The sequence below is a fragment of the Prunus avium genome, chromosome 4 (assembly GCF_965620075.1).
Source record: "Prunus avium chromosome 4, drPruAviu1.hap1.1, whole genome shotgun sequence".
Taxonomy (NCBI): domain Eukaryota; kingdom Viridiplantae; phylum Streptophyta; class Magnoliopsida; order Rosales; family Rosaceae; genus Prunus; species Prunus avium.
The window spans coordinates 17123113-17194664 of record NC_142287.1 but is presented as its reverse complement, the minus strand read 5'-3'; the positions used below and the strand labels follow the sequence as shown (position 1 = coordinate 17194664).

Genomic DNA, 71552 nt, shown 5'->3' with positions numbered 1-71552 from the left:
AGTTTGATCTTTTCTCCTGGTTGAGTAGCCCATTATTGGTGTTAGGCATGATATACGGAATTCAGGAGTCATCAAACACAATAGAAAAGGAGAAGAAGAAATTCTAGAACAGCGTTGAAACTAACCTTTATTAAATGCAACAACCTCCTCTCCGAGAAGCAAAAAACTAGTGGCTAAGATAGTTGGACCAGCCCCGCCAGTGCCCGCTGTGTAGTAGTAGAATCTGATGAGAAGATATTTGCAGATATTTGTTAGGCATAGAATTCATGAAGACCCCATAGAGAAAAAGCACAAACATGCCATGTTATATGCGACTATGCATAAGATTGAATACGTTATCTCAATCAAGAAGCATTTCGAAATATCCCAAACATCCAATTTCAAGTTTGCTCAAATTTGAATAACAATAAAAAGACATGGAATGCGACTGGGGAAGACATTGACCACAGAGCTTGGGAAATGGGGCCAAAAAACGGTTTATTTCGAATTAATATGAAAGATAATTTTAGTAGAAGATACCATTCAATGACAAAGAATCTCAACCAGAAGAAAGTCCAATTTGATGCCAACTGATTGGAGAAATACTGTAAATGTAAGTTTAAAACAATAAAAATTAAACAATTCTTGGACTTAAAAAAGGTAATGGGAATTGCTACCTTAGCCTTTCTGGTTTGCCTTTGCTTTCACTTCTTGCCGCACGAACTAGTTCTGCAGCCATCACTGTCATTATAACAGTAGGAGTCAGTATCTAGGAGACAAGGAATAGTAGATATGACCCCTTTTCACTTTCACACAAGAATACCATCTGACGACACATCTAATTTATGAGTATTTCTATGATCTTCCATTGGTGTGTTTACAAAAAATTTGGTATGTTAACTGTGGACAAGAGTCCTTGAGATAATCCAAACCTCACATAGACAAACTCAAAAGTTAGGTTATTACGTTAGGAGGTTTAGTTGTTAAATTATACATGTAAGGTACATCTCATCTGAATTCAAAAAACCCGCTACTTGGAGTATCTCAGCCCAGGCTTTTTAGGTCTATCTAGATCCCGAGAGTAACAAATCTTAGCTACGGACCCAAATAAAAAGGAGCTTGGTACTTGAGATTATTATTCACTTGCATTTTATTTCAAAGAAATTTATCTTTGAAATATTATCTGGGACAAACAACTCCTTTTGTTTCATTTTAAACACAGTTCAAATATATGCACAAGCAAGTGTACCAAACTTTGTGGACTACAGAACAAAATGTGCTGATGATACACCATTGCTCACTCCAGGATAAATTCCACCAGTTGTTATAGCCGGAACATTTGCAGCTAGTGCTCTACTGTTGAAAGATTTTGCACGCAGTGAGTAGGCTGTATCATCACAAACATCAACATAGGCTGTCTGTGGAGAGAAGAAACACATTACCAAAGTCATACATTTATAGTAAATTTAAGATCTATTTTCCAACATAAACACGCACACACACAAACGAAACAAACATATGTCACTTAAAATTAAAAACACACAAAAAATTTCTTTTCTTGCGGGGGGGAGACAATCTGTGGCCATAGTAACATTCCTCACCTTTGTCTGTAAGGCAGCTTCCAATACAGTACACTTCTCTGCTTGTTGGAATGGCCCTGCAGCATGAACTACGAGATCCACATCTGCAGAGAGAAGTCGCTTAAAAACAAATTTGATAATCACTGTTATGAAACTAAGACCACAAAATACTACATGGACATAAATTATGATCTCTATTATATGCAGTGTTCTCCCAAATGTGATATTGTAACAGAAATATATGAAATCCCAGACACAAGGGCATATTTGTTCAGTAAATATTGGTTAAGTGAAAAGCATAGAATAGAATATGGAAAACTCTAGAGATAAATGATGTTTCTCTTTGTCCCAACATTTCTTTTTCTTTTGGCCGCTTGTCCCAACATTCATGCTCAATGCTTTCATAGTTCTCAAACCAAAAAGCAGAACAACATAACAAAAAAAGTTACATAGGTCAAGCATAAATAGGCAAGAAATTACAATTTTTGCCCCTTTATTCTTTTTTCTTTAACCTAGGTGCAGAGATAGGTGCTTGTGATACATGGACTACAGAAGACTACCCAAAATTTTGCAAACGAAAATGGATTCAGTTATTCTTAAATTATAAAGAGCTAAATTTCATTGGTACTCTTGGTTCATACCAGGAGTACAAAGAAGACAATAAAATTCTAAAGAAATACTTAGAGTAACTCAAAATGAGAATGTATACACCTTTCTTATGGTTAATATTCCCTAAATAATGGGTAAAGAATCAGCCAAGTACAATACTGATACTTATTTGGTGAAACCATTCAATACCCCAGTATGGGAAGCCAACTGAAATTAAATCATGGTATCATGGAAAAAGAACTTAGAAGAATCATTCACCTTTCAGAGCTGCTTCCAATGATTTTACATTGTCAATATTTACTTCAGAGAACTCTGAGTTTCCCCCAAGTGTAGCCACCATATTAGCTCCTTTTTCCCTGTGATAGAATCATAATTCCAGAAATGTAGCATCTCAAATTGCCAGCATTCGTAATCAGATTTGACCAACGAGATGTGAAAAAGTAACACATTTTCAAGAGTGTATTTTACCAGAAGATTAATATTGTTTAACTTTATGTCATCTAGCAATTGATCACTGATATTTACTTCTTGTGGACCACTAGAATTTGACATGCTCTGGTTCTCGACACTTGACTAAAAGTTGTTAGTCCAATCTGGTCTAGATGAGACAATGTGGAACAGGCAAAAGAAGCCCTTTTATTCTTTGAGCAATTATTAATGTTGCGCAGTGGATTTTAGCGAGGTGTGATGGATGGCAGATAAAAATGGCCATTCTCAGAGATCTTTCTTGAAATATATGCAAGTTGTAGATACTTCCCTTATCAAGTTATCTAATTTTTACAAAGAATATCAATCCAAGATGAACTTCTTCCAAGGTGTTCTTATTATTATCTTTGTCCTCTATATGCCATTGTATTTCTAGTTTTACTTCTAGTTATATCAAAACTCATAAATTGTTACAACTAAATAACTGAATCCTGTCATCATTGCCATTACATTGATTTCAACAATTCTAAATTTCACCTATTTTTACCAGCCAATAGATAACATCTTCTCAGGGAGATAAAAATACCAAGAAATTACAGGGCCAGTACCATTACCTCAAATTTATAAAGAAAATTACCTCATACCCAACTGAATAAGTCATAAAACTAAACACACACACACATATATATATATTTTTTTGGGTCTGTGTTGTGGTGCAACTTAGAAAATTCTAAAGCTAATATTTGTTTGCTTGATGAGAAAATGAGGGAAAAGAAGTTACAAGTTCCCATCAACACGTTTTATTACAAATTTCTATCTGGTATTGGAAAAAAAATCAAGTGGTTCTGCTAAAGATACTAATTTTAAACCATTATGTTTTTTCAAACAATTATCATTTTATTTTCTCCATCATGTTTTCTCGAAAACCAAACAAATATGAGACTGTAAGAGAGAGAACTGGGTTCTTTGTTGGGCATAATGGTAAATTTGATTACCTGTTTCGACCGCCAACGAGAATTTGGAGGTCGGGGCAGAGCTTGGAGAGGGCAATGGCAGTGGACCCTCCGACCCGACCCGTTCCGCCGAGAACCAGCACCCGCGAGTTTCGGGTCTTCTCAGGGAGCTGAACCCTGCTCCCAATTTGGGCCTCTGCAGAACTACTACTAGGAGAAGAAGTGACCGCAGCAGTGACATTACAAAGGCTCACTCTGCTCTTCAAATGCATATACACTGAAGAAGCTCCCGCCATTGTTCTCTCTGTACTCTATCACAACTCTCAAAACCCCCCTCACTCTGGCCTATCCTATCAGTTTTTATCGTTGGTGATGACGTGGCACTTTGTGTGCCTAATAATCTTAATTTGGTTTTTTTCATTGATATTAAAGTAGTTCTCTCCATTTTATTACTCATGTGAATGCGAATTATATATATATATATATACAGAAATTCTCTTATGCAGACATCCGAACGTTATTATCGTGCGGACGCTATGTATTTTGGTTACATTGGGAGGAAAGAAACTCTTTGGAGTTTCGAACTTGGGTGTCAAGCAGGGGGAGGCCACCACTGTGGTACATGCTCTTGACAATTTCATATATTTTTTGTGCACTATTGTAGCAGTGTGATTTTGTTGTATGTGGATTATCTCGTTATAAATCCTCGGTCATAAACATGAGTTTTTATAAAAAAAAAATAGCCAAAATTTACTCCCTAAATTCATAAATGTCCATTTTTATAAAAACTTTCAAATATAGCAAAAACCTTACTTAAATAGACTAAAATGCCCTCAAAATTAAAATCCTCATAAACCTAAAAGTCAAAACTCTTTCTTTTAATTACCAAAAAATAAAAATAAAAACTCTTTCTTCTGCACATTGGTTCAAAGAGGGAGGGATGTAGTTGATTTTTTTTGTTGGTCTGACTTCTCTTTACTAACAAGAATATATAAGTTGGGCAAGGAAGAAGCTTAGAAAGATGAATTGCGTCTGGTGATTCATAGTGAATATTTAACAACAGAACCAGATAAAATTCCGAAGTATTATAATAATAAGAAAACAATTGACCAAATTAATTAGCTCTAGTATTCTGTATATGAAGGAAAATTTTGAGTAGCAGAAGTGTGGCAGGCTTATGTTTTTTTTTTGGCGGGCAAAGTGTGGTAAGCTATATGAGAAAGTTTAAAGCTTATGTTTGATTTGCTTGCCTATATGTTGGTTACTGCAAAAATAGTCTGCAGTTGTTAGTAATATTATCATGTATATTTCAATTCCTAGTTCCAATCATGTTAAAGAACACAAAGAAGGAAAGGGAAGAACTGGTTTTGTTTTTAGGTTTTTATTTGGGTTTTAAATTTAAGGGCATTTAAGTTTTTTTTTTTTTGAAAGTTTTATAAAAGTTGACATTTATAAATTTGGGCTATTTATGATAAAAACTCGGTAAACATCTTTATGTTGCAAATGTAGGTTATGCCAGCTAGCCAAGACAGTAAACCCACCCATTTTTATCAAAGTTTAAAACCCCACACCCCTCACCACCTCCCCCCCCCCCCCCGGTACATTAGATTAATTTAGATTATCTCTTGTATCAAAAAACAAATTTAAAACATCTTTTTTGTTTTTTCGAAAAAAATATATATATTTGTGTCTATGTATTGAAGGGAAATGGGTGCTTACTTATGTTGGCCTCCTTGTAGTAGAGTGATTTTGTTATTAGTTGATGAGAGATTCTCCAATAAGTATTTTATATTAAGGATTGGTTACTTACTTATAATCTTGGCCATTGAATTGCATTCATTAAATGTGTTGATAGTGTTTTAGATACAATCCAATAGACGAGATTAAAAGTATGTAACCAAGCACGAACCCAGCCTTGTCGAAGTAAGGCTGGAGCCCAACCCAAAATTTTGAGAAAATTTCACTACCCAGCTGTCCAAAAAAATATACAGCCCAGCCAATACTTATATAGGCAAGCCCAATCATAAAATGCTTGGAAAACTTTCGATACTCATATAGGCTAGCCCAAATCTCTACCCAATCAACTATGTCTCCAACAAAATGTTTTTAAAATTCAAAAATCTGGAACCAGCTGGTGCGAGCCTACCCCGAATTCTTCTTTTTTCGTTTAATTTTCTTTTTCTTTCTCTTCTCAACCTCCTCCTTGACTCCTTTTTTCTTCTTATAATTTATTTCTAAGATTGTTTTATGTATAATTGGGAAAGTATGTTGTTCTTGAGAATATAGTTGAAAATGTAGAAGTAAATTATAGAAGTGTTTAATATATTGGTTTTTTTATCATAAATGGTCCTTGACGTTTACGAAATTATCACGAATGGTCCTTGAGGTTTTTTTGTGACACTAATAGTCCTTAACGTTTGGACTTTTTATCACAAATGGTCCCTACCGCCAAAAATTCTATTAAGTATATGATGTGGAAGATAAGTGGAGCCCACATGTCCAATCACATTGTGACATGTGGATTAAATAAATAAATAAATAATTTTTTTTTATGAAAATCCATTAAAAAACCATTTAGCCTCTCTCTCTCTCTCTCTCTCTCTCTCTCTCTCTCTCTCTCTCTCTCTACTCTCTAAATGGTTTTTTAATGGATTTTCATAAAAAAATATATATATTTATTTATTTATTTAATCCACATGTCACGATGTGATTGTACATGTGGGCTCCACTTATCTTCCACATCATACACTTAACAGAATTTTTGACGGCAGGGACCATTTGTGATAAAAAGTCCAAACATTAAGGACTATTAGTGTCACAAAAAAACCTCAAGGACCATTCGTGATAATTTCGTAAACATCAAGGACCATTTGTGATAAAAAGCCTAATATATTATATACAATTTATGAATTATCATCAAAACTATCGAAATTTTAATTTTTCGAAAAAATTAACCTTAGTCATTTTTGAATCACGAGTCTGTGCCTGTATGTAATCAATTCTTAACTTAAATACTTATTAAAGAATGTCCCGTCAATTAATTATTCAATTGTACGTATTGCTAGGTAAACATCATAATCCTATTGTTTACCATTTTGGACAGAACGGATCGAAAACAGGCCTTCTTTAAAAAAGACTCCAGCTATTAACTCTGGGTCCTCATAACCGGAAAGGCTAGAATGAGGAGCTAATTTGAGGAGGTTATTTGAGGAGGTGAAATCTCACCATCAATAACCAAAAACAAAGTACATGGGGGGGTGCATTGGGGGGTCCACACCCCTTTTGATGGTGAGATGGGCCTCCTCACATAACCTCCTCAAATTAGCTCCTCATTATAGAAGCACCCCCTCATAACTTGAAAAGACTCCAGCTAGGCATTCTTTAAAAAGCCCAAATAGACAAAGATAGACAAAGACTCGTCGAGCCAAATCAACACTATCCGAGCTCAACTAGAAAGAAGCATTTTATAGAAGAGAAAAGATAAGTTTTTCTCTTCTTTTCAACGAAATATCACTCATTTGACCAAATAAAAATAAAAAAGATCTTTCATTGGACAGTTTTTCTTTTCCGAATTTGGTGAGGTGAAATTGATGCTTTGGGTTTGTTTATTACAACACTGTTTTGGCCATTAATTAAAATATAATTAAAAGTCTTTACTACTAAATTCATTAAAATAATAGCAATCTCAGGTAATTCGACCCATTACATGAATCATATCAGTATATCTTTCTCTCTCCACACTATTATGGTCAATTTGGCAATATTGTGTCATGATTAATCCTATTGTTTAATTTTCCATTATCATGATTGAGAGTTTGGTCCCTATTAGTGTATGATTAACCATGTCAACATTCTAGCTTTGTTAGTGGGTTGTCAGTGTGTACAATTTTATAGTTTTAATATGTAATGTATGTGTGTTTTTATGTATACACATACATTAATGGAATACTACCTCTCCCTTTATTTAAAATATATGTGTAGAAGGAAAATTTACATATCCCGAGTATATACGCATCATTCTTCCTATCTCTCTCGTCATGTGAATTGTATGTACACACCCGTTTCAACTACATTTTTCTCATATAAAAGACCAATGGGCTTCGGCTCTGGTGCTACTGGGCTTTACCTTAAATGGTATGTGTTAAACAATAATGATTGGGCCTTATGACTAGGTACGTGGTGAATGAATGGTTTTTTGCAATGTGAATATACTTGGAGAAAATTTCTCTCTCCTCTTCTAAGTTGGTGCAGCTGGAGAGTCGGTAAGACAAGTACCAGTGTTTTTAATGTGAAATCTACCAAAAATGTGGCTTTTAATTAAATAAAAGGCCCTCTGGGAGATCAAAATATCTATGTGGCTTGGCTTGTCTTCTTTGTAAAAGGACAACTACTGATTGATAATGATTAGGGGGTCAAGGGCATATGACAACGATGCTGCCTACCGTTTCTAGCTAGTACCGTTGTCTACAACAATAAGGTTCCAATCAAAACTAGCGTTAGAATTTTTTTTTTTTTATTTTTTTTTTTTGAGATATTAGCGTTAGATTTATTAGAGGAGGGAGCAAGCAACTAGTGAAGATGAAAGCATACCAATGCACGCGTGGGTTAGTTCAGTGTGTGCCTGACCCCTTACGCCAAAGTTTGAGTCATCATTCTCGTATATTGGATTAAGTTAGAGTAATTTAGAGTATAGTTTGTATTCAAAAGAAAAATACCAATTAATCTTGGAAAACAAAGGTTCCAAAACCCTTAAAAGGGGGACAAAGTATGTGCGTTGTAATTTCTTTTTATAACCAAAAAATTGCATGGATTATCCGTCTGGTGTGGGTCATATATCGTTGTTACTCACGTGGTTAAAAAAAACTTACAATAATATAAGGTTTTTTTTATAATCATAAATGGTCCCTGAGGTTTGTGAAATTATCACTTTTCGTCATTCATGTTTTTTTTTTTGTTGACATTAATGGTCCTTAAGGTTACTCTTTCTACATGAAATTGGTTTCTACCGTTAGTTTCCGTCCAATTTTCTATTAAATTGCTTACGTGACACATATATAGACTCCACATATCCAATGAGATAAACGACGCATGGATTTAAATGAAATATAGTATATTTTAAATTTTTTAATACTTAAAATCCATAAATAAATAAAAACAAAATTAAGTTTTAATAAACAGATTAAAACTTAAAAAAGAAAAAGAAAAAGAAACATGCAGCCATCCTCCCCTCCCCTCCACTCCACTCCATCTCCTCCTTTCCCTCTCTCCTCCCCCCTCTCCTCTCTCCCTCTCTACTCTCTCTCTCTCTCTCTCTCCTCCTCTCTGTGTTCCCCCTCTCCCTCTCCATGTTAATCATCACTGCTCGCTCATTTTCAAATTAACAAAAACCCAAAAATTATTATTATTAATGGAAGAGAATAAAAATTGTACCAGGAGATAGATAGCACAGTGCAGATCAAAAAAACAAGCACGACGCTGTTCAATACCGGTGATTTTTAATACATGCTTCGGAAACTTGAACATCCCCAACCAATCGAAATTTATAGGGCGTTCACCATAAGAAGCAAAAAATTAATTCAGCACCTTAATTGCTTCTGATTAATTGAAATTAGGTAGAGAGAGAGAGAGAGAGAGAGAGAGAGAGAGAGAGAGAGAGAGACGAGTTGTTGGTGTGCTACTAACAACACTAATATTGTCCCTAACTTAATCATCCACAAAGCCTAGTAAGTGTGAGATTTTATCACAAAAGACCTCGATGTTATTAGTAGTATAACCGTTAATTATATTTTATATTTTATTTAGTCTAGTTTCCGATGTGTGACTCATATTCTTCAACACGCCCCCTCATGTGGAACCACCACATAGTAGGCCACACGTGGAGCCAAGTCCACATCGGAGTCAAACATTCAAACTCATTAGTGAACACCACGTATTAGTTAAGGGTAAACATTCAAGTCCAACATGTAAACACCACATGTTGAGTAAGGAGTAAGGGTAAAAGCCCCGTAATCAGTGGCAATTCTAGGCTATGGCAAGCTGGGCTAATGCTCGGCCGAAATTTGTGTTAAAAAAATATTATCCACACTCTTCTCTCTCCTCTCTCCTCTTTTGCCTCTTTTGCCCAGCCCAAATTTTTGTTAAAAAAAAATTACCTACACTCTCCTCTCTATCTAGCTTTTTTCGTTCTTTTCCTTTTCTCTTCTCTCCCTCTCTTTTTTTTTTTCTTTTCTTTTCCTTCTCTCTTCTCTCCCTCTCTTTTTTTCTTCTTTCTTTTCCTTCTCTCATCTCTCCTCTCTTTTTTTTTTTCCGTTCTTTTTCTTCTATCTTCTCTCCTCTCTCTCTTCTTCTCTCCCTTTCTTATTTCTTCTTTTTCCTTCTCTCTTTTTGTTAGAAAAATATTACTTACATTACTTATGATTATTAAATTTTTTTGTCTCGCACAAAGATAATTCAGAAATTGCGGAACATGATTGATAGGGCTATGGAGCTCGAGGTGGAAAGCCAAAAAACAAATGTCATAATAGACGTTTATAAAAGGAAACAAGGGGCGAAATGAGGTCACAACTCGCTAAAAAAAAAAACCTAGCTCCGCCAATTTTCTTCCTTCCCATTTCTCTTGATATAAAACTGGCTTTTTTAAAATTAATGTAGTCCCCTATTTTATCTTTCTTTTTAATGTGAAATAAATTTTTTTCTATTTTTTTCTTTTAATTTTTTTTTTGGTATTTATTTTAGTTTTTGTATTTGTAGATATAAATGCATTTGAGGGTAAGGCTTATTACATCTCCCCTCATTATGTAATCTTTTTATGTTTATTAATGAAATTCACTCGTTTTGTCAAGTTTATTATATAAGTTTTGCCCGATCAGCTTTCGAATCATGGAACCGCCACTACCCGTAATTCAGGCTCAATCAATATAAAACAACACCGATATTGTCCCCAACTTAACCACCTACAAAGCCCAGTAGGTATGAGATTTTATCACAAAATGCCTCGAGGATATTAGTAGTGAAACTATTCATTATATTTTGTATTTTATTTAGTCAAGTTTCCGATGTGGGACTCATATTCTTCAACAAGATTAGAGGGGCAGGAAGGAGGTGCATATATTTTTTTAGTTTCAAATTTTTATTATAGATTTTAAATTTTAAATTATTTAAAAATAAATATGGTGGGGTCCATATGTCATTATCTCATTAGATATGTGGGGTCTACATACGTGTCAAGTAAGCAATTTAACATAAATTGGACGGAAACTAACGATATGATCAATTTAATGTACAAAGAGTAACCTTAAGGACTATTAATGTCACAAAAAAAATATATTAAGGAGGTGATAATTTCGAAAACCTCAGGGACCATTTACAATAAAAAGCCATAATATAATACCCTAATGGCTACATTTGTCACCAATCTCAGTCCAAATCAAAATTTCCATCCAAATTCTGACAAAGGAAATTTTTATTACCACCTCTAGGCACCCCCCCCTAAAATTTTTAATATGAAAACACCTGTATTTTCAACCGAAAGGTTTCTGTTCTATTACCTATGTTGGTTTCATAGAATATTATGCCATGGTTGTTAGGAGTTCGTTGTTTGTTGTATGATATACTAATTAACCCCTTCTTACTTTGAACATTTTGGAAGAGGTCGTGTTAATTTACACATTTTGGGGACCTAATTGTAAATGCACAAGTGTTTGGCAGTTATTACGACAACAGTTAGTATTGGTTGATGCAAAGCCATCAGAAGCCGTTGATGCAAAGCCATCAGAAGTTTGTTAAAACTTAAAAGTCAAGTGATCGTCTCGCAGAAGAATACAACTACATTTCAAACTAGCAAAAAACAGAAAACTAGTTTTTCCCTATAAATATAGTTGAGGGGGTACATATGGTTTCAAACAAAAAAGTGCTTCGATCTTCTGCAATGGCTACCACCCAAGAAAACATCTATGTCATGCTCATCATCAGCTCCTTGTCTCTTTTTCTTCATCAACATTCATGCACTGCACACTCGCTTATGCAATGCAGATTGAATGGAATATATCAACTGGGTGACTCGATTTCGGATACCGGAAATTTGGCTCGTTTAGCTCCTTCTATGACCTGTAATAAGCCCCCTTTTGGGCAAAGTTTCTTCAAAGCAACAGGCAGATGCTCTAATGGAATGCTCATAATTGATTACGTTGGTAAGTTTGCTCAGAATTCGTGTTTCGAATTTCGGAGTTTGTGTTCCACAACAAACTGCGAAATTCGAAACCCCGAGATCCAACTTCACAAGAAGGAAGAGAGTTGGACAGATTATCTTTTACCTAAACCATTAAACCTTGTTTACTTTTTCCACAGCGCAAGCAGCTGGTCTTCCCTTTCTTGAACCCTATATGAAGAAAGAAGCCTCTCGCCATACTGGAGTGAATTTTGCCACGGCTGGGGCTACTGCTTTGCCTTCGAATGTTCGGGTACATTCCTTGAGTGAACAACTAGTTTGGTTGTCCACATATTTCAATGGAAGCAATGCAGGTTTGTCTCCTATATATATATATAATTTAATTTTTAATTATACATATACACAAAATTATTTTTATAGCTTTACTTAAAATGTACCTTTGTTTTTGGTCATGTTTGTAGATCGTTTCAAGAAGCTTGAGAGGGCTTTGTTCATAGTGGGAGAAATTGGACTAAATGACTACATTGCTTCCCTGAATGTGAAAAGTATTGAGGACATAAGGCATAACATGGTTCCAGAAATAGTCCAAGCCACCATGGATGCTGTTAAAGTAAGTTTCCTTGCAACCAAATTATTGCACATCATTTAATTCCCTTCTTCTGATTGTTATTTTAAATTTTATCCTGATGATTATTAAAAAATTTATTTGGTCTCTCCTACTGTTCGTTTTTATATTGGAAAGGTTTCGTGGACAAAATTATGAAGACCAGATTTATAGATCACATTATAGACCACATCTCTATTATAATTCTTAGATTAAAAATGCGATATATCGTCTATAACTTTACTATTTGTCGTATATATAAATATAGTCCATGTAGCAATACTCATATTCCATTTTGTGATGATTTGAGTTCTAATTATACGATCTCATATCTTCCAGATGGTCATTGGTTATGGTGCTAGGGCAGTGGTAGTCCCAGGACAATCCCCAATGGGGTGTTTGCCAATGCTCCTTTCGCGTTTACGCACTAATGATACAGCATCGTATGATGAGTTTCAATGCCTAATGGGGTTGAATAGTATTTCGAAGTCTCACAATCACCTTCTGAAACAAGCCATTGAAGCCTTGAAAAATGAGTACCGCAACGTTTCCTTCATATACAGTGATTATTATGATGCTTTCACATGGTTACTTCGTAATGCACATCAGCTAGGTAAAGTCTCTTTCATTATGCAAATTCTTAAAATTCGGAGGACTGTATATCAATGATTCAATCATATTATTCGTATCAGATTTATTGACTACTTTGTGGACCAACCTCTCTAATAAAGGTAGACCCCAATAATATATGTAGGACCCACCTGTATTAGAGAGGTGGTCAGTAATGCATCAGCTCATTATATTATGTATATTTGGTGAAGATATATATATCGTTAATTAATGTAAAATCTCTATATAAATAAATTAGGGTTTGATGCTATGGACAAGTCATGTTGCGGTGGTGAGGACAGAGCATGTGGAGCTCCTAATGCACCAGTTTGTGGTAATCCGGATGGGAGAATTAGTTGGGATGGTGTTCATATGACGCAAAAGGCTAACAAGTATATGGCACAATGGGTCATCCGAGACATCTTCTCCAACCTTAATTGCACTACATTTGATTTCAAATTATTTCTTAAGCATAAAAGCATTGGTACGTACCATTGAATACACTGGGAATAGGTTTCTGCGCCTCCTATCTTAGTGATTCCAGGCCGTTGGATAAAAGATCATAGATCAAAAAATCTGGTGGATCAAGACGATTATCAAAGCCCAACTGAGATCATGCATTTGCCAATTATTTTCGAAGAGGCCAATGCTTTAAATGTTTTATATAGTCTCCAAGAGAAGGAAGAGTGCCTAGATTCCGATGATTAATGAGGCAAAGGATCTTCTGAATTTTTTTAACCAAATTACATGTCTGACTGCAGATATGGGATTAGCCAATTTGATTAGAGTGGATGTGCTCCCACTCTGCACCCGAGTTCGAATTCCTCTCCGTAGTTTAGATTAGATTAAAGTAGAATATCATTTGTATAAAAATTTAAAAAAATTACATACCTAACGGCCCAAGTGTAAACATAGCCGACTTATGAGCATCGGCAGCTAGTTTGGCTATGCCTCTTTTTTCACCTACGCTCAACTTTAGTTTTTCTTCTTTGCAAAGTTTTTAGAGCTACGATAATTGTAGTTTCTTAGTTCTTAATTATGCTCATTTCAAATTTATGATGTATCAGCTCTCCTTCTTGATAGTCTAGTTTGGATTTTGTTTTGATGCAAATCTTTCAATTTATGCAATTTCAAATTATGCTCATTCGCATATGTGGATTAGGCTAGTTAGTCCCATAAATATGCTCATTGTATTTAAATTTAGGTTTGAATAAATCATATTGCATTTTATACTCACATGCTTTCTTGCTTTAGTTGATTTTTTGTGGGTAATTAAAAGCCATGTTTTTAAAGGCATTGAAAAGAAAACATGATTGTAACCCGAAACCAAAAACAAAAACAAAAACTCATGCTAAGGCGAGGTTTCTTCGTGAGATTTCAGATTCTAAGACGCGCACAAGATCTTTCACATACATGCATTTTCTACTCATGACAAAAAAAAAAAGCACAATCAATGAGAATACAAACTTTTTATTGCAGCCTAGCTACGTCGTAATTATTAAGGCACCCCACAATCAATGAGAATACAAACTTGATCTTATAAAAACATGGGATTTTCCATGCAACGGGAATGTCACCGTGGCGGTATCTCAAGTCAATCAAATACATATATACATATGATAAAATTAAAACGCATGACATTGTGTGATTGACTTAAAAAGTGTAGGTAAATCTTTCTCCCGTATTTGTTATATTTTATTATGAATGTGTAGCATCCCAATATATTGTTTGGCTTTGTGTATTGTGCAAGAAACAAAAAGTGTGTTTAAGGTAACCTATGAGATTAGATCATAACAACATTAGAGTCGAGCATGTAAAATCTCATAGTCATATCAAATTGAACACTAACCTAAATCCGACATGATGCTGGTGCAGATCAAATTGCGCAGAGAGGCTTACTGGTGCATATCAAATTGCTCAGAGAGGTTAGAAGCTCTTCTCCTTAGAAACCGATCCTTATAGCTTTAATTCTAGATGGGGTGAATTTCTGATTAGCTTGGGTGTTTCGGTTCTAGGAGGGAGCCTTTTATTTATGTGCATCTCTCTAAGTGTCCTTGCCCATCAAGGAACACTTAGAGATATCCTTCATGCTATAGAATTAATGTATTTCAATCCTTTTAGAACTAGGAACCCTTAAGCCTTTGTAAACAGCTTTAAACACTAATAACAGGCTACCTAATCGAGATAGGATATGAGTCCTTGATAAATAATAAGTCCTTGCAATCCTTCATTGATTAGAAGATCACCTTAGTAGGTTTGAGGCAATAAACCTTCTTACAGAGCATCATAACACCTCATCAACCTAAATAGTGTATCGTGTGAAACACACACCTAATTACTTATTGAAAATGAAAAGAAAAAAAAATGTAGCTATCACTGAAAGAAAAAATTATCATTTCTATATGTCATAGTTAGAATTCATTTACCTACATAAAAAGGGAAGTATGATTAACAACTTAAACTTTATCACGAAATTAACCATTAAACATCCATGAAATTATACAATTAAACATCACCCTTCATCAATATAAATTTCTTTCCCATATGCATCACTTTTATAGCTTAAAATTGTAAAAGTTTAGAATTAATGAGCAAAGATCTAAAAATATTTAACTGATGCGACAACTCGCCCAACACAAGTTAAATTTACCTTTATATAGGCTACATGTGTACTTTTAATTACACTATGTTGAGAAAATAAAAATAAAAAGAGACCAATCAAGGGGTTTTTTTTTTTTTTTTTTACACAAGCAATAGTACTGTTATAAATTAATCTAATTTACGAAAAATAGAATACAAAACTCACTTTATGACTAACAAGCGTAACCCACATTTGCGCACAAATCCAAGTTGGTGGATGTACAAAAGGGTAGGACGTTGACCCAATGACAAAATGGAGATAAAATGAGAAGTGTCAAAAAAGTAGGCTACCGAATTTTGTGTTCAAAAGGAGAGGAGAAGAAAAACGAGGGAGGGAAAGCAAAGCAAAATTTGAAAACCCTAATGTCTGGCTATTCATGTAAAATGAGAAAGCGTTTGGGTTTTGGGTTGGTGGAAAACGCAAATGCAGAGGTCACAACAATTCTATTAAAGTCACGAGTGGAATAGAATCAGGTGGATTCACCTCTCAACATGTTCAAGTCTTTTGGATGGGCCCCATAAATATATTTCATCTTTCTGGCACCACTCATAGAGATGGAGCTGAAAGCGACGTCGCATTGCATGCCAAAATACAGCTCTTCCTCCTACCACACTGCGTGCGTCTTGTATTGATTTATGAATGGAAGGAAGGAGAGGAAGAAGCTTGACCAAGTGAAGTGATGAAAGCCAAAATGATGGAAACAACTGGAATTTTTAATCCCTTGGGACATTAATATCTCCATAGATACTCAGATATTAAATTTGCCCTTTTGGTCGGTTGGTTGTTCATCTACTTTTTAGTACCTCTTACCTCGAATTCCTTATCCTTTTTTTTATCTCTTTTCACTTTTTTTTTTTTTTGGTCAAGTATCTCTTTTCACTTGAACTAAAAGAAAGATGCTGCAGATTAGGTCAGTTGATTAGATCAATTAGTCCACTTTTCTTGTATTCAAATTTGAATACCGTAGATTAGATTAATTTAAAGTAATTTAGACTATCACCTACATTAAAAAAAGAAGCAAAAAGGTTTGCAACTTTTTAATTTCTTTGGTAACAAATCATTGCTGCTGACCATATGGCACATATGGGTCAAAGTTCCAATTTGGATTATCATGTTGTTGATCTTCCCCCTCCTTTTATTGTAAGCCTCTTGGCAAATGACTCTGTTAGGATGATCACTGCTAGGCTTGTCCCAATGTAGTTTTCTTTTTGGTTTTTTCTTGGGCTTCGGCCCTCCTTGTAACCAAAAAAAAGTCTTTTTTTTTATGTTTTCTTCTTCAACAACCGCCAATATTTTTTATGTGTTTTTTTTTTGGTTTTTTTATAATATGTTTTATTATTATTATTTGATTTGGCTTTCTCTTTATTCATATTAGCCCCTTAGCACATGCTGATGCATGTGCCAATTGGTTTTTTTATTTATTTTTAGAATTAAGAAAAGATAACATGGGTAGTTATGTTTCATAAAAGTATGACCTATTATTTGATTTTGTTTTTATTTTTATTTTTTTAATATAAAAAATGTGAATTTACTATATTATCCTCATTTAATTAATAATTTCAATTCTTAAAGTTTGAATTAACCAAGGACATTTTTTAATATTTTAAATGTTTCACCTTTCTCTGCCTTTTGCTTTACATATATATATATATAGATAATTATAATCAGTAACAAATTCGAAGAGAAAGAGGCATGCGCAGTGACTCAAGATATGATGAATTATGATCTATTTGTCTAATTGATAATTTGATATGCATTTTTCACTATTAAATGTTGCGTAAGCCGACTCGCCATTAAATGTTGGGTTACTATTATGCAGAAAAACAAGTTTCTGACCCAAAAAAATTCAGAATTACTTCATGATCCGTGTCATCTTTTAATTTAATGGTGATGACTTTATGCATGTGGTAATGCTCTTTTGGCAAATTTACCAACCCCAAAAAAAAAAAACAAAAAGAGTTTGTTTTCGGCAAAACACCTTTGTTGACCAAATAGCATCACTATCATAAAAATGCACCAAGTTGCAAGTCTTAACACGCAAATGGTAAAAAAAGAATGTGAGTGCGATTTGTTGCTAGCCAAAAAGGAAAAAACAATTGGAGAAAGAAAGATAAAAGTGTCTAATCAAGACATGTCACATTGGTTCGTCATCAGTTTATGTCACTGCTTACCATATTAATATTATACTGTCTGATTGGGCACAGGCAAAGTCAGCAGAGATGCTCCAACTAATCTGATATAAGTTACCCAAATCTTTCTAAATATCCATGAAAATCGCACTTCAAGAGCTTTTTGTTAGTGCATTATTACACCTCATTTTCATGTTGTTGCCATCATGATAATGACAAGCTCTAAATTGTCCAATACCCCCATGAACAATCATGGTAGTTGAATTTAACACCTCTTTTTATTTTATTTTTTCAGCCAATTTATCCTTCAAACTCAATTTAAATCACAAACTCTCGTAAAAAAGACACATACGTATGTGTGAAACCCTGTATTTTTTTTTATAAAAAAAAGTATATATATTAATATTTTAGGAATTAAATATTTTTTTAAAGTTATTAGTTTGCATACTATATAATTAATATTATTTCTTTTATTTCTTTTACATAGCAATTCACGTGATATTTGTAATCAAATAAATCTTATTGGATAGCTTTCATTACATTAATTCATTTCAACCCAATTTTATATTTATTATATATTTTCTACACTTTACAAAATCAATGCATAGGGCTATATTCATGGAGGTGGCATACTACTCTCAAGCCACTAAGTACTCTAGTAAACCACAGACTAGTTGTGAGGTACAATTTTAGTTTCCATCTTCTACATCCATTAGATGGACTTTGCCAATTTTGGTTTGTACTTCTTGTATCATAGTTCTTCTTTTAATTGCTTTTGTTTACTAAATTTCATAGAGAAGAGTGAGAAGTAGAAAGTATTGGTAGGAAGTTGTGAAACTTTGGAGGAGCTTAAGGTGTTTGGGCTTGTGGTTGAGAGTTATACACTAGCTTTGGAATTGAGGTAGGAGATTTCTTGGGGAAGCTTTACAAAGATTGATTTAATTAAATTTTGTGAACACTATATTATGCATGATATTATTTTTTATTATTATTCTTGATATTTGGTGTTTACATGTTATTAATTATCATTATAATTTGATTAATGTTGACATGTTCATATACTATCGATAATGGATGAAATTCTAATCCTATTTCCGCCGCTAACACATCTAGCCACCCCTTACTCCACCATCGCCGCATTCCTCTCCATCACCACTGTAGTCACCTATCACCATGTCATACGTCAACGACTCAATTGTCTCACCTAATTCACCTAGTACTACTCATACCTCTATTGTGACGGCTCACACTAAGTCGTCCCTTAATCTACCCATGGGATTTGAATTGAATGGATCCAACTATGAGATAAGGGCTTCGATGATCAAACTCGATGCTACTATGCAAGGTAAATTGGGGTACCTAACTGGTGATACTGCTACCCCGGATTCCCAAGACCCACACTTTGGGAAGTGGAAGATTGTTGATGCTACTGTGAAAAGTTGAATGCTACGAATTATGGAACCCAATTTGTTGATTATGTTTCGTACTCTCCCTACTGCCAAGGATATTTGGGATGTTATTAATCAGATGTTTTATGATGGCTCTAACATATCCCAACTCTATGAATTGCGGTGCTAGGCTACCTGTCTCAAGCAAGGGGGTCGTCCTATCTCCACCTATTTTACCGAACTCAATGCGATCTAAGCTTGAATTGGACAAGAGACGTCATTTTCAGATGAAGTGTGCTAATGATATGAAGATTTTTCAGGCTGCTGTTATGGTAGATTGTCTGTGATTTTTTAGCTGGCCTTGATGATACTTATGATAAGGTGCGCAGTGATATTCTACGGAGTGATAAGGTTCCAAGTATTGAGAATGTATTTTTTATGGTCCGTCGCGAGGCTCAACGTCATATTACAATGCTTGGATCCAACCCCAAGCTTGGGGAACCTGCTGTTGTTTTTGCTCCCAAAAACACTGCTTTGGTTTCTCGGACTTCAGGATCTGGCTCTTCTGCTATTTTACCAAACTCAAGGCGATCTTGCTTGAATCGGACAAGAGAGGTCATTTTCAGATGAAGTGTGCTGACGATATGAAGATTTTTCAGGCTGATGTTATGGCAGATTGTGTGTGATTTTTTAGCTGGCCTTGATGATACTTATGATAAGGTGCGTAGTGATATTCTATGGAGTGATAAGGTTCCAAGTATTGAGAATCTATTTTTTATGGTCTGTTGTGAGGCTAAACGTTATATTCCAATGCTTGGATCCGGCCCCAAGCTTGGGGAACCTGCTGTTGTGTTTGCTTCCAAAAACACTGCTCTGGTTTCTTGGCCTTTAGGATCTGGCTCTTCTGTTGTTTCATCATGTTGCCTGACTTCTGCAGAAAAAGATAAACTGAAGTGTGAACACTGTGGTGATCGAACACATACTATAGACACATGTTGGGCATTGCATGGGGCCCCAGAGTAAAAAAGAATGGATGCACTTGAAAAAGGAACAACTAGATGGCAAAGCTCATATGACTGATGCCACCACCCCTACAGCCAACGTCTCTACTAGGCACGGCCACCTGGCAGCCTCCCCTGCTTCAGCCATGTCCATGGCCTTGGGTATCCCACCATCCATTGCACCTCCTCTGTCTTCAGGTAACTTTGGCAAGGCTTTCCTTGCTCATGATGCACGCGATACAGGTTGGATTATTGACTCTAGTGCTACTGACCATATGACGTATAATTCTGATTTATTCTCTACTAATATCATGCCTCATCGTGACATTGTTCTGACTGCTAAGAATGCAATTGCTCTTGTCATGGGGGCTGGTTTTGTACTCTTGACACCTACTTTACCATTAGACAAAGTGTTACTGGTTCCATATTTGTCTAGCAATCTATTATTTGTGCCATAAGTTACTGAGCAGTTAAATTGTAATTGTGTTATGCTGATGTATCCATATGTTGTTTTACTATAGGATATCTAGACTCGGGAGATCTTTGGTTGTGGTACTAAGGGAGGCTTTATTATGTGGATGAGGTGGCAACTAGTCGGGGTTTTCGTGCTGGGAGTGCCAAAACTTCTCAACATCGCCGGATTTGGTTGCTACATCGCCGTTTTGGTCATGCCTCCTTTGGTTACTTACAACATTTGTTTCCTGCATTATTAGTGGCATCTCAAAGTCTGCCTTCCAATGTTAGACTTGTATTTTAGCTAAGAGTCATCGGGTATCCTACCCTCTGAGTTGTAATAAACGCCGTATGCCATTTGATTTAGTTCATTTTGATGTTTGGGGTCCTTCCCCTATTTCTACTGCCTTGGGTGTTTGCTGGTTTGTGTAATTTGTGGATGATTCCACTTATATGTGATGAAACATAAAAGTGACGTGGTCACTATCTTTCTGCATTTTTATCAAATGATTCAAACTCAATTTATGCTTCCTATAAAAGTTTTTCGCTCTGATAATAGTGGAGAATTTATAAATTTAGCTTTATCTTAGTTTTTCCATATTCAATGTGTTCTCCATAAGACTACTTGTCCTGAGACACCACAACAGAATGGGGTTGTTGAATGTAAAAAAGGGCAAATCATTGTCGCTGCTCGTGCTCTACTGCTTGGTGCGTCAGTTTCAAAGCGATTCTGGATGGATGTTGTTACCTATGCAATTTATCTTTTGAATCGTCTACCTTCACGAGTTTTGGATTTCCGAACTCCTGTGCAAGTATTGACCCATCATGTTTCGGTCCCTTCTATGTTGACTCTATCTCCAAAAGTGTTTAGGTGTGTCGCGTATTTTCACCTCCATATGAATCAGAGGAGCAAGTTGGACCCTTCTGCTCTCTACTATGTCTTTCTGGGATTCTCTCCTCACGCGAAAGGCTACCGATGCTATCATCCTGCTACTCGACGTCTGTATGTCTCTGTGGATATTACCTTCATTGAGGATGAGATGTTCTTCTCTGATACACCTGAGCATGTCCTTTAGGGGGAGACTAGTAGTGTAGGACATGATTGGCTAGATTTACAAGGCGAAATTATGGTGGATGATTTGATACAAGGGGGAGCAATGATGGAACCAGTTAAGCCTACTGATTTGGCCAAAACTCACGCTTTGGCCGACACCATTGCTTTGGCCGAACCCAAACTTGCTAGTTTTACTGATGGTGCTGAATCGATTCCTCCCCCTACTTCTCAAATAATATCCGATCAAGCTCCTCTAGATATTCCTAAGGTAAGCAATTCTATTTCTACAGCTGAAAATTCTTATATTTTACCACCTAGACGGAACCGTGGAGTTCCACCTTATCGTTACTCACCATAAGGCAAAACAAGATATGTTATTTCCCATTATGTGTCTAATCACAAGTTATCTCCTGAGTGTAAGGCATTTGTGACCAAAATGGATAGTAAATAATACATGGGATATTGTTGATCTACCAAAGGGAACGAAGCCTGTGAGATGTAGATGGGTGTTCACCGTGAAATATAATGCATATGGTACTGTGAAAAGGTACAAGGCAAGATTAGTAGCTAAATGGTTCACTCAGACGTATGGAGTTGATTATCGTGATACTTTTGCACTTATGGCTAAAATGAATATTGTCAGAGTTTTGATGTCCTTAGCAGTAAACCTAGATTAGACCTGAGGCAATTTAATGTAAAAAAATACATTCTTACATGGTGCACTAGAAGAAGAGGTGTACATGAACCTTCTACCAGGATATGACGTCACTGGTGACACAGGGAACGTGTGCAGATTAAAAAAGGTGTTGTATGACTTAAAGCAATCTCATCGGGCATGGTTTAGCAGATTTACTGTAGCCATGAAGAAGTTCAGTTACCAACAGGCCAATACTGATCATACTCTGTTCGTTAAACATAAGGCTAGTAAGGTGACTTTTTTGATTATTTATGTTGATGATATGATTGTGACTGGTGATGATACTATAGAAATCGAGGAGTTGCAAAAGCATTTAACATCTGAATTTGAGATGAAATATTTGGGCAGTCTAAAATATTTTCTAGGTGTGGAAGCCACTATCTAAACATGGCTTATTTCTTTCACAAAGGAAATATGTCATGGACCTGTTAGCAGATACTAGGATGCTTGATTGTAAACCAGCTGAGACACCTATTGTGGGGAATCGTAAACTTGGGATTTATGTGGATCATGTCCCAACTAACAAAGAGAGATACCAGAGGTTAGTTGGGTGATTGATCTATTTGTCATTGACACGTCCTGACATTGCCTATGCGGTAAGTGTTGCTAGCCAATTTATGCATTCACCTAGTAAGGATCATATGGCTGCTATGATGCATATTCTGAGTTACTTAAAGTCTGCTCATGGTAGAGGTTTATTATTTAGAGAACATGGTCATTTAGACCTGGAAGGTTACATTGATGTAGATTATGCAGGGAATATTACAGATAGACGTTCTACATCAGGTTACTTCACCTTTGTTGGCGGTAACCTGGCTACATGGCGTAGCAAGAAACAAAATGTTGTATCTTAGTCTTCTGCAGAGTCCGAGTACAGAGGGATTGCCCAGGAGGTTTGTGAGATACTTTGGTTGCGGTGGTTGCTTATTGAAATTGGGTTTAAGCCAAGCAATGGTACAAAGCTCCACTGTGATAATCAGTCTGCATTTGAAATTGCAAATAATCACGTGCAACATGATCGAACTAAGCATGTAGAAGTTGATCGACATTTCATTAAAGAGAAGATAGAGCAAAAGCTAATTGCTATACCTTTTGTGCCTTCTTTATATCAGCTTGTAGATATGTTGACCTATGACTTGTCAAAATGACATTTCAAAGACTCACTTTACAAGTTGGGCATTATCAATATATATGCACCAACTTGAGGGGGAGTGTTGGCGTGAGTCAACTAGTCCTATTAGGAATAGAATTATGTAATTACTGTATTTTATTATAGTTACCTAATTTGTGTATAGTTCCTATTTGTACTCACTCTATATCTAATATATATATATATATATATCCCTCCTTGAGAGAAGAATAAATATATCAATTTAAACCCTAATTACTTTTGAGTGGGCATTCGGAATCGCAGTGGTAAAATGCATGGAAAGGGACAAGCAGATTTGCTTGCCCTATTATATAGATTAATTGGTGGGTAGAATCGAAGCTCAATCATGCATTATTATCTTTTATTTGTTATGTGATTGCATGTCACTTAATTTAGTTATATCAATTTACTATAGTAAGGTTTATGTCCCTATTGAGTTGTGGTTTTGCCCACCCCTTTATAGACTTTGCAGGTTTAAAACCCAAAAGACTGATGGTAGGCGAATCAAGGTTGAATTAGATGAGATTGATAAAACTTTATTTATTTCTTGTACTCTTCTAAGATTTTGGAGCTATTTTTAAGAGAGGTTTATTTTAAATCCCTATTTTGACCCTTTTTATTTTACTTTTTATTCTCACGCATCGGGTTCAGGAATTTTATCCAGATCCAGGTGTGAACATACATGTCATATCTTAAGAGGGCAATTTGGTCTTTCAACCTTTCCTTACCTCCCCTAATGTCCCTCCATTAATTCCCGCCAAATCAAACTCATTTATCACACAATTGAACCCCAAGTTCTTTGCAGGAATTAATGGAGAGAGACATTTCTTATGGTAATTTGGATGAAATTGTTTGGAAACTAATGAAATGTGCTAAATTGGCTATTTAAATTGAATCTTAGGGATAAATTAGTTGAAAAATATAATCTAGGGTTTTAAAATCAACTAACGTGATTGTTCAATGAGGTATTCAGCAGTTTACCCTATAAACATGGCAAGTCGCCTCTGTCTTCACCAGCATAAGAACCTTATGGTTCTAATATAGGCACCTAAAGATATTTTGTGATTAGGTTGAAAAGGGCAAACGAAAATCCTCTTAAGAAACTATAACAAAAAAAAATGACTGACGTGGATTTATAGCATTAATGCTTTTGAAAATAATCAACCAATAATGAGAACACCATTTTTTTTTCGGTTGAAAGAAACTTGTCATTGAAACCCAAAGAAAAGTTTGTTACTGAATCTTTTAGTGAGGAAAAACAAAGTAGAGAGAGACGACAAAAAAAAGTTTTTTTTTGAAGAAAACCATTTCACTTTCCCCTCTTTCTTTAAATTTTTTATTTCATTAAATTGATTTTTATTTCTAAATCAGCAAAATCAGAAATGATACTTGAAAAATCAGATTTCAAGAAGAATATTTCGTTATATTATTGCAATGAATACGTAGGCACATATATAGTGATGGATAGATCCTACAATCAAGCTATTACTCTAAGGGCTTGTTTGGTATACCGTAGTGGACTTTAGATAGGAGTAAATAGTCTATATCAGGTGTTTAGTTTCAACTTGTATTATTTAATTACCTGACTATTTTATATGAGTTGGGCTTTTAATACCCTCCTTACCTGACTAACTAATACAACTTACACACTCCGATTTAGATAATACACGCTTAATTATACAACTAGGGAAAAAGAACACACACGTCCATGTGAAAAATCCAACGACGTTATTTTCATCTTCTTCTCCCTAGGGTTCTTCTCTGCTATTTTCTCCAAGATTATTCTCTTCACTCTTCTCCAGGTACTCATCTATCTTTCTCTCTCATACTCTCTCCATTATGCTTCTTTTCTCTTCTTCTTTCTTCATCTTCTCTTTCTTTATATATTTCTTCTTTTATTAAATTTTTGTAGAAATTAGGTTATGAGTTTTTCCTTTTTGACTTTTTTTTTCTTGCTGTATTGGAACAATACATGCGGCTGTGTATCTAACTCAATAATCAAATAATCATCATGCAGCTGTGTATCCAACTCAATAAATGTTGCTGAGTTTTTCTTGCGTTTTTTTCTTTATGTATTTCATCTTCTCCAGGTATCCAACTCAATAATCAAATTATCATCCCAAGTCAACAATTAGAACAATACATGCGGCGATGTTTTTCTTTCTGTATTTTTTTTTTTCTACTTTTGGTGCTTTGTTGGTTTGTTTTTTGGTTTTTTCTGTCTTGCTACTGTTGGCTGTTGATTCTCTTCTTGCCTGCTTTTGTTGGGCTTCAATATATTCTTTTTTTTTTCTTAATTATATATATATATGTAAATTATATTGTCTATATTTCCACTTAAATTATCAAAGAATTTTTGTAAAAAAAATAGTCTGATTCGATGTTATCCGGAATAGCACCAAACACAATATAACTTAGTTAGACTACTCTCCGAAACAGATTAATACTATCCGACAGAAATTAGTCAGTACAATCCGACGTACCAAACGAGCCCTAATTACACAGTTATACTATCTTTAGATTAGGAAAAAAAATCACAAAGATAATTACAATGATTTGTTGACTATCAACCCAATACATCAACACTCCCTATCAAGTTAGTGCATAAATGTTACACATGCCCAACTTGCCCAAAAACTTTAAGAACACCTCATTTGAAACTGCTTTGATGAGGATATTGGCCAACTAATCCTTTGATCGAATCTTATGCAACTCCACAATTTTCTCGTCCAACTTCTCCTTGATGAAGAATTTGTCTACTTTCACGTGCTTTGTACGATCATGTTGAACCAGATTATGGGCAACATCACATGTTGTTTTACTATCACAACATAATCAAATTAGTTGCCTAGGCAAATATCCCAAATCCCGTAAGAGTAGTCTTGGCCATAATACTTCACAAACTCCAAGTGTCATATCTCTATATTCAACTTCTGCACTTGAACGTGCAACAAGATTCTGTTTTTTGCTTCTCCATGTAACAAGATTACCACCTACGAAGGTGAAGTAACCTGAAGTAGATCGATTTCTCATTGAGAAACTCGCACCAGCACATAAAAGTGGAATATACAAGGCCTTGAAAAGAACTAATCTAAGTCATTTCTCCACTTGGAGCACAGTAACTTGATTAGAAGTTAAGATTATTAATCGCAAATCACTAAAAAAAACAAAATCAAATAATATATTAATTAATCTCTTTTTATTGGGTATAGCAAAGTTCCAATTGTGGCACGCCTATCAAACAAAATAGTTGGATCATTCTGAGTCACGTTGCTTGGGCCCTAAGTAAATTCTACTTCCAACTTGATCCAATAAAGAAGAGGGCAGTTGTATTGTTCACACAGTGTGCCTGGTCTCACTTCTCCTATTGGGGAGAACAACTTGCTAGAAACCCATGAGCTCCAACTCAACTAGTATTAATATATGAGTAGGGAAATGGTAGGTTGTGGGTTCAAGTCTTATTGTTTGTGTAAACATATTTGTTCAAATGAACACTAAAGTATTTTATTCATCTTTTTCTCCTCCCTCACCTTTCTCACCTTTCTCACATATCCTCCCATGGTTTTATTTTTTTTGGTCAGACATGTGACCATTACTTCATGATATGCCCACTAAACACAGCACAAACAAAAGATGGAGTACTTGAAAGCTTTATTATAAACAACCAACAATAAGATAAGTGGCTTGGCTGGCTTTCCTTTCAACTCCATTGATTTTAATTAATTAATTAATTTTATAACCATCACCAAATAATAAAAAAAGATTATCAAATTAATTATATCCTCACAAAGTGATTTATATCTCAAAAAGAAAAGCACGCTATAAAAGTAGCGACGAATAAGAGACACGTCGTCGTTGGCTAATAAGACTGGTTGGCCTTTCTGGATCATTCAAAATTTCAACTTGGTTTGAGTTGCGGTGTGATAAGAGGGGTTTCATTGGTCAAATCAGGTCAAACTTTTAGAATTAAAAAAATCAAGAAATGAGGACGACAAATATATATGTGATTAGGCGTCATGTCAACAACGATTAAATAATTTTAAATTAAACAAGGGATTGTCGAAGATTCTTGTTGCGTGCTTATCTTTACTTTTATGGCTGATTTTTATTTGAGATATTTAGTGAAATACCCATTTTTAGCACTAAAACTATAAATAAACACCACACCATTTAATTTCTATAGACAAACCCAAAAAAACCCCAAAAAATGACAATTGGCCCTATTGAATTTAATTTTGATTATTAAATTACTTTGATGTCCTATTGAGTATTTTGGGCTTGTTTATATGTTTTGAGGTTGGGTTTGTTTTGAGAAATCAATGGCAGTTTTGTAATTTAAAAGAAGTTAAAAGCCTTTTTGTTATGTTATAAATGAGTTTTGAGTGTGTTTCTAAAGTCCATTTTATATGGGGTATTTTTATAATTTGGGCTCCTATATTGGGTATATTAGTGAATCTCCCTTTTTATTTTTCCGATACAACCGATATCTACTAGGGAAGGGAAATCGAACTTAGAATCCACGGTTGATTCACTCAGCCAAAACTTTACTCCATGGTGGTCATGTTTTACCTTTCATATTATTATATCGTGTGTAAGACTTGTAATTAAGCACTGAAATTTTATGTTTCTTTTCTTTTCGGCAATTTTATTTGGTTGATCAAATAAATAATAAAGCTCTCTTTCGTTTGGGGAAAAAAAAGATCAAAGGAAATTTTATTTTTGTCAAATTTGTAGCTCTGTCAAATATATTTGAGGATTTGTGAGAACAATAACATACCAATCTAGAGGGTTCGATTGCAACTTTTTAATCTTGTTGACTGAAGTCCAAACTGAGAGTTTGTAAAGACAAAAAAGTGTAACTTACTTAGCCTTTCTTTTTCAACTACGTTGCATGCTAAAGATTATGTTTTTTCTTTCTTTTGCCAACGGAGTCTAGCCAAGTAAAAAAGAGAATTGACTTGCAAACTAGTTGTCTCAGGTTCGAACCCCTTGACATCATGGTAGGGTGCGTTTAGTGCTTGTTCCAACCAAAAAAAAAAGATTATGGCTTTTTTATTTGGTTTTCTTAAAAAATAAGAAATTACAAAAGAAAATTGCTAACAATCCCATAATCAACAACAGTATGGGTCAAAAAGTTGACACACAATTAGCATTAGTAATTTGGTTTTACTATTTCGTGGATATTTAGTAGGCACCGACCCCAACACTTTATAAAATCTTTTTAATTATTGACCGAGAAAAAAAAGATATTGAGCACGTGCCTTAAAAGTGTAAAGGGCACCCGTTTTCTTTTATTGAATAGTCAACCAGTACCATTGTCCCATAAACAGAAAATGAATGTACGGTCCTGATCGTTTATTACTTTGACCCAACAAACTGTACCGTCGAGATCGACTAGAAGATCTCAGCAAATAACGCGACACAAGCAAAATCTCGTGACATTCGATAAAATCGAGCCGCAATAGCGTCGGTCATGAGCAGTTATTGGCGTTAATAAATGCGGCTTCAATTTAATGTTATCGTTTAATTTTTTTCTGGGTGTGTGGAAAAGATGCTTTATTCTTTTTTTTTTGGGTCCAAAATAAAGATGTTTTCTTCAAAACAAAAGAATAGCATCATAGCAAAGGATACACTAGTGATGGTTTGAAACAATTGCTCTTCTAGAAAATGTCTTGGATTCGAGTCTTAGTATCGTGTAGTATATGTGAATTTAGTATACTATCTCTTTCAATAGAAAATGTCTTAATAAATAAATGAAAAGAATAGCGTCATAAGTCATAAGAGTGTACAATGGATAACAATGAACCATTCAATAATATCCATCCAATACCCAAACATGAGAAACGGGAACAATAGCGTAATTTTAAACTTGAGCACTCTTCTTCATTTTCTGTTTTTTTGTTGTTGTTGGAAAAGAACCTTTTCTTGTATTTAAGTCTTTTAACAACAACAAAAAAACATAATATTGGAAATTTACATCTATTTATTTTAATTATTAAAGCAGGGAAATTCGAACTTAAAATTTATTCCAATATTGAAAAGAAAAGTACTATAGTTTGAAGCATTTTGTGGTCAGGGGCAAGCCGAACTCCAAACGGAGATTAATCCCACCCTTTGGGTTTGGAGACACCTCGTGGTATTTACCAAAAAAATAAAAGTACTATTGGGCTATGTACTAATTAAATTTACACAATTGTGGTATCGATTATACTTCATGTGACACTAGACTACCTTTTTCTTGAAAACCCTAATCTCATCTCTCCCAAAAAACCCTCTACAAATGTTTTCACTTTGAGGGGGGAGGAATCCTCCCCTCTCCCCTCCTCCCCTTTCCACTTCTCGTCTTTCCCCCCATTTTCAGAGACAAAAGGTTTCTCATATTTGTCTTCGTTTTGTAATGATTTTCCTCCACTTATCACAGGCTGATACGTTGAATCTCCATATGTGTTTAAGTGTCAAATCTCTATCACCATTCTTTTTTAGGTTTCTTCATGTTTGGAATAAGTCACAGAGACTCTTTGGGTTTCATGTGTAGTCTTCACATCTCTTTTTGTGAGAGTTTTTCACTTATCCTTTATGAGAGTTTTCCACCTCTCCTTTGTGAGAGCTTTCCACCTCACCTTTGCGATAGTTTTATTTGTATTGTTATGCTTGGTTGTTCTGAGTTTGAACTCTTAGTTGGGATGCCTATGCCAGAGTTTCTTCAATCTTGCGGGATCATTAGTGGAGGAGCCCCAAATTATCTTCATTTTGATGTTAGATCGCTATGTTATTGTAATGGCTCTTTTGTGACTAGTTTGTATTGGCCCTTTGTTGGTTGAATTATGTATGCATTCCCATAATTTCTCAACAACAACAAAACTACCTTTTTCTTTTGCAACATTTTACCATATAAACTAAATTTTGTGTCAAAATGCCACATATCGTCAAGATTATTAGAATTTTTGTTTAAAAAGAGTCACGTGGTCATTATTATGTGTCACCTTATCACTTGAAAATCTTTTTTCTTGTTAGATTTCCACTTGTTTTTGGGTTACCAAATTATAGCCTCAATAATATTCAAGCTTTGGGGAAAGGTTTTCAAGAACCCCTTTTTTAAATTCTTTTTATCAAAATAACCTTGGGGTTTGGAAGAGCATTGTATAGGCTTTCAAAAACTAATTTTAATTTTCATGATCATTTGATGGAGTAATGATGTTTCAAATATTGTAGGATTGGACAAACCATTCTTCAATATCATAATTAGTTTTGCAAAAAAAACCCTAACAACTCTCTCAGTCTCAAAGAAAAACCTCAATGAGGGGGAGCAAGAAGAAGCATCATTGCCCTTTCTCCCTTATCCTCTATTCTTTTGGTTAGTGAATAAGTCCATTTGGGCTTTTTGAATAAGAAGCCCCTAATCGCGATTTCTTTTAACTGATGTTCAGTTCGAAGTTCCCCATCACCTCTTATGGGCTAATTCCTCAGTCAAATTATTCTCCCAAAACCATCTCTCTACAACTTCTCACATTCTCTATATTTAATTCTACCTCGCATTTGAAGGAGAGTTTGTTGCAATCTACTCGATTGGTTTTTGCCATATTTATTTGGTTGAAATAGTTGTTCGTTGTTATGCACAATTGTATTGCTAGAAACCTTGTTTTCCCCAGATCATAAGAGGTTTTGCATTTGCTTAAATGCTTGATGCAGTGGCGAGGTTGACTGCAGGGCTTCTTCAGGTGGTGGCGATAGGGTTCATTCAGGCTCATGTGTTGTTTTAGGGTTTTGCTCATTTTGGGTTTATGGGCTTTATTTGAGATTATACTTAATTGTAGTGATGTGGGGCTAGTAGTTGTTGATGTGTCTCCTTTGGTTTGGCTTTTTAGCATGTGATTAGTTTTGTTGCCCTCTTAGGCTCGGTGATTTGGATGTCTCGTTCATGTCTTAGTTGTATCGTTGAAAGTTATCTAATGAAGTTGCTAGTTGATAAATAAAAAAATTATTGTTGGAATCATGATTAAGAAATTGGGGTTCTTGGATTTATTGCATGATAAAAAAAAAAATTGGAAAGGATAACTACAATAATTTCAGCCTTTAGAGAACAAAACCATGTATATAATTTTCGTAATCCAAAACTCTTAAAAGATCCAAACTCAGGTAATAGTCATGATTGAGTTTGGGAGCAAGTCTGTGACCATGAAAATACATGGGCCTCTCATGAAGCTGTAATTAAATTATTTAATCTTAAATTGAATTAAATTAAATTAAATTAAAATGTAATATAATTTACGAGCTAATAATTAAAAAAAAAACAGGGAAGTTTTGGGCAGAGGAACAAAAAATACAAAAAATATAAGAAACGAGGAAAACGGTGAGGAAGTACTTGTTGTGAGGTGGTAGCTTTACAGTGAGGCTAGCTGGTTCTTAGCGGGAGCCAGCTGGCAAATGTACGGCGGCGTATACGCAACTACCGTCGCCGTTTCCTCTTTTCAGAACGCAGCTGTCTCCGAATATAGCAAACCCACACAAAACCTGACTTCTTTTTTAATAGGAAAAAAATAAATATTTTATTGGAGAGAGAGGCCAAAACCCTTTCTTACACATTTTTTTTATTTCGATTTTGCCCTTTTTCTTTGTCTATATGGCAACTGGGTCCTAGTACCTCCTGTAGTCCGTTGGCCCTGGTCGTGGGGTGGCATTTTGGGCGGTTTCGTTCTAGTTTACCAAAAATGCCCCTTTGTCATGAATTAATTAGTTTGGCACGTTGGGGTTGTGATTTTATGGCATAATTTTTTGGATTTATAATCCTATAATCTCACGTCAATTATTTCCTTTTGTCTTTTTGATGATATTATTTTTAGGGAATCTTTGATCATATGTTTATTTGAACCTAACGCGTTTGAATTATATCTAAGTAATTCACATACAATACATTTACTTATTACTAATTATTATATTTAATCTAATATAAGGACAGTTTCATCGATATCCATCTATTATAGTAACATCAAAAGTACTTATAACTCAAGTTGTCATGAGTATTGACTCTTACATCCGAGATCCTGTGTTCGAAGCAAATCTCAAGTCTTAGATATATGTTTTGACAACTTTACAAGTAGAAATAAAACATCTAAGCATACCCAAAGACATCGACATGCATAGACTTAAATTTAGTCATCACATCACATGAGATGATAATGCCCACGAAATTTCCACTTATAGCAACACATAGTTGCATCATGCTTATCAATTCAAAGGCCACAAAAGCATGCCTCTTAGTCCTCTCCCTAATTGGAAGGCTCATAATCTGTCATCCCAAAAAAAAACAAAAAAAACAAAACTCTATCCATCTCTATCTTTTACGAATCATGATGAATTTTTACCCAACGAAATCACCCCCACCCTCCCCATAAGGATTTCACACACGAGTGAAAAATCTTCGATTTCCCACTGAAAACCCCACAAGATCTTTTTTTTCCCCCAAACGGTAAAAAATCGCCGCAGGATACTGTGACAAATCCGACATTTCATACGATCCACAAGGGCAATTATGTCATTTTGACAACTATTTAAGTATGCACCATTTCGCATTCCAACAATACTGCCTTGGCAACGCGCCTCTCTCTCTCTCTCTCTCTCTCTCTAGCGCTTTTTCTCGAGCGGGTCATCCGGTCTACTTTCCCGGTCACTGTCGCCGGAAAACGCACCGGAGATCAAACTCTGACCACTCTCCGTCGAGAAACTCAAACTGTTCGAACCCTCTGAACCTCTGCTTTGGACCGTTGGAGACAGTGAGAGTGATAGAGAACTCAAAAACTCATAATCAAAAGCCAACGAAAGGCCTCAAGACACAAAACCCAGACGCGTTCATGGTGACACGGTGTCGTTTCACTGGAAGACCGACGAGACGACGCCGTTTGGCGTTGCGATTTTGAATTGGGATAGGGGGCGTAGATAGTTTGGGATATGGGGAAGGTGGCGGTGGGATTGGCGGTTGGGGTGGCGGTGGCGGCTTGTGCGGTGGCGACGGTGGTGGTCGGTCGAAGAATAAGGAGCAGACGGAAGTGGAGAAGAGTGGTTGGGGTTTTGAAGGAACTCGAGCAGAGCTGTGAAACCACAGTGGGGAGGTTGAGGCAGGTCGTAGACGCTATGGCTGTGGAGATGCACGCAGGTTTGGCCTCTGATGGTGGCTCCAAGCTCAAAATGTTGCTCACTTTTGTGGATAAACTCCCCAATGGGTAATAACTTTTAATGCTTCAGTTGATTTTCTTTAATGGGACTTTTGGTTTTTAGTTTCTTGTATCTGTTTCTTCAACTGGGTTTTGGGTTGTTTTTAGGTGGTTTTAGGAGAAAATGTTGTTCCTTGATGAAAATTTGGGTGGTTATTTCGTGTGGTTTTCTCATTGGAGTTTAATGGGTTTATCAATTCTATTTGATTTTGGGCAAGAATGTAACTTCATTTTAATGTTTTTGATTTTGATTTGATATTTGGGGATTGTCTTTGCCTACGTGTTCTGATGATTTGTTGTTTTGTCACAGTTTTTTTCTATTTCTTTTGCGGCTTCTCTCACTGTTATAATTCTTGTTTAATTTATCTTTTGTTACTGTAGTTCCGTTCCCCCTCTTTTATGTGCATTTCGTATTGCCATCTGATTTGTGTTGTCGCTTAGTTCTATGATCTGCCCTTGTTTAAATTTCTTAGAAAAGATGGAATTGTTGGATGTTGGTCTTGTTTCTGCCTTTGTTCTCGATTATACTGATATCCGAGCTCTTCAATTGTTGTAAGTTATTTAATTTTATAGTGTTCCCTGTTGTTTTGACATTCGACAATGATGAATCAATCATATCACTAATTTGCTGGGAATATTTTTTTTCCTTGAAAATTTTGCAATATACAGTTCTTTCTTCCATTTCTTTCTGTTCTCATGTTGAATGTGAGTACAGTAAATTCTTTAGGAGTGCGGTGTTAAGATTTCACATGGACTTTTCTTTTTCATTTCTAGTTCTCCTTTTTCTTAATAATTTTACTTTTTCTTTCTGTATTAACACAACTTTTTTTTTTGTTTGTTTATGTATTATCACAAAACCTTTCTACAATTTTTTTCTCAGTCAGTGTGTTATTACCCGCTTTTGTTTGATTAATGCAATGTCTTGTTTTAAAATAAGCAGAGACCCCACTACCTTTGAAGGGTCTGTCATTTGAAAAAAGTATTCTATAGATGAGTTTGGTGATGGTGATGGTGATGGTTAGTTTACAATAAGAGTGCAAAATTGTCTACTTTGTTTTTGCATGGTTTAGCATGACAGCAATTTCATTATTCATTCAGTCGTATAGTGTAAAATTATTATGCAGTTAGATACCCTCTTTGCATAAGTTGTGTAATAAATAAGGATTGATTTTTTTTATTTGGAAGGCCAAACTATCCCCCAAGGTATAAATTATTGCTCATGCTAGGTGAAATGCTTGTGATATGATTCAGAGAAGAGGGTCGATTATCTGTCTCTCTCCCCATTGGTTAGTACGGAAGAGAATTCTGAAAGTTTAGATCACTTGTTCTTCACTGCCTTATTGCATTAAAGCTATGGCTTAAATTTTGTAAGGAATCTAATCTATGTTGGGAAGATCTGGAAATTTTTTGGTTGGCAGAATAAGTTGAAAGTGTTTTGTGATTGTAGTGTGATGGCTGTATTTTGGGTGGTGTGGATAAAGAAATAGAAGAATTTTTGAAAAGTATGGTGGGGTGGGTATGGATCCTTTGTTGGAGAAAGCTTGATTTTTGACCTCTTTATAGGCTTTGATTTCTGTTGAGTTTAAAGACGTACCATTCTTCTTTGGGAGCACATAGGCAGGATGTTGTCATTTTCTTTAGCTTAAATCTGATGTAGTAGCTGGTTGATAGTGTGTAAAGTTCTTGTATTGGTGGACAGCTTGTTCATTTCTTATGTACATATTCATTTTGTTCTTTATAAGTATTTTTTCTTGATAACAAGTGTTGAGACTAATTATTTTATCTTTTAATTTCTTGGGGTAGGAGCGAGAAAGGAACTTACTATGCGCTAGATCTTGGGGGTACTAATTTTAGGGTCTTACGGGTTAAGCTAGAAGGCACGAGGTCCTCTACCTTGGAACATGATGTATATCGACAACCGATTCCTCAAGATTTGATGACTGGCTCGAGCGAGGTGACTGAATTTGTACCTTCAGATTTCTGTAACTGTTTAGCACATACTTCAAAGCTTCCAATGTGCTGCTGTCATGGAAACTGATGTGTTTCAATTGCTTGCAGGATCTATTTGATTTTATTGCTTCATCGTTAAAGGAGTTTGTTGAAAGAGAAGGAGATATTTCTGAGCTTTCACTGGACAGAAGAAGGGAGCTTGGATTCACATTCTCTTTTCCCGTGAAACAAATGTCTGTGTCATCAGGCACTTTATTAAAATGGACAAAAGGGTTTTCCATTGAAGACATGGTTAGTTGTATGGTGTCCATTAAATTGTACTTCAATAAAACTCACCTATTTTAGGGAACATTGTGAAGGCAAGAGCATAGTTGCTTAGAATATTTTTTTCCTTGCTGATGCTTAAATAAAATGGTAGCTCTAGTTTTTCTTTGCATGCCCGAGCATGCATAACAAGTCTTCCATGGTGCAGTATATGAACTGAGGCTCAGTTTTTTAGGTTGAGTTTTACTTTGTGTATGACCTCAGAAAGCTGATTCTTCATGGCCCAAACCAAATAATCGTCTTGATGTTTTATTATTTCATCACCTAAGAAAAGCAGTAAAGAAGATTTGAAGATTCTGGAATCTTCTTAATAAGTTGTTATCTTAGTGAGTAATGTGTGAAAAGCTTGCCACTTTCCTCTGCTCTCCTGATATAAGCGTGGTTTACAATGTTTTGTCAGGTTGGAAGAGAGATTGCAGGATGCTTAGAGAAAGCAATGACCAGGAAAGGCCTAAATATGAGGGTCGCAGCACTTGTAAGAAAGCTGTTTCTCATCTTTACATAACATTGCTAATTGCTTCTTGCATATCCCTACTGGGATCTTTTTATTTTTAAAAAATGGAATGTTCGGAATGGGAAAAGTCTTAATATTATTGTGTCTACTATGTCATAGGTGTACTGTAAATCCTCAATCACATAGGAGGCAAGCTTATCACTGCAATTACTTCATTAATTTTTTTTAATTATAGTTTTTTTTCCTTTGTGCATTACATATGATTTTTAGTAGTATTATCGTTGGCCCTACACACCTTTTGTTGAATTGAAAAGATGCATGGACTCTTGAATTGTTTTAGTTATGATTGCCAAAATATGGATTCTTTGGCAAAGTGTGAAAGTGAGTGAGGATAGAACAGAATTCACATGCCAAAATCCCCTACTTTTTTTGCCTTGGCATAGTATGGATTTCATCTTGATGCTGATTAAGGTTAAAATATGGATTTCATCTTTATGATGATTAAGGTTAAAATTTGTACCTTTTTTTAATAAAAAGAAGTAAGGGCATGATTTATCTGAAAGGGAAATTATTTGTTAGATATTGCATGCTCATACCAAATTAATGAAATGGCTAGTAACAAGGCCCTGATACCTTTTATGAAACAATATTTTGTTAAATATAAAGGAAAACAAGGTTTGTGATTTATTGCAGTCAAAACAAATTAATGTCGTGGGCAGTAAGATGGCCATGATACCTTATATGAAGCAACATATATCAATTTAATTCTAATTGGTTATGGACCACATTTTCTACTATGTATGGCTTTCCTAGATCCATATATTACTCATAACTCTTTCATTTATTTTTATTTTGGGTGCTGGGAAAAGTAGGTACTACTTAATAGCCTTTAAATACTAACCCCAATCACTACAATTTCAGCATAGTTGTGAAATGCTATATTAGATTCCAATAAATCAATGTCTGAAGGCCACCAGAGGAGTGGGTGTGGAAAATTTTGCTGTGCAGTTAATTTGCATTGGGATAATGCATGCACCGTACAATATTTATGATTGCGTTATCTTCCTTGCATGTGTTGTGTTAGTTATTTAATGTTAAACACTTCTAAACCAAGCATAGCATTAAAGTTAGTGGTGCTACACTTGTTTTTAGGGAAAATCAATTAATCTAATGAAAACCATTAATTGGTTTATAATAGTAAGATAAGGGATTCATTTCTGATGTAACTCTTAATCCAGTAAATTTTTTCATTGTAACTTGCGACTGGAAATCTTAAATTTTTATTTATTTATTAATGACTTGATGGAGATACATGATGATATTCTGTGAATGAATTATCCTTTTTATTTGTCAAGAACTGCAACGCAACTTTTGTGTGCATGTGTCCCTGCACGCTCATTTGTGTGATTCTGCATTTGCTTTTTTTGGTTGCGAAATTTGGGAACATGATTTCTCTGTTTGTTTACGCAGGTCAATGACTCTGTGGGATCATTAGCACTTGGACATTATCACGACACAGACACTGTTGCTGCAGTGATAATTGGAACGGGTACTAATGCCTGTTATTTGGAAAGGACAGATGCTATAATTAAGTCTCAAGGGCTTCTTACAACATCTGGAGGCATGGTATCCATTATCTTGTCTCCCTTCAGATATACGTACATATATCTATATATCTAATTCTTTTACCATGACGAGATGATGTTTTTTTTTAATATCTCTTGACATGAAGTCGTAATTTTAGAATAATATTTTTATATTTTTTTGTTAGGTTGTCAACATGGAATGGGGAAATTTTTGGTCATCTCATTTACCAAGGACCGTGTATGATATTGAATTAGATGCTGATAGCCCCAATCCGAATGATCAGGTAAGATTCATTTTATTGCTCTGTTGTTGCTTAATTGTGCAGATGCTTAATCAAATATGAAGTTTTATTAATCTCATTATGTAAAGCATTTTTCAACAGGGTTTTGAGAAATTGATATCAGGAATGTACCTAGGTGATGTTGTAAGGAGAGTGATTGTCAGAATGTCACAGGAGTCAGATATTTTTGACCCTATTTCTTCCAAGTTATCAATGCCTTTTATTTTGAGGTATGCTCTCTGTGTCTCTGTGTCTCTGTGTCTCTGCCTCTCTGCCTCTCTGTCTCTGTCTCTTTCTCTTTGTCTCTGTGTCTCTGTCTCTCTCTCTCTTTCTGATGCACTTGCTGGGCATGCTCATCATGCCATCTGCTGATGGTGATAGTTTTTGATTGGCTGAATGCAAAATGGCATTATGAAAAATAGTTAATGTTGAGATGTTCAACTTGAGATTACTTATCAATTACTATTTATTGCTGATTGTCAATGTTGCTTTGGCGAACAACTACATCCCATACCTTAAAAACTGTTTTTACCGTGTAATTTCCAGGACACCATTGATTGCTGCAATGCATGAAGATGACTCTCCTGACTTGGAAGAAGTACGACGTATCTTAAGAGATAACCTGGAGGTAGACAAGGCATACATCTTTTGTATTGATTCTTTGTCTCTCAAGGCTTTCAATTTTCTAATAATATGATTTACTGACCTGGCCGTTTCAGATTCCGGATGTCCCTCTAAAGGTTCGAAAGCTCATAGTCAAGGTGTGTGATGTTGTGACCCGTAGGGCTGCTCGATTGGCAGCTGCTGGTATTGTGGGGATCCTGAAGAAGATTGGTCGGGATGGGAGTGGTGGAATCGCAGGTGGAAGAAGTAGAAGCGATCAGAAAATGAGAAGGACGGTTGTGGCAATGGAGGGGGGTTTGTATACAGGTTATACAATGTTTAGAGACTACTTACATGAAGCATTGACTGAAATATTAGGGGAAGATATTGCCCAACATGTCATAATCAAGGTCACTGAAGATGGATCAGCCATGGGAGCAGCTCTCCTGGCTGCTTCACATTCATCCTATCCTGTGGATAGCGTACAGTTGCTATAAATATATATATTCATATATACATATAGCCCCTGTAAATGTAGAATTCATTTTCCATAGTTGATATCTGTTTGTATAAAGGGAAGGTTTGTCCATATTTTTCTCTAGTAATTATTTTTTCTATATATTTATGCTGGCAATGCAAAATTATTGTATCATTTTTTTGTCAAAATTTCCTTAAATGGCAGGAATGTTAATCATGTCAATTATTACATTCGTCCTAACATAAATAGGAGAAATTATACAGTAGATATTAACAACACAAAAGAACTTTTGACAATTTTTTTGATGTTGAAGAAATTATGATAGTTAATATAAGAACAATAAGTAGTGGATTGAATGAGAACACCCATGGCCATGGCTTCGCAGAGAGAACCAAAGAGAAAATATTGCCAAGTTTTGGGCGGTGAGAAGGTGCTGTTTTGACTGTACACGCAGTTTTGACTGTACACGCAGTTTTGACTGTACACTTTTCCACGAAGGTTTGATGGGTGACTTTAACGACAATATCAAACGAACGATAGTTACACATTTTCTTTTAGTAGCTATATCCAGGTGTCATCATATCATTCGTCTGTACTACCACTTGGCAACGCCACGTGGTTGTACAGTACCATTGTATAATTTCCCAATAAGTAGGCTTATTTCATTTTAGTAAAAAATATTTTTAAAATTGGGAATAGGAATGACAATGGGTCGAATCAGTAGTGGGTGGGTTGCCATTTCCATCCCCATCTCCGTTAAGCATTTTTCCTCCATTCTCGCCTTCATACCCGTAATATTCAAGTTGGGGATTCCCTATCTCCGCCTTCATTGGGGAACAAGTTCCCCGACTTGCCCCATTACGAAGAAAAACCAATGTTAAATGAGAAAAAAGCACTATGAGCACAAGATATGTTATGTTGCACCGACACTCCAAACTGTAGTGTCGGAGTGTCGAACACGCCGACACGCCGACACGGCTCCGACACGCCGCCGACACACGTTGGACACGGTCAACAGCTGGGACACGGCTCCGACACGGTCAAGACACGGCAGTGACCATATTGAAATTTTGAAAATAAAAGTTGGGGTCTAAACGTGATTTTTGAAACTTTGGTGGGCTGATTTGAAATATTTTTAAAAAGATGGGTTAAAAGTGGAAAAAGACTTTTTAAAACCTAAATGAATATCACATTTTCAGCAGCCACTTCAGTTCCTCCGCACAGCTCTTCTCCTCTTCTCCAGCTTTTGCAAAGGTAAGTATCTTTTCAATTTTTTTTTCCCTTTGTTTTCAAATTCTTTTATTTATGTTCTCTATCTCTATTTTCTTTTCTTATCTCCCTCTTCACAGCAGTAGAAGAGTTAGTGATGCGAAGTTGAAAATAAAAAATGCCCAAGCTAGAAGAACTGTTTCTTTGCCCACATCAAGCAAAGAAGGTTCTTCGAGTGCTAGTGCTTTTGATTTGGATTTTGGCATGAATGAAGAGGTTTTGGAACCAAAGAAAAGGAAGGGAGTTAGTGGACCTCTTGAAAAAGCCTTCCAAAACAATGCAAGGGAGCAATTGGATAGTGTAATAGCAAGGATGATGAACATGAGTTATTTATTTTGTTTGATGGAATTATGTGACATTGAAATATTGAGAATTAATTAATTATTATTTTAATTGTCGTGTCCTAGCCGTGTCCGTGTCCTACTTTTTTGAGATTTTTCGTGGCCGTGTCCCCGTACCCGTGTCCGTGCAACATAGAAGATATGTATCAATTCCATTTTTATTAACTAAAAATCTAGACTATTTAAAAAAATTAATACATGTCAAAATTACATGTTCAAGAATGATCATCATTATAGAGGTAGCACTACCATCATACATCTTAATAATATAATTATATGATAAAATAAATTACATATATTCTAAATGGCCATTGTAATCGAAACCCCCCAAAGACCCTTACGTATGGGGAAAATGAGGATAATATGGTAAATTCACACTTTTTCATATTAAAAAAATTAAAATTAAAAGAAAAATTATATAATAGAACACAACTACCCAATATCTTTTTTAATTCTAAAATAAATTTATAAGGTGTGGGTGATAAGCAATTACATTTAAAAGAATACATGAAAATAAAAGTAAAGTAAAACTTAAAAAATAAAAAAACAACACGTTGGGCTAAAACCGAAAGCACAACCCGTCAAGTAAGGAAGAAATAAAGAAATTAAAGCACAAGTTTTTTTGGTCTGAAAAAGAAAAAAAGAAAAGAAAAAGAAAGCACAAGTTACCCACGATAATAGGCGCCAACGGAATCCTAATCCTCCTCTCCTACTAAGTTTCCCATTTGCAGGTGAATTGTTACCTCACCAAAAGATCAAGGCAACCTAATTGCAATTGATTTGGATTCTAACTTCTCTTTGAACAAGGCTTTGGAGTGGGGTAGGCTATAATATATAAACCCTAGAGTTGTAGTTAGCCTTTGTATCCATTAATTTCTTAAACGGTTTCTTGCTTCTTGTTAGCCGTGTCTGCAATTCGAAGCTCATACTTGTTGTTAGCCATGATGTCTGCAATTCGAAGTTCATACAAGGAGAAAAACAGCGAGTTCCGGGAAGCAATGGGGTTCTGTTTGTCTGTTTTTACAATGGTTGCTCTTACTTTGTTTTTGTGCCTCAGTGTGGAAGAGCCAAAAGGCCCTGAATTCAGCATCAACGGTGCTTATCTTACCCGATTTAATTACATCAAAACCAACCATACTCTCTCCTACAAGCTCCCCCTCAACATCACCCTCACAAACCCTTACAAGGATCCCTTTGAGTTGATTGACACCCAAGTCACTGCATACTATCAAAAAGAAAGATTTGGCCTTGTCACCTTGATCGACAGCCGGACAACGTTTCGCCTAGAAGCCAAGAATACAACCTTCTTTCAGAATGCAGTTGTTCAAGGGTGGAAGCCTATGGTGTTTGAGGAACCCGTGCTTCCCAATACTGCTCACTTTTACAGTATTGACGTGGTGATTGCTTTCATACAAAAGGATCTTGAGATTGATTATACATTGTCAGGCGAGGTCATGTGCAATCTAAATGTTCCTTTGAGTTTTAACGAAATATCTTGCAATGGTTACAAGCCTACAAAGTGCTTCCAAGTTTTTCTTGAATAAATATTGTTTGTACCGTATCTGACCCTCCACTTGTACAACGACACGTGGATCTTAGAAACTCGCTCAAGTACCCAAGGCCTCGGACAATCGGCATCGGCCACCGATGGCATTGTCTCAAAGCTGCGAACAGCCATTACAGGCCCAGCTCGTCTATAATCGGCATCCCTTACCGATTGTAGAGAATCAACCTCGAAGTATCAGCCCAAAATATCTAAAGACTCGTGTCGACCTCAGAGGGCCCTCTCACGAGTCCCACATCGATAATGAGTACTAAGAGCATACAAAATGCCCTCTATAAATAGGCCCCTCCACTACAATACAGGGGTAAGACTTTTAAGCTTGACTTCTATACTTTTATATGGTCAACAACAAGAGCTCTTAAAAACAATCTTACTTGAGCATCGGAGGGTCTTAGGCTGGTTTCACACCGGTTCCATAGACCTCACGAACCTCAAACTCTCTTCTATTCAGGATCTACATCCAAGGACCAGAAGGATCTGCATCTATCACTCAATCGATCTGCTAGATCATCCTCATCACTTGTAAGTTGCACTCATCTCTATCTGTTCAGATTTAGCGCCAACAGATTGGCGCCGTCTGTGGGAATCGCTTATCGATTAACCCATATCTAAAAAAGCTCTGAGACCAAAAAATGAATCCATCTTCGGTCCTCCCTTCCGATGGCCCTATCCTCGGCCTCGGCGGCGAGCCAAGTCTAGCTCCCTTGCTTCAGACACCACGAACAGAAACGCCTGCTCGACCGACCACCCTGGAGGCTCGTATGGAGACCCTACAGCAGGATATGGCAAGAATGCAGGAGCACAACAATATTCTCGCCTCTAAACTGGATGACACCCAGAGGCAGTTGCATCATCAACAAACACTCTCCGCCCAGTTGCAGAACGATCGGGAACCAACCACACAACTTCGGCAGGAGAAATCGTTTAAAAGCGTACGGAAGCCCACTATCCAGGATAGAGGGAAGCAGCAGGCCGTACACGAACCGACTGTCTCCCAAAGACTGTTCGTGCCCACTCCAAAGGAGCGCCATCCCGAATATCGAGTTTATTCCGATTGCCGCGATAGGATCAACGATCGGCGGAGGGAACGACAGTCCTCACCCATCCAGGTCCGGGCGAAACTCGATGATCCACGCCTGGAGGCACTTGGACCAAAATCCCCCATACGCCAAAGGTACAGTACGATTGGTCTGGAAGAAACGGACGAATCGGATTACGTTCCAACATCTCCAGGAACCACCATCTCATCAGCGGGGCCCTCTACACAACGCTACAGCCACCGATCGAACCAGGACAACGATCGGCGAAAAGGAAACTACTAGAGAAGCCCCAGTCGAACGGCAGACCAAGAAAAATGAGGTCACAATGCTGACCAACGCACGGGGAACCGAGCGATCGAGCCCTTTGGTGACGATCTTCCCTATACCGATCCGACTATTCGTCTCCTCCTACAGAAGATGAATCGCATCGAGAAGGAACAAAACCAGGCTCGGACACCAACGTGGGGAACGGTACAGCCAAGGCCATTCACCAATCGAATCCGGACATTCAGACACGAGAAAGAGGTCCAAGCACTCCGCATATCGTTCTACTCAGGGGTGGAAGATCCCGTTACCCACATTCATACCTTCCAATCAGCTTTGGGTTGCAAAGGACTGACGGATGAAGGCCAATGTTTGCTATTCCTCTCCACCCTGACCGGAGCCGCTCTGAATTGGTTCTACCGAATGGAGCCAGATACGGTTGACACTTTTAATCAGTTGAACCTTCCTCAACCATTTTATGATTCAGACCGATCGCCTGTATTCCGCTGATGACCTCTATACAGTTCGGCAGCAAGACGATGAGCCATTGAGAGAATATGCGGCTAGGTTCAGCCATGAGTACCCCAGATGTCCAGAAATTGACGATAGGGTAGCCTTCGGTGCCTTCAAAAGCGGCATTCGGTCGTCTCAGTTTCGTTATTTGGTCCACAGCAGCAACTGGACCACCTACTCCGAATTAATGAAACAGGCAGCTATCCACGCCAAGGCCGAGCACTTCAACTCCAAAGGATCGGCTTCGGCCCTACCAAACAAAACGGTACCGACCGGTCAGCCTTCGACACAGCACTATGACCGATTCCCGGCGGATTCGGCGACAAATCAGGCCCCCTACCGAACGGCACCCCCTGCACCTGCTTTTTCCGCGCCACGAAACAAACGGAAAGACCACTTCCGAGATCGGCAGGACACCAACAAAAAGGGCAAGGACTCCGGTAGGTGAGGCGACTTCGACGAGCCGAAGAGGAATCGGCCAGAGCAAATCTTCACTTTGCTCAACACTACTTATGAGCATGTTCTCCTGACCGAAGGGGACATAATACCGAAGCCGAACAACCGAAAGCTTCCTCGGCAGAGCGAGAAGGACACCGGTGTGTTCTGCCGATACCATCAATACAATGGCCACGACACAGAATCGTGTATCGCCCTTCGGAAAATTGTAGAGCGCCTCATCAACGAAGGAAAGCTGGATCAGTATTTGAGCACTAAACCAGCCTCGGATAAACCACCGAATCGGCAGATCAATATGATTAGTGGAGGGACACCCATCGCCGAAACTAGCAACCGATCTGTCAAAGATTATGTGCGTGTCGTTCGGTACCCCTAGATCCTTAGCGTAGATGAAGGCCGCAACAACAAAGTCCAGCGAATCGGTTGGGAGCCTATTACCTTTTCTGAAGAAGAAGAGCGAGGCATCATCTTCCCCCACTCTGATCCCATGATCATTCGAGCCGACATTTCAGATTTCGACGTAGGCCGAATCCTCATCGACACCGGCAGTTCGGTCAATGTACTATTCGCCGACGCTTCCAATGCCCTCGGCATAGATCCGCAACATCTGAACAAGGACATCACCCCTCTCCTAAGCTTCTCTGGTGACGTGATCGAGCCAATCGGCAGTGTCCTACTTCCGTTTGCGGTTGGCACCATTCCCAGACGAACGATCATCTATACCCACTTTTTGGTGGTCGATTGCCCAACAGCGTATAATGCCATCATCGGCAGGACGACGCTCACCAGAATGAAAGCGATACTGTCACCACACATGCTCCTCCTCAAGTTCCTCACCCACGCTGGCGTAGGCCAAGTGCGAGGGGATCAGTTGAGTGCACGGACATGTTACGTTTCAGCAACCAAAGGTTCGGCACGAGCCACGCCTCGCGAAGCATACTCGGTAGCTGCTAGCGCTATTGTGCCGAACGGCAGAGGGGCGGACAAACCGGATGATCCCAGGGATGAAGCTGTCACCCCACAAGCACAACCCGTTGAAGATTTGGAATCGGTCGTCCTCTCCGAAACAGAGCCCGACCGACAGATTCGAATCGGTACCACCTTGAGTCCGGCACTATGTACCGACTTCATTGTCTTCTTGCGCGCCAATACAGAAGTCTTCGATTGGTCGTACGATGACATGCCTGGCATCGCCCCGAGCGTCATCAGCCACAAGCTCAGCATCTGCCCCACTTTCAAACCCATCCGACAGAAATGGCGGGCCTATGATACCAAACGGTATGAAGCAATGAGAATCGAGGTGGAGAAATCAAGGCCCTGCTCGACATGCAGATTCCGAAGACTCAAAAGGATATCCAGAGCCTCACGGGGCGTGTCGCCGCTCTTGCTCGATTTATATCCAAGGCTACCGATCGGTGTGCCCCTTTCTTTAAAGCCCTCAAAGGAAGCAAACGGCAGGTTGTCTGGATCGCCGAATGCGATCGCGCTTTCCAAGACCTCAAGGCCTATATGAGCAGGGCGCCCCCTGTTGTCCACCCCTCTTCCTGGCGAAGAGTTAATTCTCTACCTATCAGTATCGGCAACGACATTAAGCTCCGTGCTCATTCGCAAGCCGAATGGCATCGAGCTTCCAATTTTCTATACTAGCCACGCCTTGCAGGATGCCGAGATTCGGTACCCTGAGCTGGAAAACCTTGCCTATGCTCTTGTTCTCTCAGCACGCAAGCTTCGGCCGTACTTCCAGGCTCACAACATTACCGTTCTCACCAATCAGCCACTACACCAGATACTACAAAGACCGGAGACATCAGGTCGGCTAGTGAAGTGGGCAATTGAACTCAGCGAATTCGACATCCATTATCACCCTCGGCCTGCCTAGAAGGGACAAGCCGTGGCTGATTTCATCTCCGAAATGACTACCTCTAAAGGATCCAATCCAGACAATACCGTTTCGGAATCAGCAGCATCATTCGCCCATCCAACCGAGGGCACATTCATTTCATCACTCCCTCTGTGGACTCTCTACGTAGACGGCTCATCCAACTGACAAGGCAGCATGGCCGGCTTAGTTCTCAAAGCCCCTGACCAAACTACCATCGAATACGCCATCCGATTCCAATTCCAAGCTTCCAACAACGAAGCCGAATATGAAGCTCTCTTAGCAGGCCTTCGGCTCGCCAAGGGAATGGGCGCTCGACAGCTGAAAATATGCAGCGACTCGCAACTTGTCGTAAATCAGGTGTTGACTGAATTCGAAACCAAAGACCCTTCGATGGCTGCCTACTTGACACATGCCCGCCGATTGCTGCATCACTTTGACGCGTTCCAGGTTCAACAGATCCCAAGATCTGAGAACAGCCACGCCGATGCCCTATCACGTCTGGCATCAGCAATTGACGACAACGTCGGTCGCCACATACCGATCGAAATCCTCGCTCGGCACAGCACCACGGAAAGCAAAGTACATGCCGTTCGGCAGGATCCAATATATGCTTACCTCTCAATCGGAACTTTACCAGACGACAAAACAGAGGCCAAAACTATCCGCCGCCGATCGGCACGTTACTTAATCTTGAATCAGACTCTCTATCGGCGTGGCCTTTCCTTACCATTGCTTCGGTGCCTGACCTCGCAGCAAGGAGAGTACGTCTTACGAGAGATTCACGAAGGAGCCTGCGGAGACCATTCTGGGGCCCGATCTCTGGCATTCAAGACCATTCGGCAGGGGTATTACTGGCCGACCCTCCATACCGATGCCACCACACTCGTCCAGAAGTGCGATCAATGCTAGCGTTTCGGCTCAGTTTCGAAACTGCCTGCCGAACCGCTCACCCCGATTGTTAGCCCGTGGCCCTTCGCTCAATGGGATTTAGACCTCATCGGCCCCATGCCCCAAGGGAAGGGACAACTCAAGTACGCCATCGTCGCTGTCGACTACTTTACAAAGTGGACCGAGGCCGAAGCTTTAGCAACAATCACCACAGCCAGAGTCGAACATTTCGTATGGAAGAATATTATTTGTCGATTCGGCCTCCCGAACGCGATCATCACCGACAACGGAAAACAATTCGACTCCTCTCAGTTCCGGCACCTATGCCACCGATTCGGCATCAACTTGTTCTTCGCTTCTCCGGCACACCCACAATCGAACGGCCAGGTAGAAGCCATCAACAAGATCATCAAGAGGACACTGAAGAAGAAGCTTGGGGCAACTAAAGGAGCCTGGCCCGATCTCCTTCCGGAAGCACTATGGGCCATCAACACCTCCTACCGACGATCGACTGGAGAAACACCATTTTCCCTTGCTTTCGGTACCGAAGCTGTTGTCCCAGTCGAGATCAACGCACCCTCGTGCCAAACGGCATCTTACAAATCAGAGCAAAACGAAGCCCTGCTCACTCTCAACCTGGACCTCATTGATGAACACCGTTCCCAAGCTCAGCTTCAGAATGCTGCCTACAAACAGTGGACCTCTCGCTACTACGACTCGCGCGTCAGACGCAGATCGTTCAAAGTGGGAGACTGGGTTTTACGCAAAGTTTCTCTCACCACCAAAGACTCGAACGACGGCACCCTTGGTCCATCCTAGGAAGGTCCTTATGAGGTCGTCATTGTCTGCTGACCAGGAACTTACCGACTGCGTGGTACCGATGGTCAGACCCTCAGCCATCTTTGGAATATAGAGCACCTCAAATATTACTACAAGTAACGTGACCTTCGGTCATCACCCTCTGTACAGGTGCTCGCACCTTGGGTTGTCACCTTCGGTCGTCACCTTTGTAATCGGTTTATTTCAACACAATCCCTATTCTATACATATGGCATTACCATACAGCAATATTATATCAACAATATTCTACATAAGGCATGCACACATACAGAATTACGGAACTCAGCAAATTAAACCAAAACCAAGTTGCCATAGATATAAAAGGCCACCGCAGGGCCATCTGTCTTTACAACATGCCATTCGGCATGTTCAAAACTGTTATACAACTCCAAAAATGCGGATTGAATTAACCAAGTCTAAGAGGAGGGTGGATCGGCTTCGGTCGTTACAATATCGGCATCAGCTGACGCAGGCACAGGACCAGTCGACGGCTCGGCAGTAGAGACATTGGCAGCCCTCGGCCCGGAATGACCTTCTTCCTCCCCACTGCTTGAATAGGTGTCATCGGTTTCCTCGGGCTCGGCATCCTCACCCTTGTACGCCTCCACCATCTCTTCGGTCACCCCTTCCGGCAGTGGCGGCGGATCCCGGAGAATGTTCAAGTTCAGCTTCTTCTCAGCATTGTACCGTTTGAATCGGTAGACAAAATCGTCACATTGCTCCATGACTTCTTTGTCTACCAGAAGCGTGAACTCCTCCGACGCTTGGTAGTCAGCAACGGCTTTCGCCTTCGCCTCTTCTACCTCCTTGGCATGTGACCGTTCGGCTGCATCCATAGCTACCTCCACCGCAGCCTTCGCCTCCTGCGCTGCCACCAAATCCAGCTCCGTTGCCGCCAATTTTGACGTTAGCTCCGCTATCTTCGCAGCATTTTCCTCGGCACACCGGTCTGCCTCCTGAATGAGCTTTTCGGCATCAGCGATCTTCGAACGACCCTCTTCAAACTTCTTTTGGTACCGTTCGGCAGCATTGATGGCTCGCTTCACGCAGAGCCACATCTCCATATTAGCCTGTAACACATACAAACTCAGTATGCCAAACGCATAACCACTTTGAAAAACAACAAATTAAACACTTACTGCAGCCTGAAGCCGGAAAGCTCGCCCGGTCTGCTAGCGCAACGTCTTCATCGACAGTTGCTCGATCTCTGACAGCTCCATTTGAGCGCCATCGATCATACTGTTGATAAACGGCACAGCCTTCCGAGGGCAAGCAATGTTCACCGGCTCCTCCTCTCCCTCTCCTTCATCATCGGGAATCACCATCGATGTCCCTTCATTCGGCCCCCTTGGCCGCTTCGGCAACGGCGTTGCGTCGAGGGCACCCTCAATCATCCTTTTTCCTGTTACTTGGAGGTGGACCTCCCGAACAGTCTCAGCCTCGACCGCCTGCTTCTCCCGGCGGTGATCCGCCACCGTCTGCTCATCCCCAGAGGCTCCTGCCACCTTCTTCTTCGGCCTGGGGGACTGCCCTTTCTTCGGCTTCGTTGCCCTATGCCCCTCCAACCGCCTCCTAGTCGCCTCGCTCATTGGACGCCTACCTGCCACTGCCAAAACACAAGCCATATCGGAAACGGTAGATATGAAAAGGAAGAAGCTCACGACACCTGCCGAACAACATCACTCACTCTGTCTTTTCTCCTCTTCCTCTTCCTCCTTTATCCTTCGGTCGTGTTCTGATTTGCCGATCAAGCCTGCCTTGTAAAGGTTCCGGAAGTATAGCAACTCCTTGAAGAAGCGATCTTCTTCGGCAATCTTCGTCCTCACCCTCTCGATTGCTTCCACCTCTCTGATCGGTGCAGAAGGCCGTTTCAAGGACACTGAAACACAAACACCCAACGGTCAAAAAAAAAGAAAAAAAAAAAGAAAAAAAGAAATGCCGAACGGCAGGCTCTACCCTACCGACTGTCTGAAAAGACGTAGGAATCCTCCTTTCCACGATCACTCCCGGTGCCGATTCCCAATCACCGGACACAATTACTCGACGCTTACGCCACGTCTTCTGGGAGCTCGGCACCCCAACCACAAAGTGTCCACGCTGCCCTGCCGATAGACAGTTGGACTGCACCCACCCCCCATTATCAGCACTCTTTGCCCTCGTCACACTATACAGTTGGGCAAACTGTTCGTAGCTTTGCTCCCCCTCGCCAGCCAAGCTGAACGCTGTGATCGTCCCGAGCAACGTAATCCAAAAGTTTGGATTGTACTGCCCTGGTGCATACCCGATCGCAGCCAAATCTTCTGCATCGAATGTCTCAACGGTAGCCGAAGCCCATGCTTAAACACATCGGTGAAGAAGACTACGCCCTTGTCATTATCACTGAGCGACTCTAAGGGCCCCGGAATTCGCATCCCTACCGATTCGGGAATATTGAACTCCGCCCGAATCTTCGCCAACTCAGCCTCAGTCAGTGTGTTCGGCTCTAAATCATCTACTCCGAACAAAGGTTCCGTGGGCTTCGCCATCGGAATCCGTTGCCTCCCCCTGACAACCCTCAACACCCCTTCCCCTGGGGCGGCAACGGACACGCCACCCCCATCGACCTCACCACCCGAAGTCGAAGGCTCACCATCTTCAGGCACTCTCGTCGAAGTGCCCCCAGCCTCGGCACGCACTCTTGCCCCCTCCACTATCTCACAGCTTGAAGAGCTCCCAGAATCGGTACTCTCACTCCCCTCGGACGAACTCCCCAAGGACGATTCGTCCTCATAGGCCCTCGGACTACGCCTACCCTCGGATTCGGTATCTGACATCTACAAACACAAACGAAGGGAAACTAAGTGCTATGCTAGAATCAAAATCTTGTTCTACCTCCTAAACACTCATGTTCATACTTGTTCATGCTTGTTCATACATTGTTCAAACAAACAATCAACAAATTCAACACTTTGATTCATACAAATGCCACAACACGGCAACATAGCTTGTTTGCACGGTGGTTCAAGTTCGCCGGAAATCGCCTCCGCCTTGTTCACGCTCGCCGGAAATTGCCTGCTCAGCCTTCGCACGGTTGCCGAAAATCGCCTCTCACAAGCTCTCTTCGCTCTAAAAAATTCCAAGTATTTGAACTCTCATCCCCTCCTCACATTTATAAAGCCGATCTAGCATCGGGAAGCGAAGCGACGCATCGGGATACGAAACGACGCGGCTCTTCACAGCCATGCCGACACGTGTCACGCATGCATGGGGAAGACCAAACGTTGTCAGTTGAAACGCTTCCAATCCTCAGAGACGCTTCAACTTCCCGAACGTGGCAGATCTAGCCACCTTCGAGCACAACTCCACTAGCAAACGGCATGCGCACATCGATGAGTTTTCACTCACCTCTCGTGCCGAACGGCAGGCGCACATCGATGAGTTTTCACTCACCTCTCGTGCCGAACGGTAGGCGCACATTGATGAGTTTTCACTCACCTCTCGTGCCGAACGGCAGCCGCACATTGATGAGTTTTCACTCACCCCTTGCAACAATCGGCACATCATGCCGTCTTTTATCCAAGCTCACTCGCTTGGGCACTTGGGGGACTACATACCACCATCGGCAACTATGAGACCATTGTGTCCGGGTCAGAATGCTGAATACATATTCAAGTCCCCAACCGAGAAGCTTCTCAATCGGCAACTTGGGGGACTACTGTTTGTACCGTATCTGACCCTCCACTCGTACAACGACACGTGGATCTTAGAAACTCGCCCAAGTACCCAAGGCCTCGGACAATCGGCATCGGCCACTGATGGCATTGTCTCAAAGCTGCGAACAGCCATTACAGGCCCAGCTCGTCTACAATCGGCATCCCTTACCGATTGTAGAGAATCAACCTCGAAGTATCAGCCCAAAATATCTAAAGACTCGTGTCGACCTCAGAGGGCCCTCCCACGAGTCCCACATCGAAAATGAGTACTAAGAGCATACAAAATGCCCTCTATAAATAGGCCCCTCCACTACAATACAGGGGTAAGACTTTTAAGCTTGACTTCTATACTTTTATATGGTCAACAACAAGAGCTCTTAAAAACAATCTTACTTGAGCATCGGAGGGTCTTAGGCTGGTTCCACACCGGTTCCATAGACCTCACGAACCTCAAACTCTCTTCTATTCAGGATCTACATCCAAGGACCAGAAGGATCTGCATCTATCACTCAATCGATCTGCTAGATCGTCCTCATCACTTGTAAGTTGCACTCATCTCTATCTGTTCAGATTTAGCGCCAACAAATATGATTGCCATTTGGAGCCTCCAGAAGTAGGCTCGAAACATTGGATGTGTTAATTAATTTCAATTTTCAACTTGTGCTTAGCCAGACCATTTGTAGTTAACTTAGCTTCAAATAGGTTTCTGATTAAGTTTTTTTTATTTTTTATTTCCTTAAAGTTACATTTTATTTTCTCTATTTGTTGGGCTGCTTTTAATAATAGGGTTTAGCAAAATTCCACCAGTCTACCTATATATTTATATCCGCGTTCTGTCCATTGGCCGTCAGGAACATGTCATTTCTGCCAATTTGGGAGCTATTACATCACATTCAAATAAAAATCACCTTACTAATAGTCGAAATTGACAAAGAATATGGTAATATAACATGCAAGACTTTTGTGCACGTTTCTTGGGCTAATGTAGCCCCTATAGGTTTGGGGGCATTATCGAACTGGGCCACGGATTTTCAATTTTATCAATTTGCATTCCAACGTTTTAATAATCGATCAATTTGATCATTTAGTCATTTGTTAAATTGACTGTTTAGTCCTCTGTTAAATTGATAATGTGACAAGTGAGGAACCCACTTTTCTGCTTATATTAAATTGATAGGAAAAAGCCACCACTTCTTTTTGGCTAAAATTCATAAGAGTCATCAAGGGAAGACAAGTAATGTATAATATAGAATCAACTAGAAAAAAGCAAAATGGCAGTCAATTGTTGAGTTGAAGCCTCCACACAGGTAAAGGTAATGACACGCTTCATTGCTTTGCCAATAATAGTATGAGAATGTAATAATACAAGTGTTTGTGGTTTTAATCTGATGATCATTAGTAGTCTTCTCGTTATCAGTTCAGTTGCTGCAAAACGAGTAACATCTTGCTCTCTCCCTTTCTGTGAATATGTGTAAGCAGCATACTGTGTGTCTTCTGTGTGTTAATGTACTTCATTTCTTAGTTTATGCTGGAATTGGAAATGATTGATGGAATTTTGTTCTTTAAATCTTAAAAATAGAACAACTTTGGTTTATGGAAAGTGTCTCCAATTCTGCTCCTGCTAGCTAAGTTGATCCTCTGAAAACCTTATTCTTCTTGTCAACACGGATCAATCCATAACATCAATTCAAAAAAAATTCAAGTATCAATGAAATGGTATTGTGTATATCTTTTGAACGTAAAAACAGCTGCCCACCCACTCTGCATACATGCATCATCTGAATCAGCATGTAAGGCTACTTGAGAAACTCACACTACACAAAAGTTAAGCCGAGACAGTAAAAAGAATAACAAATGATTAGGTAGACACAGCTTCTGTATAAGTTTGTTCAGCTTCCCACCGATGCCCTTCCGGCCTTCAAAAGAGAAACATATAGCAATTCATTCCAAGTATCTGGAACCCCAGGCAAACACCAATGGCTGCAATCCTGAGATTGCTCTGCAGTAATCTGTTCTTCTACTGTCTTGTATTTCATTCTGTAAATGGAAGGGTGTCCGTCTTTTCTGTAATCTGTAAGCTTGCTTATGTTTAGATATGTCACTGGAGTTTTCATTTCTTGAAGTACATGCTCTAGAGCTCTCATCTTTGAAGGGTAATTCCCTAAATAAGTCTCATTAAAGATTGGCTCTGCTTCTTTGTGGCACTGCCCACCTGAGTTCCATTGCCCTCCGCTACAACCAGATCAAACTGTTTCAGAATTGGTCTTTGTGGCATAGTACATGGGCAGAAACTGAAGAAGGATCTCCCTTATAAAATGCTAACATAAATTTCTGTGATGCTATTATGTTAAGAGGAAAATCTAAACAAACTTAAACTTCCTAAAAGGTTTACTCTAGATACCTCCAACAATTTGAGAGCATAAATAGAGGTGAGGCAACGAAACGAGAAAACATTGTCCTATACCTGAAATGGGTAACTGAATATCCTCTGAAGAAAACCTGAGTCCTCTTGACATCAATGTTCTTGTCAACCCACCTAGCCCAAGTGGTGAGAGCCCTCTTGTATGCTTCGAGAACCTTCAGTCTGGGATGCACCATAGTTGCCTTCTTGGTAATAGTCTTCCCTGTCAAACCACCAAATGCAAAAATGAGAGAGTTTACAGTCAAGTGACTTCATTTTTTCATTGGTAGAACATTGCCTTTAAAATTTTCTTCTCTTTACATGTTTTACAGTTTTAATTCACAGTATCAGCAACCCAAGGGTTGTAGGACCGTTGAATACCAGAGAGCTAAGTTCGAACAGCAAGGAGGAAAGCAATTTAACAAAGCAAATACACACCCTTTAGATGTTTTCTCATGAGTCCACCAATGGCCAGTGTTAAAAACGATCACATCAGCATCATGATACATAGAAGTTGTCCGGTCCATCAAATCCAATCTTAATGTCTCAAATGAACCATTTCGACCAGTGAACGATGATTCCCTAACAAGGAATGGAGAAGCAACAAAATCCACTGAACAATTATAATCCTGCCAGTGCAGCAATTGCATAGACGATCAGAGATTTTCAACCGAAAAAATGATGTTGTGACAACATATGGAGAATATAGTCATGGACACTTGCCTCAACTCTGAATGCATAAAATAAAAGCCCTTCTTTTTAAATTCACTCTTTCCCGAAATCTCATGAACTCTTCTCTTGTATCGAAGGCTGTTGCGAAGAATACACACCAGAGACTCCCACATGTTCCTATTCGGTGAATCCCCCACAAACACCAACCTCTTTCTTTCCTCTCAACCTCTCCAGAAAATCGGTTGCATTCAGGCTGAGGATGACATAAGTAATAAACAAGGGTATGAAAAAAGAGGACTTCAAAGATTACTACATAAAATGTGAGAGCACTTTAAACATGGTCCACACTCCAATCACGCTCAACCAATATCACATGATTAAATTATGCCCATTGCATTTTCATACACACACACACACTATATATATAATATATATTTAAACACATGATAAAAGAAATTCTTCCACGCAGAGAGGAAATACATTTTTATAAGTTCTGACGACAGAACAAACTTTTCATTCGATGATTTTATATGAGAATTAAAGCTCAAAAACATCTTAAAAAAACATCAAGAAATGAAGATGGATTTTACCTTGGGATGTCACACTCATTTGGCTGCCATTTCCATTTTATAAAAGCATTATCTGGCCTCCCATTTAGGTGACAATTAAAATCCCTATCAATGTATGGGCAAGAACCTCCAGGATAATATGGCTTTGAATCATCTCTTACCCACTTACCAAAATACATATCACATTTCTGATAAGAATCAGTCTGCATTTTCCTGAGTTGAGAATCATAGTCGATGATCTTGTTTTTCTCCTTCGAATTTCCTAGATGAGCTGTCTCCCGAACGCTTTTCTTCCTCTTATTTTCTGTGACCTTATCATCCTCATTACTAGAATTCTTTGACAAACCGCCTTCAATTGTTTTCTCTGCATGCACATCTTCTATGCCAGAAAGGCTAAAATTCCCAATCACCCTCCCCTCTTCACCACGCAAGCTTCCATTTTTCGAAAGCTCAGTGGAGTTTCCCAAATGGGCAATCTCTACTTCAGTTCCTCCCCCATTTGAACTCAAAACTTTACCCTTTTCAGCAATTAATGACCCATTATCACTGTTTTTCTGTTGATTCTTTTCGTCTTCAATCACAAAGCTTCGATCTTTAACCTCCTCTGTAAAATTTTGAAAATGGGTATTCTCCAAAACCGTCCCTTTCCCATTGGACTCTACAAAATTTGGATTTCCAGCAACTACAGAGTAATTTGCTTCATGGGTTCTGTTCAGAACCCTTCCTTTTTCAACCTTATGTAAAACTATACTAGGTCTTTATAACTTAACACTAACCTTGTTCAGACATCTTGATTTCTGAAGGGATCGGCTTAGCTTCTGAGAGGATCTTCTTCTCTATGCAACACCGTAGGCTATTTCTCTAGATGGGGTGAGAGCTGAATTGAGCGTATATTGTTGCTAGAGAAGGGACCTCTTTATATAGATGCATTACTCGAAAGCCTTGCCCATCAAGGAGCTGTCGAGTAATCTGTTTGCATTAGGAGTGGTTTGTTCAATCCATATAGGATTTGGAATTCTATTACTCTTGTATTTCAATTAGAATAGCTTCTATACAAGAGTAATCTGATAAGTCTGAGTCTATCTCCTAATCATGCCAACCTCTCGAGTCCTCATTAGATTAGAAGACCACAATTTGTGTTTAAGACAAAAGATTGTCTTACATTCTCCCACTTGGTCGATTAATCATAAGAGTGTTTGCATAGATTACTTTAAGGCCTTGTGAGATATGACTCAAAACAATTCCTACTAAGCAATTGTCAACTATAAAGCATGAAGAGGGGCTATCAAGACTTCTGTGAATATCTTGTACTTCAAGGTCTTTATAACCACACTCATCACCCTTTAAAGCCACATAAGCTTCGATCAAGATTGAACAGCAGAACAACATGATATACTGTAAAAGCTTTAGATTTTACCATGTTTGTTCAATGTCCCTGATTTGACTGCCAAGGTCTAATTATAATCACTGTCATGAACACATTTCTGTGCGCAGCTTCTTTAAGCTAGCAATGCTGCTCAATGTCATTCATGTATTTCAAACATAATAACAAATAAAAAAAGAAAATTTTAAGATGAAATTAACTTGATTTGAACCAAACTGTACCAACATCCATCGAAAACTACAGAAAATAAACAATTGTTTAAACTTGAAGAAAAATGAGCTCCCACTGATTTAGGCATCCATATCAGCTGTCAGTCCCATGCTTGAAACATGTCTATGGAAAACAGCATTTGGTATTCCTTTAGTAAGTGGATCTGCAATCATTTGATCTGTTCCTATGTGATCTATGGTGGTGTATCCTTGACTGATCTTTTCTTTTACAATTATAAACTTTACATCCAGCAGCCTTGAACCTCTTGTTCTTTTGTTTCCCTTAGCAAAAGTCACTGCTGCACTATTATCATTCCATAGCTGAATAGGTATGTGAATTGATTCTACCACACTTAAACTAATGATGAAATTCCTCAACCACATAGCTTGTGAAGTGGCTTCATAACATGCTAGGAATTCAGCAAGTATTGTGGAGCCAGCTGTGGGAGGCTGTTTTATGCTTCTCCATGAAACTGCAGCTCCTCCAAACATAAACACAAAACCAGATGTTGATTTTAGTGTGTCTTGACATCCCGCAAAGTCTGCATCTGCGAATCCTTGTAATTCCAAGTTCTCACTTCTCCTAAATACCAGCTTGTAATCCTTTGTTCTTTGTAGGTATCTCATAACTTTCTTCCCTGCAACCCAATGCGCTTGTCCAGGATTAGACTGAAACCTTCCTAACATGCTGACTGCAAAAGCCAGATCAGGTCTTGTACAGACCTGCACATACATTAGGCTCCCTACTAGTGAAGCATAAGGTTTGTCAGCCATTTCCAGCTTTTCTTGTTCAGTTTTAGGTGCCTGCTCAGTGCTTAATTTATCACCTCTTGCGATGGGAACATCACTGCCTGCACAATCTTGCATATTGAACCTTTTGAGCACTTTCTCTATGTAAGATTTCTGTGATAGCCCAAGTAAACCTTTCTCTCGATTTCTGCTTATATCTATGCCCAAAACATAGCTTGCTTCTGCCATATCAGTCATTTCAAAGTGTTTGAACAGAAAACTTTTACAATCATGCAGCATAGTGAGGTTTGTGCAAGCCAATAAAATGTCATCTACATATAGAACCAAAATAATGAATTGTCTCCCACTGATCTTCATGTATATACACTCATCCAATGCGTTTTCTGTGAATCCATATGCTTTTACTACCTTGTTAAATTTCAAATACCATTGCCTTGATGCTTGCTTTAATCCATAAATTGATTTGCACAATTTGCAGACCAAATTCTTCTCATCTTCTTGAATGAAGCCTTCAGGTTGCATCATATAAATCTCTTCTTCAAGGTCTCCATTTAAGAATGCAGTCTTAACATCCATCTGATGCAAATGTAAATCAAATTGTGCCACAAGAGCCATGATTATTCTCAATGAATCTTTGGTTGAGACTGGTGAAAAAGTCTCATTATAGTCGATTCCTTCCTTTTGTGTGAACCCTTTGGCAACCAATCTTGCCTTGTATCTATCCACCTGCCCTTTTGAGTTTCTCTTTGTCTTAAATACCCATTTACAACCTATTGGTTTGCAACCTTGAGGTAAGGTTACAAGCTTCCAAACTTCATTGAATTCAACTCTGATTTCATGGCTGCCCACCAGTTTTCACTCTTTTCACTCATCATGGCTTGTTTGAATGTCATGGGATCTTCTGTTCTATTTATGTCATGTTCAGCTCCTTGCAGGTACACAAAATAATCATCTGTCAATGTTGGCCTTCTTACTCTATGTGATCTTCTTAATTCTGTGTTCTGCTGCATTTCTGCATCTTCATTTATTTGAGTTATGTTCTGATTTTCTGCTGGCTGTGTCGAATTATTTTCTATCTGCATTGGTTCTGCATTTTCAGTTTGATCTGTGACTGTGTCCTCAATATGATCCGGTTGTAAGTTGTCTAGATTTGTTTGAGACAATCTAACAGCTTCTGCAGAATTCTGTGCTATCAAACCATCTGCAGTGATCTCATCAAAACTGAAATTTTCTTCTGTAGTTTTCTCTCCGTCAATTTCGATGAATATTGCTCTTGATGTCTCTATGAATCTCATGGTGTGATGAGGGCAGTAGAACCTGTAACCTTTGGTTCTCTCAGGGTAGCCTATAAAATAACAGCTTATGGTTTTGGGATCTAGTTTCTTTTCTGCAGGATTATAAGGCTTGGATTCTGCTCTACAACCCCAAGTTCTTAGATGTTTTAGGCTAGGTTTTCTTCCATTCCAAATCTCATAAGGGATCTGATTTATGCTCTTGGTTGGAACTCTATTTAAAATGTAATTTGAAGTTTTCAATGCTTCTCCCCAGAGGAATATTGGTAGGTTTGTACAGCTCAACATGCTTCTTATCATGTCTTTCAATGTTCTATTCCTTCTTTATGAGATTCCATTTTGTTGAGGGGTACCTGGATTTGTGTATTGAGCTATAATTCCTTCTTGCTGCAAGAATTTTGCAAAGGCTCCAGGATTTCTTCTAGTCTCATCAAACCTTCCATAGTATTCTCCACGCCTATCCGATCGAACTACTTTAATTTTGAGGTTCAGTTGATTTTCTACTTCAGCCTTGTAAATTTTGAACATGTCTAAGGCACTTGATTTTTCTTTTATGAGATAGACATGTCCAAACCTTGAAAAATCGTCTGTAAAGGTTATGAAGTAGATAAATCCTTCATGAGTTGGGTTGGGGAAGGGACCACAGATGTCGGTATGAATGAGTTCTAAGATACCTTTGCTTCCTATTGCTCCCTTTTCCCTTAAATTTGTCAATTTCCCTTTGACACACTCTATGCATATTTCATTTTGATTATCATGATTCATTGGTGGCAAGATTGATTCTTTGCATAGTTGATTAATCCTTTCTTTTGAGATGTGACCAAGTCTTTTATGCCATAATTCATAGGAGATGTCATTGCACATTTTGGTTTGCACAGTGTTAACTTCCATTTCAGTTCTTTTGCAATTTAATTGAAACATTCCATCAATGAGCCTTGCTTTGCCAAATAACTCTTTATTCTTGAAAATAGAACAACCAGTGCCATCAAAATTCAAATTAAATTTTGATTTTACAAGCCTAGTAACTGAAATTAAACTCTTCTTCATAGAAGGAATATAAACTACTTCATCTAACTCCAAAACAAAACCAAACTCTAATTCAATTCTAACAGTTCCTATGAATTCTACTTGAACTTTTTCTCCATTGCCAACGAACACCTTTACTTCATCCTTGCTTGGCAACCTCTTTCTTATGAATCCCTTTGTTTTTCTGTTTATCCAGCCACTTTTTGTACTTTCTGCATTCTTTCTTCATGTGTCCTGCTTTCTTGCAGAAAAAACATTTCATTCCAGTCGATGGTTTCAGATATTTTTCAGTGCTGCTGCCCTTTTCTTTTCCAGCTATTGCATTGTGCCTATTTTCCTTTCTCTCCTTGGTCTGAACCATGTTCACCATTTTTGCTCCTCTTTCCCTTATGATATTGTGTTCCTGTTGAACACATATAGTGATCAGATCATTCAATGTCCAGCATTCCCTCTGAGCAATGTAGGTTTCTCTAAGAGACTTGAAATCCTTTGGCAATGAGTTCAAAGCGAAGTGTACCATCATGTCCTCATCAACTGTCATTTTCAGTTCCTGCAATTTGGTTCCTACATCGATCATGTTCAGAATATGTGCCCTCACACAGCCTTGTTCATCATACTTCATGTCGATCAACTTGTTTAGCAAAGTGCTTTTGAGTGCTTTCTCAGATTCCTTAAACCTCTGTGCAATTGCCTCATAGTACTGCTTAGCATTTTCTGACTTAGGAATGCTACCCTTGACTGATGATGCCATAGCCCTTTGCATAATCAATATAGCCATTTTATTTGCTTTATTCCACCTAGCAAATTTTGCCTTGGTTTCTGCTGAAGCATCTGCAGCAGGTTCTTGAGGAGGGTTTTCTGTGAGAACAAAATCGTAGTCCAGGAAGCCAAGAGATATTTCCAGATCCTGCTTCCATCTCAGGTAGTTTGATCCGGTCAGAGTTTCGATGGTGTTGTGGTTCACTGTAAGGATTTTACAAATCATATAAAAACTGTCCCCAAAAACTTTACTTAAATATGTCAGTTTATACCTGTGGGTTTAAAAAGCCATATTCCAAAATCCCAAACAGCAAACTGCACAAACTTCCTGCGCAAGAGAATTCACATCTGTGGATGTAGAAAAATCCTGCTAGTTTGTGTAGTCTGCTGCTCAGATTGTTCCACCAATATCGTTATCAATCTATAAATTCCCATATGTGGATGGAGAAAGTATAGAAGGCTACTTATATTGATGCAATTTTTGATCAAACTGTCGTCTCAAGATCTCTCATACAAACTGAGCAGCTGTGGCTTGCCCAATTTGCACAGTTGATCCCAAAACTTGATCAAAAAACTTTGTATGATCGAGCAGTGATACTATATGCCCTGGATCATACTTAAACAGATAAAATATGCATGCTGATGAAAATTTCATGTTGCAGCTTTATCAAATAACAGAAAATTTATATACAGATTTGTTGAAACATGGATTAGATTAAGAAACAAAGCCTAGAGCTCTGATACCACATGTAAAACTATACTAGGTCTTTATAACTTAACACTAACCTTGTTCAGACATCTTGATTTCTGAAGGGATCGGCTTAGCTTCTGAGAGGATCTTCTTCTCTATGCAACACCGTAGGCTATATCTCTAGATGGGGTGAGAGCTGAATTGAGCGTATATTGTTGCTAGAGAAGGGACCTCTTTATATAAATGCATTACTCGAAAGCCTTGCCCATCAAGGAGCTGTCGAGTAATCTGTTTGCATTAGGAGTGGTTTGTTCAATCCATATAGGATTAGGAATTCTATTACTCTTGTATTTCAATTAGAATAGCTTCTATACAAGAGTAATCTGATAAGTCTGAGTCTATCTCCTAATCATGCCAACCTCTCGAGTCCTCATTAGATTAGAAGACCACAATTTGTGTTTAAAACAAAAGATTGTCTTACACCTTATGCTCCAAATCAATAGATTCCTGCGTTTCTGAAGTACTAGCACCATGAGAGAAAGAACCAGAACTACTTGAAAATGAGAAAGGCCATGAAACAGAACCAGAATTCAGACCAACACTATAGAATCCTTGTATCGAAGGTTCCACTGTAGGACTTTTTAAGGAGTTGCTGAACAATAGTACACCAAGTACAACAATAGAAACTCCAATCCCCAAACCAAACCCAGAAATCACCTTTCTTCTTGGTGAAAAAAACTGCTCTGGAAATGCAAGCTTCTTCCAAACCATGGCTGAAGACAATGCATACCCAGCTTGGGGACAAAGCGCGAGAGAGCAGAGGGTGTAAATGAAAATGTGAGGGAAATGTGAATTCCGTTTGCATGAAGCCATGTTGTGTAGATCCAGCTTCACCAAAATGGATTCAGTTGCATCCTCAACTTGTGATACTCGCAAGTGCACGAACCGTTCGGTAGTATAGCGTATGTAAGTGCGAGGTCGATCCCACGAGGATTGGTGATTGAATGATTCAATTCATTTTCCCCTACACAAAACAGAAATGAAAAAGAAGGGAAATAAATAAAACAAGGAAGAAAGAAAATAACTAACTCAAGCAGATAAGTTCCCAAGTTCAATTAGATTAACGGATTGATTCTAGCTAATGTATGATTAAGCCATGGTGTGTGGTCATAACCTTGTGTTCCTAATTCCCTAATTTGATCATTTGTTGTCTAACCTAAAATTAAGCATTAGGAACCCATTAAGCGTAGAAGAACAATTTAAACAACCAAGCATGTATCTAATCCCTGTTGTCGAATGTCCATACATACTCTTCCTATTCATAGTTCAATTCGAATTAAAGTATGGTGTCTACTCTTAATTCAAACCAAGATAGCTAACATGCAAGCCTAAATGGTGATCAATCATTCAAACTAGCATATTAACTTATAAGCATAATGAATAAGAACAAAAATCATAATTGAAACTTGGAAACTAATCAAACTTGAAACTAAAGAAAAGAATTTACATAACAATGAAAATTAAAGTAGAACTTGGAAAGACTTAAAGGAAAATTTCAGCACAAAGATCTCATTATAACAATTGAAAACTAGAAAGAGAAACTAAGAGAATTTGAGGGAGAGAAGGGAAGGGAGCTCTAGAGAAGTGTTTGAGAGCTCCCCCCCTTGGGGTGTGTTTACAAGCTTGGGAAACCTCACTATATATAGGCCTAAGGAAACTGAAAATCTGAATTAAGTATGGCTAATGCATACAACACTTGTTTTATAAAATCTGAAATGGTTGATGCACTTCACTAATGCATACAACACTTCCATTATAAAATCTGAAATGGTTGATGCACTTGTATTAGAAAATCTTGAATTGGTTGATGCACCAATAGATCCCACCAGCAGCCCTAGCTCATCTTCATGTCACCATGACCAAGCTTCCAACCAGAAATGATAGCTCATACCTAGCTCACCATGACCAAGCATCCAACCAGCACATGCTGAGGTCAGCATGACCAGCAACTTCAAGGGCTTACAACTTGGGCTTCTCTTAATCAAATTAGGACTTTAAGCACTCAAACTTGAAGTTCAGAATGTCTTCTTTCCAGCCATATATCATTTGGGCCAATCAAAGGCCGGAGGAGGAAGTTAAGGCCAAAACAAATTGCTAACTCATTTTGCGCGCTGATAAAATCCATCCTGAGCATGGCTCTGTGTTTGCTAGGTAACAGACTCCATATTTATCCAATTGGGCTGAATTTTGGATATGTTATATTACACACCCATTGGAACAACTTTCATGAAGAATGTGGCCTCATCCGAGCTATGTAGGTTGCTGAAACAAAGCTTGCAATATGACCTACGAAACTGGGCTGGCAGGGGACTGTAGCCAAAATTGAGTTTGTCTTTAAGCTCTTCATCCATTCATCCAAATTAGGCCATAACATGCATGGATTGCATCATTTACTATCCAAAGCCATCATTATTACCTAAAGCTCAATGAACTGAAAGATAAACACAAAAAGGATTAAAAGCACAAGTTTAACTCAAAAACATAACCAAATCATAAGCTAGAAGGGTACAAAATGATATGTAAATATGCACCGATCAAATACCCCCAAACCTAGATTTTGCTAGTCCTCGAGCAAAACAAAAGGAAAACAAAGATAAAAACAAACAAGAAGTTAACTAGACCACTTTCGTAGGTAACTCGATTGCATTGAGCATATGCAACAAGCCTTTAAACCTCTAGGCATCCCTAGTAGGAGGAGTTGTGTCTCCTGAGGGTTTAACAGATACGATACCCACAAACGTTTTACTGACTTTGTAAAACAAGGTAATTAGAAAACTTAAAAGATTGTTAGTCCTTAAGCAAAATAAAAAACAAAAACAAAAAAAATAATTACATTAACAAAAACAAAACAACACAAAACAAAAAAAAAATTACAAAAATAAAAAGAACTCAAAACAATCTTTCCGAACATTTTCTGAAGAGAAATGACTCATGCACATGACTCAAAAGTTTTAACAATAAAAGCTCAATTTTAAACATTATTCACAAAGCGGCAAAGTTCAAAACATAATATGCTCAAAGTGTGGTAGTGTGATAGCCAAATGCAACAAATTCCCCAATCTTAGTTTTCACACAATTTCAAAAATCATACAAAGCACAAGTTCAACTTCAAATCTCACCAAAGTTGTCCTCTCACAAATGAATCACTCGGAAGATGGCTATAATGCAACACTCAGTTATAAACATGAGATTAGAGTTAAACCATAAAGACTTAACTCGAAATAGAAAGATGAAGAACTTGCATTAATATGATCTCAAGAAGGATGCCAAACACTTAAAAGTAGAAAAATGAATGCAATTCAACCACATGACATTTAAGATCAATTTAGGTCTTTAACATAGGTTGTAATGGGGCCAAGGGTGTAAGGTGAGTAAGAAATGAAAGGTATGGATAAAACAAAGTCCAAGGAACTCAAAATATAAGAGCATAAAACAATTGTTTACAAGACTTCGAATCATCACAATGAGAATTTATTTTTCTTTTACATGATCAAAACTCCTTATACCTTCATTTACATTGATTCACTCCTTTCCTGAACAACCACCAATTTATTTTGAAGGCCCAAAAATGAAACCCAAAAATGAAATTTCATTCAACCACCACTTAATCACAATTTTTCTCTTTTCTTTTCTTTTCTTTCACCAATTGAGTGAATTTTTTTTTTCTTTATGTAATATCCCTTCCCAAACTTAGCATGAAAAACACATCCGAATTAGAGCTCATGAGTTCCTTAGAAAGGTAAATTCTTGTTTTTCGGGCTAAGGAGAGGAAATATAATTGGTAAAATGAAAGAAAAGGTTTACATGTAGGCTCAAAATGGTTAACAATGGAAAATCATGCTTAAGCATGCATAAGGTTAGCTTGAAAGGCACAAACGACCCAAAGAGGGCCTTAATATCACTTCTTAAATGTCATGAAATCAAATTGCATAAGAATGAATGACTTTTAAGTGTTCAACCAAATCAATGAATAATGAGATCAAACAACAACTTTGATGACAAGAAAATAAGAGTATGTATATAACACTCATGAATTGAAGTACAAGGCTCAAAAGCTCACATTATATGGTTATATAAGTCTAATTTATGCTTGATACAATTCTTTGGGTCATGCAAATCCTTTAATTGGAGAATTATGAAAAAAAATGGCAAGTGCAAAGAAGGTTTCGAACATATCATGCTAGAACGATGCCAAATTAATTATATATATATATTTTTTTACAATAAAAATTTACAAGGAAAAAAAATTAATAATAATAAATAAATAAAATTCAATTTTCATTTAAGTCATGCAAACATTTATCACAATCTCATCAAATGTGTTCGGAAAGTGAATAAAATCAAAATCAAAATAAAATAAAAATAAAAATAAAAATAAAAGCAAGAATTAAACAAAATAAAGTAAAAATAAAAACAAGCAAATAAAAAAATTTAAATTAAATTAAGGAAAAACCAATTTTACATGCTAAACTCCAATACCCCCAAACCTAGAAATGAACATTGTCCTCAATGTTTAAAAATTAGGAACAAGCAATGTCATAACAAGAAATGAAAGGTACTAAAGTAAATATAAACCACAAATAAAATAAAAAATAAAAAAAACACAAATAAAATAAAATAATTACAAAAATAAAAATTACAAAACAAACAAACAAATAAACAAAAAAGAAAAAAAAAATGAAACAGTAAAACACTCGAAACAGAAAGCCCTAAACAGACAAAACAGTAAGCCCTAAACAGACAGTCTTACGCAAACCAAAACCCAAACAATTGAAAGCCCAACCCAAAAGAAAGTTAGCCCACCTTGAAACCTAACAACGGTGAAAACCTAACCCACAATGAAATCTGAAGCCCCACACGTTTGTTATTATTTTTATTTATTTATTTATTTTTATTTATTATTTTTTTTTATTTAAAAAAAACGTGCAATGGGAGCGCAAAGAGTGTGATTTCTGAAAGGGAAGAGCGTGGTCCCTGATGCCTTGGTTCCTGGGAAGTCACGGGTGAAAGGGGTGAGGGACGTGTCGCCGCGCAGAAGCAGCTGTCACATCCCCCAAGCCAGAATTATTGGCTTCTTGGGTGAAGCGGGACGACTTTTTCACTAGAAGGTGGTGAAAGGTGAAAATGCAATTAAGGGGGGTTGGGAAACGGGTGCGGCGACATATAGAGATAAGCCGTAAGGGCCGCACAGAACTCAGAACCGCAGCGGCTAGGGTTTAGCAGACTAAGTCTATAAAAGGTAAAAAGAAAGGGTAAAAAAAACACAAACTCAGAAACACACAAAAGAGAAAAAAAAGAAAGAAGAAAAGAGAGTGAGAAATCAAATGGCCTCTAACTACCCATTTTCGTTGGATCTCAACCTAGCTCCACCGACTCAGACACGAGGCCAAGCAGCGGCACCAGTATGGATGCCCTACTTTGCTTCCGCACGGGGGCCTGTGACAGTAACTGACTCAATACTCCTGGACAACGATGTTGCCATTGGAGTGGCTAGAAATTTAGTGACTCCTAAAGATATACGTGTGCTGGGAACAAGGGATGACAACCGGGTCGTGAGCGATGCCCTGGCACTAAGCGTGCAGAGTACGGCAACAGTCGCAAGTTTGGGTCATCGCCTACTTGCGAAGTCCCATGAGGTAGAGGTGCTAAAGGGTCAGTTGGCGGCGGAGCGAAGTATGGTTGAGGAGTGTCAGACTGCTATAAAAAGCTTGAAAAGGGAGAGGTCAAGGATAGTGGAGGTGAATCGACACCAGCTAGAAGTATTGCGGGACGAGAATAAAAACCTATCAAAAATGGTAGAGTTGTACTCTCGCGACATGAGAAAATAGCTGGAGGACCTAGACCGACCGGGTAAACGCAAACAAGCAGATCGCGAGAGTAGTTACACTCAAGCTAAGATTGCGATCTTTGGGAGCTCAAGTGATGAGCCCCAAGAAGCTGTGTGTGAAGCCCTGGAAGAGGACAGCCAGAGGGCCAAACTCAAAGCTCCAATGGTCGAGACACCAAGCACCGAGAAGAAATGATTTCCTACTGCATTATTGTTGTTTTTATTTTATTTTGTTGTTTTTGTATTTTCGTTATTTTGTTTCGGAAATAAAAGAGTAAGGTTGCAGAAAGAAAAAGAAAAAGAAAAAGAAAACAAAGACGACAAACGGAAAAGAAAACACATTTCCCTAACTAAAATAAGATAAAGATGATAGCCGAAAGGGAAAAGCAAAAACACAAAGCTCTAGAAAATGAAAGTAACGGGCAAAAACATTAAACACCAGAAAACACGGAAAAAAGAAAAGTAAAGTAAAAGTAAAGGTGCTCCCCCTTGAAATGGTGTTGGCTCTCTCTCATCAGCATATGTCTATTTAAACCACACCCCTGCAAGCGGATGATACCCAGCATTTCTTCCTGCAAACTCAAGGAAAAACATCAAAAAATTCAGAAGCAAAACAAATGGCATCCTCATGCACTCACCTTGATGATCTCAACCTTGAGCTCTCACTTGCACCACCGAATGCCCAGACAAGGGCTCCTCCAAACACTGTCTTTCCAAACTCTTCATATCATCACGGCACGGCCTCAAACTTTGCTGAGGCAATACCGAACTTTTCTGAGGCACTGTCAAACAGAGCAGTGCTGCTAGGAGGCATGATTAGCAGCAAGCTCACTCCGACAGATCATCTGCATGTGGCACAGAGGTCTGATAAGGCAGCGGTAGAGGAGTCCCACAATTTAACTGTGCTCCACACGGTCTCCGCTACCAATTTGGGCATGCGATTACTGGCGAGGACAAGGGAGTGTGCCGCGATGAGCGAGGAAATAGCTTCCTTGAAGGCTATGGTGGCGGACTTGCAGAAGCGGCTCTACTGTGCCAATCAGCACGTGGAAGCACTGCAGAGAAAAAATGAGGACCATGTGGAGCTGCTGCAGATTCTACAAGTGCGAGAAAATAGAGGCAAGCCATGATGATGATGGAGATGAAGAAGATGAAGAAGATGATGAAGAAGATGATGATGTTGTTTTTTTATTTTTATTGTTTTTATTTTTGTTTTGTTTTTTTTGTTTTTTGTTTTTATGCAATGTTTGAATTGAAATAAAGTTTGTTTTTAACACTCAGAAAAAAAAAAAATTAAAAAAAAAAAAAAAAAAAAAAAAAAAAAAAAAACTAACTAACCATACCACGTAAATAAATACATAAACTAACTTAACAAAACAAAAACAAAAACAAAACAAAAACAAAGACTTAACAGAAAATAAAACAAAGAAAATAAAAATAAAAATAAAAAAAACTTAATTTAAAAACACACGAATATACAAGCAACTCATGGATGACCAGTTAAGGGCCTCAGAAAACACAGCCAGGGGATCCGGGAAGGTTGGAGGGGTCACAATGGTCCCGCTTAAAACCCAAACTTCTTAGACACCGAAGGTGTCGCCTAAAGAACTCCTAGACACTGTATTAACGGAAGTGCTCACTGGGGTTACCATAAGTCGGCTCATATGAAAAATCTTTTTTTTTTAATTTAAAAATTTTTAAGATAAGAAATAAAAACAAATTAAGATAAAATGAAACAACAAACCATAAACAAAAATGAACTAAGTACTGTAAACAAATTCAAACAAACAACATAAATTGTTGTACTAAAAGAAACAAACCAAGAAACCAAAGAAAAAAAAAAACAAACAACACTTTCTATCACCCGTTTATCACCATTTGGACAGATTCGTTTCTATGTTTTTCAGCTTCGACCTATGTTCAGTTTTTAGGCTATAACTTTCCAACTGTAAGTCCAAATTTTACGTTCTTTATATGGTTGGATTCAGCATAGAAAAACAAAGACCTCATCGCGGACCAAAAGGCAAAAACAACTACGGAAATAAACAGAATTCAAAGAAGAGAAAGGATTGAAATGCTCCCCCTTGAAGCGATTAGGTCGAGCGTGATGCACTTGGAGGTCGCGACTTCTCCCATTGCTCCACACTTCCCATTCTTATGATTGAGGTTGCCATCTCTCTCCATTTATTATTGAGCTATAATAAATTGCTAAAACAAACATAGAAAACTTGAAATAGAATTAAAAGGATTAGGAAATAAAAACTAAAATGAAAAGGAAAATCAACACACATCCAATTCCATGCTTCAAAGCAACAAGCACCAATGGGTTGTGTAAGCTGGGACTTAAACCCAGTTCTCTTGCTTGTTGGGCAATTGTCCTTTTCTGTTGGACTACAAACACAACTTGTCCATTAACGTCATTAACTTTAAAACTTGAAATTGTTCAGTTAAGAAAAAAAATAAAGTAGGAAAGCCAAATAGAATCAAACAATGTTACCGATCCCCGGCAACGGCGCCAAAAACTTGTTGTGTAGATACAGCTTCACCAAAATGGATTCAGTTGCATCCTCAACTTGTGATACTCGCAAGTTCACGAACCGTTCGGTAGTATAGCGTATGTAAGTGCGAGGTCGATCCCACGAGGATTGGTGATTGAATGATTCAATTCATTTTCCCTACACAAAACAGAAATGAAAAAGAAGGGAAATAAATAAAACAAGGAAGAAAGAAAATAACTAACTCAAGCAGATAAGTTCCCAAGTTCAATTAGATTAACGGATTGATTCTAGCTAATGTATGATTAAGCCATGGTGTGTGGTCATAACCTTGTGTTCCTAATTCCCTAATTTGATCATTTGTTGTCTAACCTAAAATTAAGCATTAGGAACCCATTAAGCGTAGAAGAACAATTTAAACAACCAAGCATGTATCTAATCCCTGTTGTCGAATGTCCATACATACTCTTCCTATTCATAGTTCAATTCGAATTAAAGTATGGTGTCTACTCTTAATTCAAACCAAGATAGCTAACATGCAAGCCTAAATGGTGATCAATCATTCAAACTAGCATATTAACTTATAAGCATAATGAATAAGAACAAAAATCATAATTGAAACTTGGAAACTAATCAAACTTGAAACTAAAGAAAAGAATTTACATAACAATGAAAATTAAAGTAGAACTTGGAAAGACTTAAAGGAAAATTTCAGCACAAAGATCTCATTATAACAATTGAAAACTAGAAAGAGAAACTAAGAGAATTTGAGGGAGAGAAGGGAAGGGAGCTCTAGAGAAGTGTTTGAGAGCTCCCCCCCTTGGGGTGTGTTTACAAGCTTGGGAAACCTCACTATATATAGGCCTAAGGAAGCTGAAAATCTGAATTAAGTATGGCTAATGCATACAACACTTGTTTTATAAAATCTGAAATGGTTGATGCACTTCACTAATGCATACAACACTTCCATTATAAAATCTGAAATGGTTGATGCACTTGTATTAGAAAATCTTGAATTGGTTGATGCACCAATAGATCCCACCAGCAGCCCTAGCTCATCTTCATGTCACCATGACCAAGCTTCCAACCAGAAATGATAGCTCATACCTAGCTCACCATGACCAAGCATCCAACCAGCACATGCTGAGGTCAGCATGACCAGCAACTTCAAGGGCTTACAACTTGGGCTTCTCTTAATCAAATTAGGACTTTAAGCACTCAAACTTGAAGTTCAGAATGTCTTCTTTCCAGCCATATATCATTTGGGCCAATCCAAGGTCGGAGGAGGAAGTTAAGGCCAAAACAAATTGCTAACTCATTTTGCGCGCTGATAAAATCCATCCT

General features: G+C 38.1%; 7 protein-coding genes, 1 long non-coding RNA gene and 1 other non-coding gene across 9 annotated transcripts in view; 6 read left to right on the top strand and 3 right to left on the bottom strand.

The window, feature by feature from the left end:
* The window catches only part of LOC110753924 (Saccharopine dehydrogenase), a 6390-nt gene extending 2503 nt beyond the window's left edge, over window positions 1-3887 (bottom strand). Inside the window, exons 1-7 of the mRNA XM_021954911.2 lie at window positions 3590-3887; window positions 2427-2524; window positions 1581-1663; window positions 1271-1397; window positions 657-720; window positions 126-223; window positions 1-16 (exon numbers count right to left, since the gene is read on the bottom strand). The exon at window positions 1-16 is cut by the window's left edge and continues 69 nt beyond it. Coding sequence (XP_021810603.1) covers window positions 1-16; window positions 126-223; window positions 657-720; window positions 1271-1397; window positions 1581-1663; window positions 2427-2524; window positions 3590-3843 — 740 coding nt within the window. The 5' untranslated portion in view covers window positions 3844-3887. The remainder of the gene's footprint in view (window positions 17-125; window positions 224-656; window positions 721-1270; window positions 1398-1580; window positions 1664-2426; window positions 2525-3589) is intronic.
* Window positions 3888-8969: 5082 nt separating this feature from the next.
* Window positions 8970-9115, bottom strand: LOC148294933 (small nucleolar RNA snoR137). Its single transcript, XR_015835600.1, has one exon. It is a non-coding gene; the product is annotated as a small nucleolar RNA snoR137 (small nucleolar RNA).
* Window positions 9116-11468: 2353 nt separating this feature from the next.
* LOC148294932 (acetylajmalan esterase 2-like) lies at window positions 11469-13989 on the top strand. The gene is made up of 5 exons (XM_088252764.1): window positions 11469-11736; window positions 11894-12067; window positions 12176-12324; window positions 12658-12931; window positions 13187-13989. The coding sequence occupies exons 1-5, from the start codon at window positions 11475-11477 to the stop codon at window positions 13423-13425; spliced, it is 1098 nt and encodes a 365-aa protein (XP_088108890.1). The 5' UTR covers window positions 11469-11474; the 3' UTR covers window positions 13426-13989.
* Window positions 13990-33006: 19017 nt separating this feature from the next.
* On the top strand, window positions 33007-39467 carry HKL1 (hexokinase-like 1). The gene is made up of 9 exons (XM_021954926.2): window positions 33007-33657; window positions 35452-35602; window positions 35707-35889; window positions 36323-36397; window positions 37847-38002; window positions 38148-38246; window positions 38346-38473; window positions 38790-38871; window positions 38963-39467. Exons 1-9 carry the CDS (start codon window positions 33386-33388, stop codon window positions 39341-39343), a joined length of 1527 nt encoding a protein of 508 aa, XP_021810618.1. The 5' UTR covers window positions 33007-33385; the 3' UTR covers window positions 39344-39467.
* Window positions 39468-40511: 1044 nt separating this feature from the next.
* On the top strand, window positions 40512-40986 carry LOC148294931 (uncharacterized). The gene is made up of 2 exons (XR_015835070.1): window positions 40512-40578; window positions 40674-40986. It is a non-coding gene; the product is annotated as an uncharacterized LOC148294931 (long non-coding RNA).
* Window positions 40987-41875: 889 nt separating this feature from the next.
* Window positions 41876-42478, top strand: LOC110753947 (NDR1/HIN1-like protein 3). Its single transcript, XM_021954944.2, has one exon. It carries the CDS (start codon window positions 41876-41878, stop codon window positions 42476-42478), a length of 603 nt encoding a protein of 200 aa, XP_021810636.2.
* Window positions 42479-46956: 4478 nt separating this feature from the next.
* On the top strand, window positions 46957-47562 carry LOC148294930 (uncharacterized). The gene has a single exon (XM_088252307.1). The coding sequence runs from the start codon at window positions 46957-46959 to the stop codon at window positions 47560-47562; it is 606 nt and encodes a 201-aa protein (XP_088108433.1).
* Window positions 47563-47658: 96 nt separating this feature from the next.
* LOC148294929 (uncharacterized) lies at window positions 47659-48360 on the top strand. Its single transcript, XM_088252306.1, has 2 exons — window positions 47659-47772; window positions 47854-48360. Exons 1-2 carry the CDS (start codon window positions 47659-47661, stop codon window positions 48358-48360), a joined length of 621 nt encoding a protein of 206 aa, XP_088108432.1.
* A 12155-nt stretch (window positions 48361-60515) lies between these two features.
* On the bottom strand, window positions 60516-60998 carry LOC148294928 (uncharacterized). Its single transcript, XM_088251364.1, has one exon. The coding sequence runs from the start codon at window positions 60996-60998 to the stop codon at window positions 60516-60518; it is 483 nt and encodes a 160-aa protein (XP_088107490.1).
* Window positions 60999-71552: the final 10554 nt, after the last annotated feature.

Coding starts and splice junctions, on each gene's coding strand:
- LOC148294932 (XM_088252764.1), top strand. CDS start 11,475: ATGGCTACCACCCAAGAAAACATCTATGTCATGCTCATCATCAGCTCC. Junction 12,068..12,175: donor TTTCAATGGAAGCAATGCAG/GTTTGTCTCCTA, acceptor TCATGTTTGTAG/ATCGTTTCAAGAAGCTTGAG. Junction 12,325..12,657: donor CCACCATGGATGCTGTTAAA/GTAAGTTTCCTT, acceptor CATATCTTCCAG/ATGGTCATTGGTTATGGTGC.
- HKL1 (XM_021954926.2), top strand. CDS start 33,386: ATGGGGAAGGTGGCGGTGGGATTGGCGGTTGGGGTGGCGGTGGCGGCT. Junction 35,603..35,706: donor TGATGACTGGCTCGAGCGAG/GTGACTGAATTT, acceptor AATTGCTTGCAG/GATCTATTTGATTTTATTGC. Junction 38,872..38,962: donor TCTTAAGAGATAACCTGGAG/GTAGACAAGGCA, acceptor TGGCCGTTTCAG/ATTCCGGATGTCCCTCTAAA.
- LOC110753947 (XM_021954944.2), top strand. CDS start 41,876: ATGATGTCTGCAATTCGAAGTTCATACAAGGAGAAAAACAGCGAGTTC.
- LOC148294930 (XM_088252307.1), top strand. CDS start 46,957: ATGGGCGCTCGACAGCTGAAAATATGCAGCGACTCGCAACTTGTCGTA.
- LOC148294929 (XM_088252306.1), top strand. CDS start 47,659: ATGCCCCAAGGGAAGGGACAACTCAAGTACGCCATCGTCGCTGTCGAC. Junction 47,773..47,853: donor CAGCCAGAGTCGAACATTTC/GTATGGAAGAAT, acceptor GACTCCTCTCAG/TTCCGGCACCTATGCCACCG.
- LOC148294928 (XM_088251364.1), bottom strand. CDS start 60,998: ATGAAGTATGATGAACAAGGCTGTGTGAGGGCACATATTCTGAACATG.